At 43.4% G+C, this 72,089-nt stretch overlaps 1 protein-coding gene across 1 annotated transcript; it reads left to right on the top strand.

The window, feature by feature from the left end:
• Positions 1-35,222: 35,222 nt before the first annotated feature.
• On the top strand, positions 35,223-71,367 carry Tekt3 (tektin 3). The gene is made up of 7 exons (XM_052195822.1): positions 35,223-35,827; positions 38,648-38,731; positions 52,838-52,908; positions 56,183-56,326; positions 58,862-59,084; positions 62,497-62,651; positions 71,062-71,367. The coding sequence occupies exons 1-7, from the start codon at positions 35,246-35,248 to the stop codon at positions 71,276-71,278; spliced, it is 1,476 nt and encodes a 491-aa protein (XP_052051782.1). The 5' UTR covers positions 35,223-35,245; the 3' UTR covers positions 71,279-71,367.
• The last annotated feature ends 722 nt before the right edge of the window (positions 71,368-72,089 follow it).

Raw genomic sequence — 72,089 nt, 5'->3', positions numbered from 1 at the left:
GCCCTGCAACTGAAACGCTGCCTATTTTATTCTCCCCAGTAATTGGCTATTGCCAGTTTTATTTAACCAATAGTTTTAAATTGGGGAACAAGGATTGCACAACAAAGGCTCGTATACTTGGGAATTCACTCTTCTGGGGCAGCTAGCTCTTGGAGAACAGAATTATCATTTGAATACATAGCAGCACCAGACCAACTCCCATCAATACATCTTTTGAGAAACATTTTGACCACTCCCAATATAATCTATCATAAATGAAACTGCAAGGAACATTTTGTATACAGATTTTTGTGTAAATACAGATTTTCATTTCTCCAGGATAAAATTGCAAAGTACAGTTGCTGGGTTGAATGTTAGTTTTGTAGGAAGCTGTACTGCTGTCTCTCAGGATGGCTGTGCCATCTCCTGTGCTCACAGTTGACATGGGCAGTTAGACCTCTAGACACTCTTGGAAGCTTTGGGTGCTGCTGTTTTTGTGCTTGTCATGGTCATTTTAACTTGTGTCTTCCTACTTCCTGCCACTTTGAACATCTTTTCCTGTTCTTATGAGCTATCTGTCTACTTGTCAAAGGCCTATTCTTATGTTTTTCCATTTTATAATTATATTGTCTGCTTTTCCAATTTTCCTACTTCATACAGTAGGGTCTAGATGCCAATCCTTTGTCAAATATGTGGCTCGTGATTATTTTCTCCCAGCTCCTGCTTTTCTTCTTCTAGCCCCTCAATACAAGTGTTATTTGTGAGACTGATGAACTGGTTTCCAAGGTAGTTGTACCATTGGGCAGGATGTCCAGGAGCACGAGGAGTGTGGCTGCTCTACATATTTGCAACACTAATATGTCTGTTTCTTTCATTGAATGCTCCCTAGTGGATCTGCAGTGATGGCTCATGGCAGTATTGCTTTTCCTTATGGCTGATGGTGTTAAATGAATCTTCTCATGCTTATTCTTTTTTATTTCTTCTCTGGATGAATGTTTTGCCCACTTTATTATTTGCTCATTTGTTATCTTAAGTTGCAAGAGATATTTACATATGTAAGTGTGAATCATTTGTTGTATATTTGCATTGTTGAAACTTCCTTTTAGTCTATGGTTAACAAGATATATTCTTAGAGAACATCTTTTCCTATGGGAACTAGATTCCATTTTATTTCGTAAGAGAAAAATAACTTTTCCTATTTTCTTGACTGGAATTAAGACAAGAGAGAGAGTGTGTATTTAACCAGCACAGCAAATGAGAAATATTTATTCCTATATCACCAGAGTGACTGTGAAAGGGGACAAGGAACAAAATGTATGAAATGATTTTTAGCACTAACAATTTTATTTGCATTATCACTTTTTGTTGTTGTTGTTGTTTTTTCGAGACAGGGTTTCTCTGTGTGGTCTTGGCTGTTCTGGAACTCACTCTGTAGACCAGACTGGCCTTGAACTCAGAAATCTGCCTGCCTCTGCCTCCCAAGTGCTGGAATTACAGGTGTGTGCCACCACACCTGGCTGCATTATCACTTTTTATTTCTCACTATGTTTACCATTTAATCATTCAGTGCTAGTTATTTTTCGGATTTAAATTTAATTATGAGCAATGTTCAACTTTTTGTAAATGGATCTAACCTTTTATATTTTAAAGTATCTATTTGCATTTGCTCTTTGTTTACATATTTACCTACAATTTCATATATTTATATCATATATTATGATTTACATTTATACCCATTATCTTCTCTTATCTTCTGCTCCTTTCTCTGAACTCCCTTTCCCTAACTAGTTCCCTCATACCTTCATGACTTTGCTGCTTTTCCTTTTGTTCATCGAGTTTTGCTAGAGTACCCTGCTTAGCATGGGTAGGGGGATTTTCTGGACAGACAGCTTACCACTGTCTGTCCCACCAAAGGGAATGTCATAGTACTCCTTCATGTTTTCTGTGAGACCATTTACGTATGCTATATAGTGATGACTGTTTATGTAAATACGTACACATCTGCAAATACATTTAATGGGTTGTATGCTGGCTAATTTTATGTCAACTTGACACAGGCTGGAGTCATTTGAGAGGAGGGAGTCTCAACTGAGAAAATGCCTCCACAAGATTGGGCTGTAGACAAGCCTGTGAAATATTTTCTTTATTAGTGATTGACAGAGGAGGGCCAAGCCTATTGTAGGTAGGATCACCCCTAGGCTGATGGTCCTGGGTTCTATAAGAAAGCAGGTTGAGCAAGCCATGTTGAGCAAGCCAGTAAGCAGCACCCCTCCATGGCCTCTCTATCAGCTCCAGGCTTCAAGTTCCTGCCCTGCTTGAGTTCTTGCCCCAACTTCCCAAAGAGAAGAACTATTACCCAAAAGTGTGAGCAGAATAAGCCCTTCCCTTCCTGAGTCTCTTTGGCCATGTTGTTTCATCACAGCAATAGTGACCCTAACTAGGACAGACAGGTTATCTTATTGCCCTCCCCCACCCCCTGGTTTTAACATCATGAGCAGATTGTAAAGAGTGAGAGAGGGAAGACAGAGAACCCAGATATTTGATAGAGTCCACACCTTTCTTTCTGGTCCTGGGGAGCCACAGCAACAGCAAGATGACTCTGGGTATTAGCAGACAAGATCAAGAAATACGTGTGCTTGTTTAGTGAGCATGTCTGGGAGATGAGCAGGTGTCCAAGTTCGAACCCCTATGTTGCCTTCAACTAGCACAGAAAATGGGGTTAACAGCCATGCACTGGAGCCCTGCCCTTCTGCATTTTAAGAAAATGAAGGATTTGGTGCAGATATGTTGTGTCTCTATGTCAAACCACCAGCTGGTTTGCAGACACAATCCCCACAGTGATGAAGTGCCTCAAGGAAGCACCCATCTCTTCAGCCAGCTCAGCCACATTGTCCCCATTGATGATCTTTCCAGCATGTGGGGAAGGGACAGGAGATTGTATAACCTTTGGTATTCAAGGTTAGTGGGGGCCGAGTGGATGGAGTTTTACTTATGGAGCCAACAGGAATAGCTTGGAGATTCATATAGGTGATCATCACTATTCTTATATCTTCAAGAATAAGCATGTAAATTATAATTTGTATTGACTAACAATTCATGATTACATACTGAAGGCATACAGTGTGATACTTTGATGCATGTATACACTGTGAAATAACTGAGGCAAGCTAATTAGCATATCCTTCACCAAAGCAAGCTAATTAGCATATCCTTTGCTTTCCTTACCTGTCACTTCATTTGGTGAATTATTTGAAATATTCTGTCCCCTGCTATGGATTGAACCCAGGGTCTCACACATGCTGGGCATTTATTCTACCTCTGAGCTACCCCCCAGTCCATACACCCTTAGTTATTTTTTTAAACATATGAACTTTTATCTATTATAGCTGTGGGGTTGGGGCACATGTGGATAAAGGACTTTGTGGAATTGGTTCTGTCCTTTGACCTCTATGTGGGTTCCAGAGACCCAAGTTGAGTTTCAGGTTTATTCAGCAAGTGCCTTGGCCCACTGAGGCATTTTGCTGGCTCCAAGTTTGCCTTATGGTAGACTATAGTCATCCTATTGTACAATAGATCTTAAAACTTACTCCAGTCCATTTAAACTTTGGGCTCTTTGATCAATTCCTTAATTGTCCCCTTCCCCATCTACCTCTGCTTCTGTGAATTCAACGTTATTAAACAAGAACACAGTTATCTGGTAGTAAACAAATTATTTATTACTAATTAACTCTTTATTGCTGTTCCTGAGTTAAATTCAGTGTGGATCAATCAACTGATATACATCTTCAAGGGACTGGTTTTAGAAGCCCTCCCCACGCTCCAGATCCTCAGATGCACAAAGTCCTTGTATAAAATGGCGCAGAATTTGCCGATTATCTAACTGTCCTCCCCCTCTTTTGTTTGTTAAAGCATTCAAAACATGTGCTGATATGTAAACATCAGCCATGCTGTTCTGTTTAGGGAATAATGCCAAGATAGAAGCCTGTTCACATTCAGAACAGCTGAAATTAAGAATGGGGGGATTACAGACCTTGCTACGCTCTCTTTCTTTTTCATTATGATAACAACGAGTTATAAAAGAAAAGCTGTGAAAATATTCATCAAAACAGCTGTCTTTGGGGAACACTTACCACACCTCACAATTGATTGACTCTGCAGATGTTGATGGATGTACAGGAATCTTGGAAGAGGGACACAGCTCTAGGCCTGGTAGCATGCTACTGTAACCCAAATACTTGAGAAATGAAGGCAGAAGGATCCTCAGTTCTAGGACACCAGACTGTAGTGCAAGGCCTTGTCTGTAAATGGAAAGATTAAACAAATAAATATAAAGAGATTACCATCTATTAAAATTAATTACTGATTGGTTGATGAAAATCACAAGCAAATGATAAAATTTAGCCATATCCTGTCTATCAATACATCTGTGAATAACTTCAGGAGGAGTACATCACAGGAACTGGGGGCATCACTCCACTGTAGAGCACTGATTTTGATCCCCAATGTGGAGAAAAGTTTCACCACAACTAAAACTCTAAAGCAGACTGGGACTATGTCTCTTTGCGTCAGGATCCACCTATGAACTTTCTCCTTTGTAGGATTCTGTAAGGACATTATGAGCTCCTGGAAGCTGGTGATTAAAGAAAGACAGGTCTAGTGATGATGGTGGTGACAATGACAGCCTTCTGAATCATATTGGGTAGGTTACAGGCAAACAGAGAGGTGATTTCTACTGTAGGCATGAAACCCACACCCTTATCCTACCTTAAAATAATAGATAATTTAAACTTCATAAAACTGAAGCTATAAACCAAAGTCTAGTAGTTATGAATCACTGGATTCACCCACAAAATGGCATGCTCTACTGGGCAAAAGGTGAACTCCTGGCCAAGGACTTAAATGTGTCTCACTGTATTTTGTTATATCACTTTACGACAGTTGTTTCTACTGTTTAAGGCTGGACAACACACAGCCTTTTCAGTTCATCGTTCAAAGGCACTGGTTTGCTCATTTTTATTGTGGTAGGCCAGAGTTTGGCTTTGCGACAGGTGGTTAATTTTCGCAAAAAAAAAAAGATACTTCACAATTCTACTATTTCTGAATTTGTAAGGAGACATGACTATGAGTTTAATTGCCCTCCTCTCTCATACAGATAAAGATCTAGAAGCCTCAGGCCTTGAACCTGTTCTGCCCTTGTGGGGGTAGTTTCTATTACCTCTGCTCCTTCAGGTGCTCATTGTCATAGTCACTTTTAGGTGTTCATAGACTCACAAAACAAATGACGTCTTCCATGGAAGAAGGAAAAAACAAGACTTGGTGTTGCCTTCCCATATCCTCTACACTGTCCACAAGTGCTTGTCAATGAAGGCAAGTATTACCCAACAGTAAAATATATAATAAGCCCATTCTTCTTACCACCACCTCCTCATGGTCCCACTATGAGAGCCAAGGGTATCAGAACAAATCCTCCTGCCTGGAAAATCCTTTCAGAGTCTGTGCAATTGGGGTTGCTCACCTTCTGTGACCCTCAGTAGAACTGAAGTTGGTACATTTACTAAGTGCCAGAAACAGCTCGTTCTGAACAGGTCACATCTTCTGTCATTAATGCTCCCCAAGCCTCACGAGGGAGGTATTGTCATCATGTCCCTCACAAGGCAGAGGAAAGCAAAGTATAGAGCCAGGCTCATCTGATGGCTTCTGGGTAGACAGGTCAGGTACATCTCTGGGGCTCCTGACTGTCACCATCTGATGCCATACTATGTAGGAAGATGGAACAGAATTCACCACCAGGGGAGCGTCAGTCAGTCACACTAAGTCAGAGGTCTTTATTTAGTCCAGGCGTGAACTGAGGGGAGTGATATATGTCTAGAGAATAAGTCTTATTTATACAGCTATAGTTCCCAAATGATAAATTGTCTTTGCAAGGGCCCAAAGACACACTTCTCAGCGAGTACCAGGGGCCAGGAATAGGTGTGGGGATGAGAGGAAGGGTAGGAGGAAGGGCAGGAGGAAGAAAAGAGGCCTTTTCCAGCTGCACCCCTTAGGCTAGTAAAGAAAACAACTTGACAAACTAGGTAGAGATCAAGTCCTTAGAAAGTAAACCCCACACCATGATGAAGGGGCTCCTCTCCTTGGGGGGGGCATTTGTTTTTCTCCCCCTTCTGTAGACTGCAATCCATGAAGTCCTGGAATACTTTCACTGTAGAAGCCAAGATCTGGGGCATCCACAGTCTACTCTCCAGATTATGTCTGTGTTCACTCCCACTGGCTGGAATTTTTTTATGGGAGTTCGGACAAAGGGCATTTTGTGGCTACTCCCTCCGCCCCCTGCCCAGAACTGGCTCTACCGGAATGCGCTAATTGCTGCAGAACAAAAGGATGCCTTGTGTCCCCCTCTGCCCCATGGCTGTGCATTGATTGTTTATGGCAATGGGATCAAAACTGCCAGTGTCTCCTCTCACAGCAGTGGCAGAACACAGCGGTGGTGGCCTCCTGCTCGCCTGGGGAATCGCTTGTGATGCTGGGGCATGCAAGAGGCTGCAGGTTTCATGTACCTAGCAGCCAGTGAGAAGGCACCTTCGCTGGTCACAGGGTTCCTGGTGCCTGGCTGGGAGGCTGCCACTGTGACTAGCCTGGCAGTTCCCACTCCAGAGTGGTGAGCCATTGAGCACTATTCAGAAGTGTGCAATCAATCAGCAGCCCAGCCCGGTGTAGAGATACGGCAGAGAGTGACCCTACCCAGAAAAGCTCTTTAAAAGTTCTCATGAATAATGAGTGTAGAACATGGTGAGTAGGCAGGCTGAATATTCCATAACAACTATGTAAATAGTAAGACTATAAACCCATTTGAGAAGTAGGGGTTGGTACTGTCCATCAATGACAGAGGATGGTTCCCAAAGATGAGAGAAGCGGAGGAAGATTCAGATAGGAGGATGTCCTAGGGCAAGGCACCCTGCTGCTGCAGTGCTGCAGGACCTCAGCCCAGAGTCTTCAGGGCAGCAAAGAGACCCAGAAGACCTTCCTGACTGCATGAAGGCTATATACCTTGTAGGTCATAGGTCACAGGCTACCCTATTTCTTTCTCCACCTTCAAGTTCTGCTAAATATCATGATGTCTTGGTAGATTAAGATAAGACAGAGTGAGGGTTTGTACTCCAAAGAAAGTGCCCCTGGGGCACAGAACCCCCACCACACACCCCGGAAGATGCCTATTCAACAAGAGCAGGGTACAGGGAAGACATGGGACATCCAAGAAGCTGCAGAGGGAAGCCCTGACGAAGAGAAAGCACAAGTGCAGGGAAAGCAGGCTTCCTTCTTTGTACAACTGTGGGAAACAGAAAATTAAAAAAAAAAAAGATCATTAACATGTTGTGATGTGTTATGTGGGGTCGTCACAGAACAAGAAGGACTGGCATAAAAAAAAAAAAGAATCAGTCAGGAAATTCCTAAATTTGAATGAAGATGATCTAACTAAAAGTAAAAATTACATCAATCAGTCAGCCAGTAGTAGTGGTGCGTGCCTTTAGTCCCAGCACTCAAGAGGCAGAGGCAGGCATATCGATGTGAGTTCTAGGCCAGCCAGAGTCTCACAGAGCAAGCTGGCTGCCCCCCCCCCCAGTTAAACCAATGAGTCAGATAATTTAAAACTTTGTTATTCTTAAAGCTTAAAAATTTGACTCAAGGGTGAAAACAGAAGTTTTCTGTTGTCACCAATTCCTTAGCACACTTCAGTAGTATTGCCCTCCATCCTAAAATGGTCTCCGTCTCACAAACTCAAAATTATCTATTAAGCAACTCCCCATTCCCTTCATCACCTAGTCCCTGGCAACTGCCATTCTATTTCCTGCCTTTCCTAACCTGACTGTTGTATACTCCTCCTGGAATCAGGATCACACGGGGATCCGCTGGCTGTAGTGTGTGTATGGAGAATCTCCTTTTGCGTGTGTGCGCTGGTTGGGTGTGTGCACTTGTTGGGTGAGTTTAAGAGTGAGACCTAGAGGAGCATCCCAGGTGTCTTAGCTTGCTTCTTATTGCTGTGGTAAACACCGTGACCTAAGTAATTTAGGAGGAAAGCGTTAGTTCAGCTTACAGCTCATTATGAAGGAAAGTCGGGGCAGGAACTCAAGGAGGAACCTGGAGGCTCCCGAAGCTGAAGCCACAGAGAAACACTGCTTAGTGGTTGCTCCCCGTGGCTCGCTCAGCCTGCCTTTTAAAATACTGTTTAGGACCACCTGCCCAAAGGTGACACTACCCACAGCAGGCTAGGCTCTCCCATATCACCCACCAATCAAGAAACTGTCCGACATTCTAGCCTATAAACTAATCTGATGGAGGCAGCTTTTCAGGTGGTGTCCCTCTTCCCAGATGACCCTAGCCTGTGCCAAGCTGACAGAAAAGCCATCCAGCACGACCGAGGTAGAGGTGATGAGTTCCCACCTAGCTGTGATATCAAAGCGAAGTGCCCATGTACCGTGTGAGAACCCCTCTGGCTTGGATCAGGGAATGGCACTCAGGCTCCGAGCACTTTTGTTCTGATCTAGATTCTTCTAATCCTTTGAGCACCTTGTAGAGCTTCTGCAGGCTTCGCTCTGCGTGGCTTCTAAAGAAATGGGATCATTCTGTGCAGTTTTAGTTTACTCTGATCCCTGATGTTCTCTGTTAAAAAAAAAAAGATGGAAACTAGAGATAAATTTTTGAAAAGGAAAGGAAAGGAAGGAAGGAAGGAAGGAAAAGGAAGAAACCCAAACATATTTTCTATTTTTCAGGAACCAGAACGTGATTGTATGAATAAGATAGAAACAGAAACAAGTCAGCCTTTCCTTCTTCCCAGTCTTAAGTCTCTTTATTATTTTATTGTTTGTATAGATAAGCGGCGACACTAACTATGGGCTGGTCTCGTGATGTGGGGCTACAGTGAAAGAGAACAAAGCAGAGGAAGAGCTAACTGCTTTGCTCAAGTTCTTTACTTGGTATCTGTGTTGTTCAGACTTCCCAGGAGGATCAAGCCAAACCTGAGCCTTCTCTAGCAAACATGACTTTATCAGAGTAACTTATGCTTAACTCAAGAACATGTTTGTAAATCTTATTTTACTTGTCGTCAAGCAGTCCTACAAGGATGGAGGAAAAAGCCTCCTATTGGCCTCGCAATCACTATGTACTGGTGGCATTTTATAATGCATGCTCATCAGGTCCTGGTGTTATCATGTGGAGCACGGTGTAAGAAACAATGTTCAAACAACGCTGACATCTTTAGCTTCTAAACACAAAAGATGCTGACATGAGTTTTCTTATCTCTGCCACCGATGCCTGATGTTTTGTGCTGAGTCAAAAGCCAGCCATTCCCCATCATAGCTAACCAGAAATAAACGCCATTTTGTTTGAGGAAACAGTGTAAAGGGTCAAAGAAACATGAATTCAGGTCCTAGCATAATCACAAACTTAAGCTCTGGATAGCAAATTGATTTTATAAGTCTCAGTTTTCTCACCTATAAAGTGGGGCTAAATTATAATGCCCTTTGAATAGGGTGGTTGAATTGTGATGGCACAGTACAAATCAAACACGCTGTCCTATGGCACACAGGATGGGGTGGTGGCCTCACAGCGACCCTACACATACACATGCTGGCATGCAACACTTATTTAGAACAAATTTAAAACTTTATAGATGTGGAAGATTTCACGATATATCTGTGCAAACAAAGTAGTTTGGTAAATGGGTAAAAACAAGAAGTAGCAAATACTCATGACGAGACCTCTGCACCATGATTTCTGTTTGCCATATTGGGTTGAGAGATATACTAATCTATGGGTATAACAAAAATTTGTTAGGAATTGGTTTAACACGATGCCCATTTCACAGAGTGACAATGGTAGGTAATTCCCTAGGGCCTATGATCTGTCTGGCCACAGATTCTCGGCCAGATAGTGGTGCCAGGCTTCTTCTTGTGAAATGGAACTTATACCCAACTAGAAAGTGATTGGTTACTCCTGTGGTATTCATACCACTATGACACTGGTGGGCAGTCTGGTCAGGTCACATGTTGTTGCATCTTGCCAGGTTCACACCTGAATAATATTGATGATCATGTTTCTCCTCCCACAATATGAGAGCTAGCCAATAGGGATAAAGTGTCCAGGTCAGTGCCAGCTTGATTTTTCCATGTTCTAGGACTCAACTATTTCAGTTATTTTTAAGTATGTACACTTAAATGATCATGTAGTTTTTATATTTGTTTTCTACTAATATGTGGTGTTTTTTAAATGCTGAGCCTTCCTTGAGTCCCTGCAACAAATCTTCGATCACTAAATGATTAAAGATATATAAACCTTTCAATATGCTGCTGGATGTGGTTTTTAGTTTTTTGCTGAGGCATTTTTGTGTCCACATTTACAAAGACTATTTGTCTATAGTTTTGTTATAATCACACACATATTACATATTTTAAGTGCTTGTGTGTACATATTTTTACACACAAATAATTCACCAGAAATCCAAGCTGCTTCACAGATTCAATCCAAGTAAGTCAAATAACCCCTTGGGACCATGAGCAGGATCTGAGAAGGTTTGCTCCAGGATCTTCCTCAAATACTAGGATTCAGATTTTTAAAGTTTCTGGTGGAAATTAGCATAGTATTTGCACTGTACCTATGCAAGTCCTCCTGCATGATGTAAATATCTGTAGGTTGTTTAAAATGCCTTATACTGAACAAATAATAGTAAATAATATAATTATACTGCATTGTTTAGGGTCCTGTGGCTTCTTTTTGAATATTTATTTATTTATTTATTTAGTTAGTTAGTGCATTTATATCTTTGTGTGTACCTGCCAGAGTTTATGTCTACCACATGCACAGGAACTTGCAGAAGCTCTTGAGTTCCGTTCCCAACACTCACGTCAGGTAGCTTACGACTTCCTATAACTCCAGCTCCAGGGGATCCATCGGCCTCTTCTGGACTCCACAGGCACCAGAACTTAGTTATTCATATATCAAAAACAGGCAGGCAGACAGAGAGACAAACAGACTAATACAAATTTTAAAATAAATAAACACATTTACTTCATTAGTATATACACTTTCTTTCATTATTAATAAATGGTATATATCAAAAAGTTATTTTTTAAATCAAGATCTTTATGACTATCAGTAAATATTTGGTTTATACCTATTTCACATACCTATTAATCCAAGATAATGTAAAAATTTCTCAGGCAGAAAAGGGGCCGTAAGTGACAAAATGTGAGAAGTGCCCTTTAGGGAATATGGCTGGGGAAACTCTGTGTGTTGTGAGTACAGGGGCACCGTTTATTCAGATATCTTCAGTGTTGGTTGAATCCACTGATGTGGGGCCCTTGGAGGCAGATGGCTGACTATATTATCACATCATCTTGGAAGGATGGCATCCAAGGCGCTCAGCAGAACTTTGAGCTTTCCCTGCAGGGTGGTGCCAAGAACTGGGTCTCAGTTCCCTAAGCAGGGTTGCTGCTTCTCAGTAAACTTTCTGATGAATGATTCGGGTGGGCACGAGTTGCATCATGTCCACCCTGCAGAGCAGGGTAGGATGTCTGGTGTTTCTCAAACCCAAGGCTCCTGAAGCTCACCTGGACCTGCTTTCTAACTTCTGCGTCTGTAAGGCTGTGCATATTAGGAACTACCAGGTCTACTGAGCCAGGGATCACACTTAAGAGTAGCAAGATGTAGCCAGGGGCCTGATAGAAAATTCAGTAATGAAGACAGAGCTGGGGAACTGCTCTAGAAACCAGGGTGTAAGCAGGTACCCCAAGAGGTTTTCTAGTATATCCAGGGGAAGATCCATCCCATGGTTTACATTAGCATTAGAATACTTGGATTTCCAATGTTGTGATTACTGGATTGCTAGTGAACAAAGCCCTCTAATCATGAAGGCAGTCATGTTAAAACATCAATTTTTCTGAGGCCATGGCAAAAATGCACCTATGCCTGTGCACTGAGAAGAAGAGCACATGCGTGTGATGCTGCCCGTGGCCTCAGCATCACCACTGTGTGTACTTTCTATCTGCTTTTACCCCGCTGAAGTCAGACATGTCAGCCCTCAGCACTGCAGCTGACCAAGCTTTCCTCTAGCGGGGCTAGCTTCTGCTTTTGACAGCCTATTTTGGTCACTGAAGGCCCCTCCCTGACCTCACGAGGTTCAGGGCCTCCTGATTATGGCTTCCTGATCCTTTCTCAATCTCGAGATGGATCTGCTTCACACTGCTGCCTTACCTTCAGTATATGCTGCCTAGCAGTTGTCCGGCTTCAAAGCACATCCAGGCCTGTTTTGTACCCAGGTTTCTGTCGGTAACCACATCAATTATGGGATCTGTGAGGAGAACAGCTGATCCCGGGAGGTCAGAAGGAGACCTTGATCCCTAGGACTTCTGAGAGAGAGCAGGCTCATTTATAGATGCCAGGAACCTTGAGAATGGGGAATGGGAACAGGTGTGCCCTTGGGCCCCCTCCTCCTGTCTCTGCCTCTTGAGTGCTCCGATTAAAGGTGTACACCATCATACCAGGCCTGATTTATAGTCCTTCATATAAAATCTTTCAGTTCTGTCCACCTTACTGCATATTACAAAGCATCTTGTCCTTACTAATGGCTGTATTTGCTTATGTGTGTAGCACCTGCTTTCTTTACCCATTCATTCACTGCCATCTCCAATGACTCCAGATGTCTGACTTACTGAGTTCACATCCTTAGTCTGTATTCCCAGAAGTGGGATTGCTCAATCATGAGTGGTTCTTTTCTTCACATTCTAGGGAACCTCCATACCACTTTTCAAGGGTGATCCCAATATACATCCCCATCAACAGTGTATGAGAGGTCCCGTTACTCATGTCCTTACAAGCACGAACAATTACTTGAAATTCCTGGGTGTATATATGCCAGGAATAAAGTATTATGTTCCTATTGCTATTTCTGAGGTTTGTGGCTGGACATGTGTGTGAACTACAGAAGGTCAGCTACATGAGTCACGATACACCATGACCTAAATTAGAACTTTGGTGAACCTACATTAAGTTGAGAGGTTGGAGAGGAAACCACTTTTATAAAGTCATTTAAGAATAGTTGTTACCTTTCAGAAGTCCTTGTTCTTTTCTGTAAGAGACAATGATGTCACCCAGCATTGTTGGCTACATCCTAGCCCTGCATAATCAGGCTCTGACTAGCCGTGGTTCTGCTAGTTCAGATGCTTGCGGAGCATCTGTTCTGCTACATGCTGTTGTGGAATCAGGGAGACCGGGAGGAAACGGCTGATGTGTGTGGCTTTGGAAGTTCATAGACATTCCTTCATCATCCTTTTCTAGTTGCACAGGAGTGATGATGCGCTGAGTGGGAGCAGAAGGGATGTGGTTGTTCTTGTGTTATGTGCACAACTGCTTGTGAGGTTGATGCTGGTATGCCGACTTCATAAGAAATGTGAGCCTCAGAAAGGCCAAAGACTGGTTCAGTGTGCTGTACAGGTAAGGGTCCAGGCCTAAGCCAGCTGTCAACATTTGCTTCACTGCTGTTACTTCACTAGTTGCTGAGACAAGATACTAGCCCAGAAGCAAGTTAAGGGTGAGTTTGAGAGAGCAAACCATCACAGCTCTGGTGGCAGGATCACGAGAGCTGATCTCTTCATGTCGCCAGCCAGGAAGTAGAGAGGAAGGAATGCTGGAACCCCACTTGTTTTCCCTCCCTTTCCCCTTTAATTCGGCGTGGGACCCTAGCCTATGGCAAGGCTTTGGAGAAACACTTGGGATCTCAACAAACCTTTTAGAGACATGTGAGGTGGGAGAGGGGGATATGGTGTTGATTTCAGATGACATCCACATTTAGTTAGACCAGTCTGGAAATGTGCACACAGACACTCCCACAGATATGTCTCCTAGATGAGTCAGGATGCAGTCAAGTTGCCAGCGATGATTAACCATCGCAATTACTAAGCCTATAATCTTCCCATCATGCCATGGGGGCCATTATAGATTAAAAAAAAGCACACCTGTCATTCTCCTGGATGAACCGTGCAGCATCTTAGCCATGGTGGGAGCCCGAGAGAGGGCCTGGGGAAGCGGCTACTGTAGGAACTACAGTCTCCAGGGCATGTAGCAGCACATGGGTAGGTAGAGTCAGCTCTTTCTAGTTCTTTGCATCATCATGACACAGACGGAAAAGGAAACATTTCTTTGGCAGGATTCTAAAAGCAAAATGTATGATGGTGACAGGGGTGCTGGTGGTCGGGGGATCCTTACCTGTGGCCAGGCACTGCCCTGCGCATGCTCCCAACCAGCGTTGTCTGACGAGAGCAACCACAGGGCAATGTGATGTGTGGGGGTGGGGTGGGGGAGGGGGTGTTAGGCGGCAGGCCTGGTGCCCTCCAGGAGAGGAGCAACGAACCAGCTTGAAGAGTTCTCAGCAAGGACATGCATACTGTTCTCAGTGCATGCGTGACTTCAGAGGGCAGGGGAAAGCAGCAATGTGTTTGTGGACAGCTATGGGTAAGGTCTCTCATCCCTGAGAGTTGAGAGATGACAAAAGACAGCCCACACAACACAGTATTGCTCATGACCCTTGCTATGCTTATCTGCATGACAATCCAAAGGTTGTTCTGTATGAGATAAGAAATAACATAGTAAGCATTTTGTAACTTTCCCTTTGTACTCAGAAAAGTAACTTGTAGGGGAGAGTGTAATATGTATGTATATATATATATACATACATACATACATACACACATACACACACATATAGTATCTATTAGTAAAATATACATACATATATGAGCATGGCCTACATCTATACATGGTTTACATCTGCATAAATATAAAAAAGTACATAGGTTATATTGTTATTTAACATTCCATCACTGTGGCAAAACACCTAAGATAACCGAGCTAAAAGGTGCTTCCAGAAGCTTTAGTTTACCAGTGCTTGCCTGTGTTGTGGGGCATCTGGCAGCACAGTGCATCATGATGGGAGTGTCTGGTGAAGGCCTGCTTACTGCTTGGTAGCCAGAAAGCAAAGACAGGAACAGAAAGTGTCTGGCAGTCCAGTACTTCCTCTTCAGGGTACATCCACAGTGGCCTAACCTCCTTACACTAGCCCCTGCCTCCTTCAGTGAGCTGAGGATGAACCTCTCTACACAGAAATCTTTGCAAGACACTTCCACATTACAGCCACAGTGTGTCTATTAGCAGCATATATGTGTGAACAAGTTCCAAAGACTGAGGTAAAAAACCGAGAGAATGTCATGATATTTGGGGAGACAATGAAGTGAACTTTCTGGGTGTTTGCAAGTTGTTGTTTTGTTGTTTGTTTGTTTGTCTTGAAATTGCTTTCTAAGCTTAGTCTCTAGGCAACCCCTGGATGAAAGATGTACAGCTGGGATCAGGCAGGGGTCGGGTAGGCTCCAGGAGGATGTGTTTGCTAAAAACTAAAATTGTCATGAAAATGCTCAGGGTAGGCTGCTGGCTGTAGTGAAAAGGATGCTGGAGACAGTTGTTCTGAGCCACGTGCGTGGATCTGGACAAGCTCATCTGTGGCCTTGTTTCCTCCTCTAAGAAAAGAGCATGGACCGGGCACCCACAGAGCTCCTTCTAGACTCTGCACTCATGTAATCCCCCACCCCCACGCCACCCCACTTCAGTTGTCTGAAACATATTTTCAAGGACATGTGCTCCTTGGGAGTCCTGAAGCATTCGTTTGGAAAACTGAAGAGATATAAAAATAAATTAAACCCATAAATAGTAATTAATAAAAAAAATCAGAAATCTTCATTTGCAAGCAAACTCTTGGTAACTCTGGAGGTTATGGATACACAAAATTGGCCATCTTGAATGAAGTGCATGGGTTTGCTTCCTTGCCTTTGCAGAACCAAGGTTGGTGTGAGCAAAGCCCATCTCAGCAAAACTTTCAGGCCTGGCATCCTTTCCTATGTAATGGCATCCATATGGATGGACATCTAACCTGGCTTACTGGATCTGGGGTGCAGGAGGCAGACAGCAAGTATGCTAGGGGGAAAGCTCCCTGGGGGACCCTGATGAGTCACCCCTGCACTTGGGAAATGAGCAGAATAGAGTGCCTGCATACTGTGACTCCCATGAGCTAAGTCCTGGCTTTGTTGAAGCTCTTGGGATCTTGACAAGCCTTCTGAAGACCTTCAGTGTTGACTCCAGACAAACATGCATCTCATTTGCTGACATTTGCTTTGGTCTATAAAATATTGGCTTCCATTTCTAGTATGGAGGTGGGATATAATTGCTAGTACCATTCTGATTTACAGCCTCCCTAGTGTAAGTACCCATATAGGTTGTTCAACCTGGTTCTGTAGTTACTGCAATACTCTTAGGTTCTAGCCTGTTCATGCTCAAAGTCTTAATTCAGCTGCTGCAAGGGTTTGTGGGAGACAAAAGGGGACATGGCTGCCATTTCTATGACTTTCAGAATACACTAGGCCTCTCCCTGTCACTGTCCCCACTGCTAATGTGGAGCTTCTTCTGTATTCATCATCTAGTGTAACCGGACTTGATCTTGGCTTTATGTTGCTTTTGTTCAGACTGTTATGGTCTACTTGATAATTTTCAATCTCCCTTTTAAAAGAACCTAGAAACAAATGGTCAGATACTGGTGTCTGTCAAGTGGGTGTCTCCAGCTTGTAATTTAGGATGTATGAAAACTAAGGACAGCCAATGACTCTTAAAGAGTGAAAGTTATAGACCGGAAGGCGAGTCTGACTTAAAACACCCAGGAAACCAGAGGGTGCTTGGACTCTGGAAAGGCCCTTAGGGTGCAGTCAACTAGGCTCCGAGTGACAAGCTTATCTTGTGACTCTGACAGAGCACATCTATGCTTCTCAATGAGAGTCTTGTAACATCTAACGTAATGACTCAACCACTGTCTCTGACTCAAGATCAACTCTCCCGTGAGGATCTGTTTATATTTATTTTTTATTCCAGGCAACCTTTATCTGCCGGCCAGCCTGACTGTGAATGAGTCAGGTGCTCACCCATCAGTGTGGCCCAAAAGTGCAGGTAGTAGGTAGAGAAATTGGCATTGCAAGCATGGCCACTATCTCACTCTGGGCTCCCCAGAAGCATCCTTCCTATTGATTCAGGAGCCAACTGTCAAGGGTAACATAGCTTTGGGAGCCCATGCTCCCCCCAAAGGCCCTAAGATTCCAGAGGACAGAAGTTGGAACAGTGGCTGTACTGATTGACTACAATTGTGTCTGGATACAGCCAGAATGGCTTCCTACCCCAAAGTCAATGGGAATGGGTGACAGCTAAAGCTGACTAGTGTTCTCTATGTAACCCACAACAACAAACTTGGTTAAAGCCTCATCTCAGGTTGTAGAAAATGAGGTCTGTCTTCATCTCATAGTCTGCAGAAAAGGTTGCCTGAAGCAAACAGAAGCCATCAAAGGCTAACAAGTCAGACTCAAGCACCAGCATGAACCAGCCCCTGGCTGTTCCCAGTTTATAAACAACAGATAAATGATCTTGACAATGCCAGTAAAAGTCAGTTAACTTTCTCACTAAATTGCTGAAAACTGTCATCTCAAATACTTTGCAAGCAGTGTAGCCTACCTATCTCTTCCTGTTCCCACTTTCCCCTGGGCCCCCAGGAATTCCTAGTAACTTAAAGACCCACAATGTTTGCTGCATAACTGTAAATTATCAGTTTAGAACCCCTGGCCAGTGCTGAACTGAGAGACTACATTTCTTTCTGACATCTGTGTCCACACTGAAACCTACACTGTCTGTATTTATCTATACTGACCAGTGGGGAGCCTCCTCACAGCGAGGCAAACATTTAATGCCTACTTTAGATTGGGTATGGATCCACATATACATTTACTATATGCTGAAATTCTATTAATAATCATAGTATATAATTTGTAAATAATAAAGCATCAAGGTCCCAAACTATTCATTCCATATAGTGAACTGATTTTCACAGACTATTCATTCTTATTAGTTCTTGCTCATGTTACTGGCCAATGTGTAGTTGCAGTTAATGAAGCAAAGAAACATGAATCAGCTGCCATACTCATTCATGGTAACAAGACAAAATAGAGGAGTATTTCAGAATGAGCGGGTTTGAGTTGAAGTGAAGTATGTGTGATGTGTGTATGGGATGGTATGAGTGACTTCTCTGCAGAATCAGATAGGTCCTTTCAAACACAAGAACCAAGTCAATGGCTATAGACATTAAACCCTTAGTTTAATGTGTGGTCTTCCATTGTATGTCTGCCTCCCCTTTAAATTGGACAGCAACACAGAATCTCTCTGTAGCCCAGGGTAGCCTCAAACTTGCGATTCTCTGGTTTCAGAGTCCAAGCACTGGCATTACAGGTGTGGGTTTCACTGCTTTCTTGGTGGAGAAAAATTTGCCAAGCCTTGATGTGTAGCCTTTGATTGCACTTTCTAGTATAAACATGGCTGTCACAGTTAGTTTTGAGCTACCAATGAAAAGTCACTGAATTCAGAGTTGGGAGACCATATACAGTAGGACACCATTTAGGTCCTTCCGTCGTGGGGACTCAAAAGATCAAAAGTAAGTCCACGAATAAAAAACCAGCAGAATATGCTGAAATGATCAGGATGGGAGGTAATGCAAGTATTCATTATCATCAATGCAATATAATTTGATTTAATAGTAAATTACTTCAATTTAGCTTTTGATAACAATTGTGCTTCACAACCAACTTACAAAATTCCTACAAATTTAACCAGACCCTGTTCCAAGTCACTCTAGGCCAGTCCCAGCAGTCTGTCCCTGGTTTTCACTGCCTCGCATGATACTGAGGGGTAAAAAGTGTTCAGTGACATGGAGCGATGGAAAGTTGGCATTGACAACTCTGATTCTCTTTGATGCTCTGTCTCCATCTTATCAAATTTCCAATGTCCTCCCATGGGTAGCTGAATACAGACACTAATTTCTGTCCTGAAGATCCTGCTGTAACTCCTGGATCAGACACAGCACATCTTTTCTGAGAACAGCTGGTGTCTTTCTGTTTGGAGACACAGGCTCATTACAATCTTTACAGAATCCTAGACAGCAGATCACACACTGACCTTAGAGCCCGAAGCTCCACATAGCTGACACAGCCTCCAGTCAGTGTTTTGTTTACTTTTAATAAATAGTATAAGATACAATCTAATACTATCTATAATCAACATTTACACCTTTATGACTTTTCCCAACTTTAAATGATTTCCCTTCCCCTCCCTAGGTATCTCACGTTATCTCTTTCAGATTGTTGGGATCTTGGCTATAAGGATGAATCATTCTTGGTTGTTGTCAGTGGTGAGTAATTTATGATATAAGACTATCAGTAAATACTAGATATTTCTAAGATGAACTCTTAGTGCAGCCATGTAGCTGAACTTCTAGGTAGTTGATGATTATTTCCTTATACACCTTGCTTGAGAACTTCAAACCTGGATTTCTTCTCCTCAAAACCATATTTCTCCATGGAAAAGAGAGAAGTAAGTCCCTCTGCAAACCTCTACAGAAGTCTGCAGTTCCCATGGAGTTGATGTACAAGGATTTCTGGACTTCTATCTGTTTTGAAACAAGAATGTCAACAGAGCATCCAGCCAATTCTCTTTCCTCTTTGGGGTGATAAGATGCCGTTAGCTTTGTTTTTAGCTCACCTGGGGGTGAACTGGTTTATCTCATAATATATGGATATGGTACTATAATATGGTATATCCCATAATATGGGTTTATCCCATAATATAGTACCAGTGAGTGCCAAAGGAGATTCTGGTCCCTCTCTGAGTATTATGCCCATTCATTCAGTAAACACTGTTAGTCAAGGATGTGATGCTGAGGATACTAAGCAGGATGTGCGTGGGGAGAGTACAGCATCAGATACAGAGGAAACATCACTTACCTGACCTGTAAATCCATGTCATGGGTATCCATGAAAAGTACAGGTGACATGGTGTGCGTCGACCTGGAGCAATGCACATGCCTTCAAATGGTTCTTGTGAGTAAGGCTGTGAGAACACTGTCCCTGTCCTCACAGGACTCAGTGTAATGGGAAACGTGAGCACAAATGATCAGCAGATGATGACAGGTACTGTGTGAGCTCACTGCTTTCCACTTGACCGGAAGCTAAACTGTAAGAGCGTGCTATTCCAAGTTCTTTCATCTATCCATAATCTTGGCTGCATTTACAGACTTACGTTCTCTAGAACTACCTCCAATAGGGTGTTCCCTGCAATATAACATGCCGTTGGAAAGTCCACACAATTGAAAATGCTGACTGCAGTACACACCTTACAAATAGCCTAGTAACATAAGCAAACACAGCAGTGACTGCAGATGCCATCTTGGCCTCGTTGTGAATGATAAACATTCTCACGGGATCCAGTCAAGTTTCCTGCCTGTTCCCCCAAGAAGCCCTTCTCTGTGATGGTTAGTACTCCATTCTGCATTTTAAACCCACTTTAATCTACTAGGAAAGTTATAGATTGAAGTTTCTATTTATGAAAAGTACAGCTTTCTAATTCAGAACTCATGGGAAATAACGCCTCAGATATTGATGGTATGAATTTGAATAAAATTCCTCAAATTTGCTTCTGAGAGATTTATTTCTGAGAACGGTGACAATGGGCACATTTTGAGAACTCATAATATTCTAAAATGCAGATGACAAATGTTTCTTTTGTCTCATCCAAAGTGTGAATGTTTCCAATTTCCCTTCATTCAGAACAACAGCATATAAGTAGGAACTAAGATGGCACAAGTAGTCAGAGCTAGCTGACTACATAAATGGGGTTTTCTACTTTCTCTGTTTAAACATTCCCTCTCCTCTCCAAACACTCCACCCATCCCCTTTGCACATCTTTCAGTTTTTCATTAACTACTGCCTCCCACACCTAGCCCACATACCCAATGGAGGAGCCATCTTCAAATCTCACACCAGAATGTCAGGTATTCCTACATTGCTATAGAAAAGCCTGGACATTGGTTGAGCATAAACACACACACACACACACACACACACACACACACACATGCATATATATACATATATAATACACACACACATATATATGCATTTATACATATATAATACACACACACATATATAAGCATATATATACATATATAATACACACACATATATATGCATATATATACATATATAATACACACACACACACACACACACACACACACATATATATATATATATACATTTTCCTCTTTTTGACCAAAGTGCACTCCTAGTTCTGAATTGTGTTCAGAAATCCAGTTCTGAACAATGTGACTACAGAAACAGGCTGAAGCAGGCTCCCCACAGTGTGTCCCATGAAACACTGTGGTTTCTGGAAATGTTAATAAGTGTTAAACAAATATTTAGATCTACAGAGTGCTATGGGAAAATTCACTGGCCTATTAAGCTTCTAAGAGCACCAGTATTAAAGAAACCTGCCTAATTCTTTCTGTGCTAAAACACACAAATCTTTTAAGATACAGAACTCTTAATGGTTGGTTGGTTGGTTGGTTGGTTGGTTGGCTGGTTGGTTGGTTGGTTGGTTGGCTGGTTGGTTGGTTGGTTGGTTGGTTGGTTGGTTGGCTGGTTGGTTGGCCAGTTGGTTGGTTGGTTGGCTGGTTGGTTGTATGGTTCCAGGGGAAACATGTTTCATCAACTCTAATAAAATGATTTCTTTGTTTTATTCTGTTGAATAAGTGAAGGAGGAGATTCTGATTCTGTTCCACCTTCTAGGGCCTTCCCTCCATGGTGGAAATGCTGCCATGAGCTCTCTCCTCACATCTTCATCCACATTTATGCTTAACTCTCCCATTGTCCTGTTCTCTATCATCCAAGAGGAACAAAAGTTCTTCTGCTACTGTACTTTAATTCCTCAGATCTTTAAACCTCACAAAGTAGCAGTGGACTACCTTCAGCAATCCAAGTCCATGCCCTTGCAACTTTGTGCTAATAGCAGACATGAGTTTGAAGGACTCCAATCCTATAACCCTGGGGAGATTTGTTTAAACTCTTTCAGACCAGCCATTGGTTCTTCTGCCTTAGCTTCCCATTGCTGTAACAAATTACCTGAGCTGATCAACTCAAAGTGAGGATTGTAGCCCTCTGTGATCAACCTTCCTCTTATAAAGCCCATCAGGTGTGTTCCATCATACCCTAGATATATAATAGGCTGGTCCTGTTACACTTGATACAAGCACCTTTAGAAGATTTTAGATCTATATGTTCTGCGGGCCAGCCCCTTCCCATTTTGAGGGTACCTGTACCAAGACTGCCCCATTAAAGGGGATTGTCCTGAATAAAAGTTGTGCTGGACACTTTTTTTTTAAACCAGGAAATCTTTGCCCTAGAGTCAGCCTGAACCACATTCATCAGTCTCAGAGAAGCTAATTCAATAGACTGTCTGTGCTTACTGACTGCTGACATGTATGGTCCTATCCCTTGGGGATGTGGCTGGAGTCAGAAGATGCACCAGTGTAAAGGGCAGCGCCTGGTGTGGCAAAGTCTATATATTGTATATTGGTTCTGGGTTTTCAATTTATCATTGTTTCAAGTGTATTTACTCACTCAGAATTGAGGCAAAGAGCTCAGATGTTGGAGCTAGACTACCAAGCACTGGTTTACAGTCTGGGCAGTGTTCATCTCATCACCCTCTAAGCCTCCATTGCAACACTTAGAAAATGGACATAATAGAATAAATAGCCTATTCAGAGCACTATGAAATGTGGTTGTGATGGTGCAAGACCAGACTATGTGGGGAGACCCTGCTTCAAAAAGAGACATATTTTTGCCATAATTCAGGCAGGAGATGTGGTGGCTTTAACTCTAATGGTGGCACAGGAGACTGACAGAGATGGGTGTATTTAGCTAACTTATTACAGGCACGAGTCAGAAATGGAAAGACTCATGCACTAGGGAGGGAAGGGAATTAATGAACTCACAGTTAGTTCTCTTTGAGCAGTGTGCTCTCTTTCCCAGAAGGGTGGCTCAAAGCAAGGTAAGGCTGGTGTTGCTCTTACAGGAGAGCATCATCAAGTCTGGGAAACATACACTGATAACAGGCAAGAACCTGTAGAGAGTCAAGCCCACACCTAAGAAACCTATAGCCAGCCCTGTCATGATAGCTGTTATCAGAAGACAAAGATAATGTGGGAGAGAGTGGGGGAACTCTCCATGGTGTGGAGTTGGTAAAAGCGTAATTTAGTGTAACCATCATGGAAAACTAGATGGCAGCTGATTAGAAACTAAAGGTAGAGCAACCACAGACCCAAGTCCCAGTCATGTATATGTTCAAAGGAACTGAAGTCAGGATGGCATTCTTATTACAGCACTAACCATAAGAGCCAAGCTATAAAAGCAACCTAAGTGTCTGTCCCTGTTTATTGTGCTGCTGTGATAACACACGGCCAAAACCAATTTGAGGGGGGAAGGGATCATTTTATCTTAAACTTTCAGGTAACAGTCCACCATTGAAGGAAGATGGGGCACAAACTCAAAGCAGGAACTTGGCAGCATGGACTGATGCAGAGACCACTGTGGAATTCTCCTTACTGCCTTACTTCCATGCCTCGCTCGGCCGGTTTTCTCACACAACACAATACCATCTATGGTGTGTGTATGTTGAGGGGTGGGGGTTCCTGCATCAATCATGAATCAAGAAAATGTCCTACACGGACATTCCCATAAGTCAACTGAATGAGGCAGTTCCCCAGCTGAGGTTCCCTCTTCCTGGATGGATGACTTTAGTTTGTGTCAAGTTGACAAGAAACTAACCAGTGTAGTGTCTGCAGTTGGATGGATGGACATAAAATGTGTTTCTTGTTACACAACTAGAATGCTGTTCCATAACATATGCATATTTCAAAACATCATGTTGCAGACTATAAACACATAGAACTGTTTTTAATTAAATGTTGTTTTAAAAGAGAAACTAAAACCAAACCCAAACAAAGCCCCAGACTTTTTCTTTGCTAAATTTCTGACAGGGAAGTTTCTGCTCTGAGGGCCTCTGCCTCTGCCACATTGGAATGCCCTGCCCCACTCAGTTGTCACTTTCTCCTATTGCAAAAACAGTTGATTGATACCATTCTCAGAACACCCCAAACAACGCTTTCCCAGGAGCAGGAACATCTGAGCTCACCTGAGACCTTCCCTGTTTTGTAGCTCCTACGATGCTGAGCCCACACATCATTTGCTGTCTTCTCTCCAGGTCTTAAAACACATTAGTGAGCCTTTACTAAACAATGGCTGTCTGGGTGGGCATGCCTAGTCTGTGACTTTATCTCAGCTGGGAACAACAAAGCAGAGGACAAAGGAGCTTCTCTGGTTTGCTCTGAAAATGGTGTCCTTGCCGCATGGAAGGAGATGGTGTGTGGATCTAGTTCCCTGGTCAGGGAGCTGACAGTCTGAGGAAGTCATTTTGCAGGGTGGCAGTGGAGCTAGGCTGTCCTTTACAGAGCGCTGTGCTAGATGAGACACTAAATCAGAGACTTAGATACAGGAGCTAGCAACACACCTCAGTTACATGGGATCTCATGACATTAGGCAGGAATCCATGGTGGGTGCCATATATTTAGATATGGGATATGGAGGAAGGGGAGGGATATGGAGGGAAGGGGAGAAGAGGGGTGCGAAGGGAAAGAAAGGGAAGGGCAAAACCTTGAAGCAGCACATTTAACAGGAACAAGCTAACAGCAGGAGGTCACTAGGCACAGAGAGGAGGGAGTGGTAGGACAGTGGAGGGGCAACTTCAGGCATCTAGACCACGGGACCCACTGTACTTCCAAGTAAATGTGAGTGAAAAAAATCTTTTCCTAAGGAAAGACCATGGACAAGGGAAATGGACATGCTAAAGTTTGGAGCCTACTTGTTTGTTTGCCTGTAGTTGGAAGCTAAATTCTGTCCTCACAGAGGGTCTGACGTGTACCAGGAATTTTAGGAGAGCGTGTAGCAAGGTGCACAGAGCTAAGAAGAGATTTTCAAAGAGTAGTCAAGTGAGAGAGCAGCACACAGCTGTTATCAACTTCTGTTTGGGAAGACAAGAAGGAAGCTGAGTGAGGCACTGAGATGGAGCCGGTGGGCGGATCTTGATAGACTACACTGTGCCTGGTTTCTGATGAGGAAGTGCAGTTGGGACAGGGCTGGTGGCTTCTGGATAAAGGCTGATGGTGGCTGATGATTGAGTGACAGGAAACCCCAGAGTGACTAGAAAGGAAGTCTGGTGACAGTAGGACAGAGGAAGGAAGTTATAGAGTTCTCCTAGGCAAAGTGGCCGCGGTCAGCTCATGCCCCCCTGCATTCAAACCTCCAGTAAGTGTCCTCTGCTCAGCAGCACATGTGTGCGTCTGAACCACAAATGTTGGCTGTCTAACTCCTTTGTGGCAAGCACGATAATGTGCAAGGATGATAATTACCTTCTAATTCTGGAAAACGCTTGGCCATTATACAAGGGTATCTGACATATCTCTTTTTTTTTTAATGATTGCTTTTTTCCCCCCATGTAAATAGAGTTGATCGATTTAACACAATTTAGCCAGGAAGTTTATAACACTCATTTATTCCTGTATCGCGTCAAAGACCAGGTTGTGCTGTGATTTCCCCTGCTTCTAAATCAAACACAGGGTGACTAGTGTTTAGTCAACATCATATTGAAGACAGGTACAATACAGAGCATAAAAACAGCTCCATCTTCACTAGATCTCCGTTAAATTTGGTTTAGAAATTTTCCACTCTCAGGCCCCAAGAAGTAGTGTCATGATGGCGGCAGCTTGGGGCATCACCAGAGCCCACCCTGAGTTCCCAGAATCAAGAAAAAGAAGTTTATGACGTGAGAGGAAGATGGCTGATTGGAAAGACATATTGAATCAGAATCAGGAGTTGCCTGTCAGGAGGGAGACCTGGGAAAAGAGAAGGCTAGCTATGCAGTCCTGGGCGTGGGCGTGGGATATGAAGGCCTCTGTGTACCTTATCCAGTCATGCTAAGCTGAAGGTCATGGGACCTTCAGGTGGTCTCTGCAGTTGCCCACCCCCACCTCTTCAGACAAGCATTCTGGGCTCATTATCAGAAAGCCAAAGTCACCTACTGTGCACCCTCCTGGTGCCACCCTAGCCATTCCTGTGCAGCTTCTTATGACTTCAGTGGGCACCAGCCTCTGAAATAACCAAGTTTCTGAATGGGTAAAACTGAGGGCCCACTCCCCTCTGCATGCCTATTGTCACATGTGAAGGTGCCCTGGGAGCTCCTCATCCTGGGAATGGCACATAAGAAACACCAAGAGTGATTAACTGGGGCTCCGGGAGGGGGTTGTCTTCTTTCCTCTTAACAGTTACCAGAGTGAATTGTTAGGGCTGGCACAACTCGGATCTCACCTCCAGGAGTATTAAACCTTCTATGTCTGCGTTTTAGGGATGGCTCTGCCACTAGATGTGGCTAGGTCAATGAATATAATACAGCCTCAGTCACTGCCCCAACCCCTTCAGCTGGTAAAAGAAAATTTCACCAATAATTCAACCCTAATAAGGGCTTGGAAGGACATGACAGTGATGGACATGTAAGTAAAACATGTGGCTAGTGTCTACAGAAATACTGTTTGTGTTTACTGAAAACTTAACAGAGGGAAGATCCCAAAGGTAGCTGGTGTGCCTTGGAATGGACCTGGAGTTCCAGTGCCTCCTGAACCCTCTAGTCTCCCAACACCCAACACCCGCTATCCTTGCACGGTTACTACGCTCGTGAGCGTCCATAGCAACCGCCTAGGGCAGGGCTTCCCTGCTGGTACCCAATCCGCTTCCTACTAGGGACCCTGGCTGCGGTTGAGTGGTCCACAGTTTGATGTCAAGTGGGGCGGAGCTAGCCAGCCTCTAGGGCGGCTGAGGGTCCACAGCACGCACAGGTGAGTGGTCTAGGAAACTTCTGGCCCCCAGGGCTGCAGTGCCTGACTCGGTGTTCAGGATGTCTCACCCTCAGTCCCCAGGCAGTCCGGGACTGCTGTCCCATCCTGTGGTCCACGGAAGGGCCATCCATCCGGTTTCTCGCCAGCTTTTTCAGAGGATAGCTTATGTCTGAAACCCAATCCCTCCTCTAGGCTGCTTTCTCAGCCCAGGCTTCCAGGTAGCACAGGGGAGGACATGTTTCTGAAATTCAAACCAAGGCTAGTGTCCTCTGGTACTCCCTGTCCCGGGAGACTTTCGGTTACATCTTCCTTGCATGGTTTAGCGGTTAAAACCAAGTCTCTCAATACTGCCCTGTGTTTATGGTGTTGCAATAAGCAAACACTTGGGAAATGGGTGCTGCTCTTTGCTTGGTTATTGAAGAAAGGAAGCCGTTTTATAGATAGGTGAAGTATTTGATGAGTCTGGTAAAATATTCTATTCCTTTTATAAGAGAAATATTTCACATAGTAATTTGGTGAATAACATCTGTATGCCAAGTTACCCTGTCCACCCCTTAAATGGTTACAAGCATAATCGTGCCTGCATTGTGGTCTTCTTTTCCCGGGGCGCTCACCTACCAGAATTTAGTATATCCTTATACTCTGCATATTTTACACTTTTATCATGATGTATTTATTCAGGCGCCGACATATGGTGTTGCTTTAAGTGTATGTAATGATATGTAACAGACTCTGCATCAAATGTTTTATGAGACTATCTCTCATCACCTACACACATCCCCCTTTAGTTTGCTCCCTTAAAAATACTAGAGAGCAATTCTTGGGCATTCTAATTGTTTCTGTATATGGGTGTCTCGGGTCTGACAGTAAAAGCAGCTGGGAATTTTGTTTTCAGTGTACTAGACCTTGCCCTGGAGAAGAATTCGTTTGCAATTGTTTGTTTGTTTGCTTGTTTACAGATAATTAAACCTCACCTGTGTTCCTATTTAACCTCGACACTCCAATGCTTCATGTTGAAATGCAAGTCATCACTTTTAATTTTGGTGTTTGTTTAAAAGGTGGAATGTTTATATGATCTGAAGAGAAGCTCTAGTTAAGGGTGGTATTTATTGACATAGCTTTCTGGTCCCGTTTGACACTGGGTTAGCTACTGGGACCAGTGCATCTGGGTCTAGTCCCGAGGGTCTGTCTATGAAGCTGTCAGGCCTCTGCCCGTCACAGCTGGGCGTGGAGAAGATAGTGCGGTTTCTGCACTTGTATCTTCTAGAGATGTTCTATAGGCTTTGCCTTTTAAATATTTATGATCCTAAAGTTTTGACTAAAATGTGCTGACATAATACACCCATTCAAGTCAAGCCCGTCTTCTGAATTTGTAAATGGATTTTTCTAGTACTTATATTTTTGGTGGGGTTCATTCTATCTTTAGCAAATCAATATTTATAGTTGAGTACTATAGCACTTTCAGTATGTTAATACCTGTTGATCAGACATTAAATGAATAAAGCCCAACACTGTTTGACTTTGTAGCGCATCTCGTTTCTTTTGGTAGTGACAAAATATAACCTGTTTGTTTATCTGTTTGCTTATTGGAACCCTGGCTGGCCTGAAACTTGCTATGTAGACCAAGCTAGTCTCAAACTCATAGAGATCCACCTGCCTCTGCCTCCTAAGTGCTGGAATTAAAAGCATGCACACCACATCTGGCCCAAAATTTAATTTAAGAGGCAAAAGCAATGGTCTGGTGTAGGGGATGATCCCATAGCTACTTCCATCCATCTTCAGAAAGATTGCCATGCGGATAGAAGACGAATATAGTGCTGGCAATCTTAGCGAGTTGCTCACCCTTGCTTAGAGAGTGACTGAGTTAGAATTTGGAGACCTAAGACTGCAAAAGACACAGTCGGCAGACTGATCCTGAGCCATTTTAAAACTGAGGCGTGTATGTGGCATCCGTGGGCAGCTCGCAGGAGTCAGTTCTCTCCACCTTGTGGGTTCCTGGACTTGAATTCAGCTCCTCAGGGTTGGTGGCAGACACCTTTAACCTCTGAACCATCTGTTGGGCCTGTGTTGTCCACTGTTAGCATAAAGTTGGGAGTAATGTTGCCGTATTAGCCTTTTCACTTTTATAGTGGGTGGTACTGCACCTCTTTCGTTCCTAATTTGTCTTCTCTTTTTATTTTGGTAAGTCTGGCCAATTTGTTCATTTTATTGAGAGTTTTATTGCTTTTCTATTTTCATGTATCCTTTTGCTTTTTCAGAGATGTTTCTCTTTGCTTTCTCTCCCCTCTACTTCGGGTTTATTCTGCTTTTTACTTCTTAGATTAAAACACAGACCACCAGTAGGACATGCCTTTAATCTCAGCCTGGTCTACAGAGTTAGTTCCAGGACTACACAGAGAAACCTGCCCTAAACAAACAAAACAAAACAAAAAACACAAAAACCACAAAAAAGAAAAAAAAAACAAAACAACCTCCCCCAAACAAACAAACCACCACAGATCACGGATGATCTCATTTTCTAATATGAATGAATACATACCCTTTGCCCTAGTAACAACTTTCGCTGTGTTTCATTAATTCACATAGGTTGTGTTTTGTTTTCATTCAGTTAGACAGTTTCCAGTCTCCCATCCTATTTCCGCATTGATTCATGAGCTTTAAAGAATTATGCTGTTTATTTCCCTATTATTTGAGGAATTTCTAACTGTCTGGTATCAACCTATAACTTAATTTAGACATATTCAGAGAACATGTGTAACTTGTATGAATTTGGTAGTTTAGGATACCTTAGGTCCAGTTAGTGTAGGTTATTTGAATGAGTATTAACCAGTATATCTTTTCTATGAATTACTGGCAGGATTGGATATCCAACTGCAATGGTGGATTTGCTTATGTTTTATTTTAATCTTGTCAATCTTTGTGTTATGTATTTATGTCAATGACTAACTACGTGGACATTATTTTAAGATTATGCTGTATCTTTTAAAAATGTTATTTTTATTGATTATTGTTTTGTGTGTGTGATATGTGTGTGAATGCCGGTGGGCATGTGTGGTGGTCAGAAGATGAGTCCCAGCTAGAGTCGTTCTCTCCTTTCATCTTTATGTGGATTCCAGGCCTGGGCCTCAGGTCTCCCGGCTTGGGTAGCAGAGCACACTACCCACTGAGCCACCTTGCCCTGTCATCTCTCTTTGAATGACTCTTCCACTCATTTTTATCTCTGATCTTGTTCCAAGGTTTACTCAGCTTGATGTTAACATAGCAGATTAAAATTTTATTACTATTTACGTATTGCATGCTTTCCTATCTATTTTAAAATTTCCTGCTTTATATTTAAAATGTTTTTCTAGATAATATGCAATTAATATTGTTATTTAAGATCATTCTTCAATCCAGGTGGAGGCTATTTAACATAAATAATTTATAATATGGTTGGATGTCTGTCTGTCATCCTGCTAGTTGGTTCTTCCTATTTTTTCCTCCCTCATGAATCACGTTTTTGCCTTCCCTTCCTCCCCAGATCTCCTTCCCCTCCCCCTTCCCCTTCTTCAGGGCATCCATCTTAAAATTTGTTGGGGTTTGAGTGGAACTCTTTTACAAAGTATCAACCCTGTCGGCCAGCCTCAGGCAGCCAGCCCTCAGATATACCAATGTGCACACCACTCACATTAAGCAAAATAAAATGTACTGACTAGAGCGTGACTGTCTTATAATAGTAGCACATTTCTTTCAGCCCTGGCTTGGTGTCTTCATCTACTCTGCTGCAATGCCACATAGGAAGGACATCACTTCTGGAATCTCCGTGAGATTATGAGGGTTAAAGTGACTGGACCTGAGAGTTTGCTAAAAATGATGATGTTTTTACTGCTGGAAAGCTCTTGGGCATGCCTATTGGTCCTTTATTACCTTCTGAGAATGCCAGTTCTAAAGTGTGCACTGCATATTTCAGTATAGCACAAGCTGTGTTTATTTAAAGTCTGTCATTCATCTAAGCCATAACCCTTTTAAAAGGTATTAGCCATCCAAACCCTCCATCTATGCCTTCCTGGTCATAGAGTGAACTTCTAGTTGATAAATTATACAACATTCTGTTACCTCAAGTAACAATCTTTTAAAGAAACTTGGAAGCTAGAAAAGGCCTTAACAATGCTAGCACACATCTTTGTCATTTCTGACATGCCTCATTTTTTGTGTTGGATCCAAGTCTCCATCTGGGATACTTGCCTTTGCCTGAAGAATTTCCTTCACAAGCCTGTTCCTGAGGAATCCTTTGGAATTTTGTTTGAAAATCTTTTATTTGGCTTTACGTTTTTGAGAGGATTGTTGGTTTGGGTTTGTTTGTTGACCCAAATTCAGATCCTCTGGGAAGAGGGAATCTTGAGAGAACACCTCCATCAGATTGGCCCCTGGGCAAGTCTGGGGGACATTTCCGTGATTAATGATTGATGTGAGCTGGCCCCGCCTACTGTGGGCAGTCTTAGCCCTGAGATGATTTAGAAAGCAAGCTGAAGTGGGTGATGAGGAGCTGGCCAGGACGCAGCATCCTCTGTGTTCCCTGCTTCTGCTCCTGCTTGAGTTCCTGCCCCACTGTCCCTCAACGACAGACTGTCATAAGGATGGGCCAGCCTGTTCTCGCCCAGTTGCCTTTGGTGGTGGTGTTATCACAGCAACAGAAAGCAACTAGAATGAGAGACTTGTCTCTTGCTAGAGAATTTCTGCCTTAGGCCATCTTCCAGGTTTCCAAAGACTCTGTCAAAAGGGCTAGCGTGTAGTTCTGTTGGCAGAAGTCTTTCTCTTGCAGGTGAAAGACTGCGGGTTTGATGCCAGGCACCACAAAACAAACACTGGGAGGAAAGAACCATCTGGCTTGAGCAGTTTTTGACAATCCTATGCTCTTTCCTACACCTATTCTTTCTTCTTGCTGTGCCGGGTTTTCTCTCAGATCCTCAGCTTTTTCTTTAGGCCTGGCTTTCTGAAATTCGATTTGGATGAGCCTCCCCCTTACCCCCCCCCCCGGGGGGGGGCACCGGGGTATACCTATGTTTGTGTGTCTCTCTGTTTATCTCTTTACAGTTTTTTGAATTTCTATACTTTTATAATCATCTAAAGATTGCAATAGTTTCCATCACGTGGGGAAGGTACTCAGTTATTTTTTCCAACATTTGGTACCTCTCCTTATGACATCACAAAGGCACAATAACTGTGCCTTTACACTGCTGCTTTGTCTTTCTCTTTAAAATACGAAAACAAGCCAGGCGGTGGTGGTGGTGGTGGTGGTGGTGGTGGTGGTGGTGGTGGTGGTGGTGGTGCTGTAATCCCAGCACCCTGGGAGACAGAGGCAGGCAGATTTCTGAGTTCGAAGCCAGCCTGGCCTACAGAGTGAGTTCCAGGACAGCCAGGGCTATACAGAGAAATCCTGTCTTGAAAAAACCTAATAAGAAAAAAAAAAAGCAAAAACCAAAACCAAAACAAAACCAAAACAAAACAAAAAAACAAAACAAAAAAACCCCAAAACAAAAACAAAAGCATTGAAAGAAAAATCTCTGTTTCCTGTTCACAAGGCTTGAGTGTACCAGTATCAATTTCTCCAGTGTATAATTTGCTGCTCATACCAACTAATGGGTTAAGTAGACATCGTGTGCATTTGTCCTGCCAGTTTCCCATCTGGCTCCTCCCACAGTTCTCATCCCAGCATTCCTTTCAAACTTGCTTCTACAAACTGATTCTCTTTATTCATGGCCATATTTTCTATTTATTAGTATGTAGGTAGTTTTTTGTTATTATTGTAGATGGGTTTGCTGGACACCATGATGTGACTTGGCTGAGTGTTTTGATGTTCTCAGGAAACCAAGTCACTCATTGGCCAATCTGATCATCCTGAGACCTGTGTCCAAGTTTTGTCTAAGTGACCCCTCAGAATGTTCTTCTCACCTTGGCATCACTAATGAAAAGTAACCAGGCAAGAGCTAATTAAGGGAGGGAAGGTGAATTTTGGTTCATGGTTTCAGAGGGTTGCTTGGGCCCATACACAAGATGATCATGGAAGAGTGTAATTACAGGTTGGTTGTTGTCCACGGCCATCCAGCCAACAGAGAGCAAACCAAGCAGCCAGAGGTGATACACCCTCAAGCTTGTCCCTAGTGGCTTACTTCCTCTGGCTAGAACCTACTTCCTTGATGTTTCTGCAGCCTCCTAAAGTAACACCACCAACTGGGGAACCAGGCAACAAACCTCAGCATGGCTGAGATTTCATGTTCAATCCAAGTAACTGTTTTCAAGCCAGGGACTGCAGAGGTGAGACCACTCTGACGTCTTTGATGACTGTCTCCAGGGAACATCATAGATTCTAATCTTGCTCAGTGTGCATCTCTACCTTCTCTAGAGATAGTTCATCCAACAACTCTGTGCCCCAGTGTTTGGCAAAGTTTGAGCAGGGTCCCTTGATACATATGCAGATTATGTTTACTCAGAGACTCACATGCATCCCCTGTGTAGATTTCTAAACTGTGTTTGTGTAGCTTGTCGTTTTCTTGAGTTTTGCTTACAACTTCTAGCTGCTGAAGCCTCTCCAGAGTCTGGTCCCTCTCTCAACATGTAGAGTCTGACAAGCTCTGGTCTATCTCCTGTGTTTTCCCCCACAGTGACAGGGACATCTCCCCCAAACACAATGGTTCAACAATAAGAAGGCTCATTTTTTGCTTCCTTTTTTTTTGAGGGAACAGTCCTATGTTGCCTCTAGGCCAGCATGTCAGAGACACTGTCTCATATGTTGGATCCAGGTTTTAGATGTAAACTTTTGACTAGACTACCATGGTTGTAGGTGGAAATCCTGTTTGAGTTTTTAAACATTTTTTTAGGCCATGATACCTTCGGGTTTCTTAACCAATAGGAGCCCCCAATACATGATACAGTGGTGGAGAACTTTGGGAAACATTAAGGAGTGATTTTTATTCCCTCTTCCTGAGTGTCTTTAAAGGCTGGCTGGCTGGAGTTCCAGCTGTGGTTATAACATAGTTAGTTCTTGTGGAACTCATTACCAGACCTGAGTTCTAAGTTCTGTCCATTAGTCCAGATTCTCAGCCACTCCTTCCCTAAAGCAAAACTCTGCCTGCTTTTCCATACGCCGCTTTTCCCTAGTCCTTGTGTCCCATATTCTATAGCTGTGTGGTTTCAGTTTTGACAGTCATGGATTGTGATATCTCAAGATGCCAGCATAGCAGGTGTTAGAAAAATCCATGCGGCATTCTGCCCTTCAAGTCCCCCAGTCAGAGTAGCAAGTGACCCTCTCTGGATTTGAGATCTTTTATTGTCAACCATTAAGCAATGCTAAGGAGAAATGTTTTTGCTAGAAGGAAACTATGTTATTTCTGGATTTGACAAGGGAAACGGGTTGGAAGCAAGGCAGACTTAAGGTCCCCAACACCTCAAGTTGCTTTGAACTCACTTTGAAGAAAAGCAATATTTAAAGTTCCAAACTGAAGTGAAGAGATGCCAGTATAGAGTGACTAGGAAGGAAAGGAAAGAGGGTTTAACCCATTGTGAGGAAGCGAATGTTCCTTGGGCTACTCTGGCGCAGGAAGATATTTTAAGAGTGGATTCTAACTTGAACTCAGTTCTACAAGTCAGTGATTCTGTGGTTCTAGTGAGAAGGTATTGGTATGTAGCTATTTAATCACTGAGGAACTTATTTCTTTTTAACTGAATAGTGCATCAAATTGAATATTATTTGATTCTCTCCTTCTTAATAACAGGTCTATAGACATAAGCTCCCTAGCAGAATTATATTCCAAAAGGTATGCCACAGTCTGTAGTGTCCTGGTCTCCCTAAGAGGTCCCATAAATGTATTCAACTAAAAATGAAAAGATGTATGTTCTAGAATGATATAAACTGCAATTGGGATAATGTGAAGCAGCCACACTCGTGGTCAGTCTTTTAATTTAGAACATTTGAATTTCAAAAATTCAAATGACTAATATAAGAACATACTACCTTCATGCATTTTAGAGGCTCAGGGATGGACACTTTAAAATTATCACCAAAAAGTACTGATAACATATGAAAAGAGATATGTAATGAGCCTGGGAGTACTGAAACTGGTACTATGTCAGATGAAATCTTCTATCAGTATGTTATATAAGACTAATTTATTTCATATTCCTTCCCTTCCTTCCTTCGTTCCTTCCTTCCTTCGTTCCTTCATTCCTTCGTTCCTTCCTTCCTTTCTTCCTCCCTTCCTTCCTTCCTTCCTTCCTTCCTTCCTTCCTTCCTTCCTTCCTTCCTTCCTTCCTTCCTTCCTTCCTTCTTTCCTTCCATCCATCCATCCCTCTTTTGCAGGAGAGATTTACAAATTGTGTTTGAGCACCATGGAACTTTTAGGTTCTACTTTAACGGCTACGTATGCCCACCCTCAACCTGCCCCGACCAGCTTTCTACCAGCCATTGGTACCATAACGTCGAGCTATCGGGACCGCTTTCCCCATCGCAATCTGACACACAGCTTGAGCCTTCCATGGAGACCGAGCACCTACTACAAAACGGCCTACAACTACCCAACCTTGGCCCCGTACTCCTCCCCGAGTTCTCAGAGAGTGTGTGAGAGCACTATGCTTCCCTTCGTATCCAACAGAACCACCCTCTTCACAAGGTACACCCCTGACGACTGGTACCGTTCCAATCTAGTCAGCTTCCAGGAGTCCAACAGCTCACGGCATAATTCAGAGAGACTCAGAGTGGATACATCTCGGCTCATTCAAGACAAATACCAGCAGATCCGGAAGACCCAGGCTGACTCTACCCGAAACCTGGGAGAACGGGTCAATGACATAGCGTTTTGGAAATCTGAAATCACGCATGAATTGGATGAAATGATCGGAGAGACAAATGCTCTGACTGATATTAAGAGAAGGCTGGAAAGGGGTCTAATAGAGACCGACGCCCCTCTGCAGGTGAGGATGAGGGTGCAAGTAGGAGGCAATGCATCTTAGTAGTTATCTCCAACAAACTACATTTTCTGCTGCCGCACAGAAACACCACTCATCGATCCATTTGTAAATGAGATTGGTAACGGCTAGCCCATTGCCATTTTACACATACGACACACAGTGAGTTTCTGAGCAAATTCTGAAAGCAAAGCAGACTAAATACTCACCATTAGGCTGTACACTGTTTTCAGCTGAATGTGCTGCCATCTTTTTAGCCCTTCAAAAGGCTGGCCTGATCACTGCAGGTTCCAGATTAAGATGAAAATATCAGAAAATAGTTGTTTAAGAGAATTTTAATTTACCGAGAGCTGGGGAGATGGCTCAGTCGGTGACACCTTTTTCTTGCAAGTAGGAGAATCCAAGTTGGACCCCAGAACCCATATGAAAAGGAAGGGCATGGTGGTGTGTGCCAGCAACCCTAGTACTGGCAGAGTGGAGGCAGGGGCATCACTGGGTTCACTGCCCAGGCAGCATAATCAGTGAGTTCCAGGCCAATGGGAAGCTCTGTTTTAGAATGAAGTTGATGGTATCTGAGGAAACACAACTTTGGGCCTTCACACACACACACACACACACACACACACACACACACACACACATCTGAACATACACAGTCACATATATACACACACATGCATACACACACACACACAGAAACCTGCATGCACACATACAACAAATGCACACACACGGAAACCTGCTCATATACCTACATACATATAAATATACACATGTATGCACACATATACCTGCGCACACAAGCATACACACATGCACACATGCATGTATACATGCACACTCATACACAGATATGCACACATACATATACAAATAAACTTTTTAAAAAAAAGAATATTAAAAATGTACAGTCTGTGTCATGAAGTAACCCCTGTGTTGATGTAATTGCTTTTCAGGGCACAAGTGATCATACGAGACCCCTTTAGAAATTTGTTTAGGATGCTTTTATTAAGTGTAGGCCTGTTGTCACCATCAGATAGGAAGCTCTTCAGTTAGTTACTGGCATCTGATTAGGCTTTGAGTGGGCTCCAGTCACCTGTGGCCCTCGCACCACAGGATAGACCCTCCAACCTCTTTTGCCCACCACCATAGAAAGAAGGCATTCCCTGTCTAAAGCTGGGAAAGGATATAAATTAGTAAACCTCTCAGTGAGCGCCAACACCAGTTGTCTCCATGTGGAGCGCTCACAGGAGATCCCATGGCATCCAACCGTGAGGACCAAGAGGCTGAAGGTCTAGAGATTTCAGAAGTCTACTGGGCTTCTCTGCATGGTGTCACTTCTGTCCCATCCTTTCCATTAACCACAAATACAAAACTACACACAAGCCCCAGTGTCCTGAGGAGGCGCTCACATAGGGTCTTTTTGGATTAATTCACTCTAGGTTGTTAAGAATCAGAAGGCCTCCAGTGTCTGCCTTGGGACCTAGTTCAGGGACTGAAAATATCCTTAAAACCATGACCACATATCCTATTACTTAATGTCTCCAAGACACTCAGTTGCTTTCCTCACTCTCTTCATGATGACTGGACCCTGATTGGTTCCAATGTGAGCTTTCTCCTACAGTTTCTGTTCATGTAGGTTACAATACTGTTTCGGTTCATGTGGGTTACAATACTGACTGTTAAAATGGAGTCAAAATGTCCTGGTTACAATCAGTGTTACATAGAGATAAACCTCAAAAAAAAATCCAAATGACTCCTTAACAGGCGGAAGCTTGTTAAATTATAGCACAGCAGTAATTAAATCAATCAGGTGGCCATTGTAGCTTATCAAACATGCACTAATGATCACTTGTAACATCTAGGACAGAAAGTGTGCACTTGGATGTGTCACTGGTGGGACAGCATACTGGAGCAAGAGTCCTGAAAGGCAGTGTGGTAATATCCACGTAAATAATCAGAGTTCCCACAATCCACTAGTTCCTCACCTAGCAAATGTAAATTATACTATTAAAAATTAGAAATTTGCACAACTAAGGTTCAATAACATATTACAACATGGCTCACATTTTGTGTTTACAAAAGTTTAGCATAGACCTATGTCATGGAAAAGGTTTTGAAGAAAGCATTTTAGCTACACAATGACCTTCTACATAACTCAGTTAGTGATTATGCTATTTTTTATTGTCATTACTAACATTCTCTGCCTCAAAAAATATTTTAAAATTTCAGTCTACTGTTTTATTTGATCCTATAAAAAGTAGTATAAAATCGTAGGGATCTTTTTGTCTCCATTTTATTAAAATCAGACAACCAGTAAACAAGGTAGCAATGAGTCTCTGATTCAAGTTTTCTATATTTTAATTCTTAATAGGTAAAAGCATATTATTTTAATAATCAGGATAATTTTACAGATGACAGATAGTTAGCTACACAAACATTTTAATATTTTCTAAGTAAACCGCTCCCTTCTACTTTTTCCAGTAGACAATACTTAGAAATAATAATATCTTGGACTCTGTCTTTCATGTTTTTCAACTGTTTCTCTTCAATAAATTGATGATGCCAAGTACTTAATTCATTTGCTCATCGGTGGGGATTCTTTTTGTCAGTTTTCCAAATTAGGACTTTTTTTTTTCAAATTAATTTCTAGAGTAGATGCCACCCTTTCAGTAACAGCAAAGACTTCTTTCCCTGCCGACCCTTTCTTGTTCTAGGCCCTTCCAAACTGACTTGAGACGTCCATCTTGGGAGTCCCTCTTGACTTCCTTTAAAGCAGCCCTGGTTGTTTTGTAGTGACATGTTCTGTGCTCTGTGGATCTCTAGGTTGCCCGAGAGTGTCTCTTTCACCGAGAGAAGAGGATGGGAATCGATCTTGTTCACGATGAAGTTGAGAAAGAACTATTGGCAGTAAGTGTGTGTGTGTGTGTGTGTGTGTGTGTGTGTGTGTGTGTGTGTATCACTTCAGTCACAAAAAGTCCGTAGACAGAAATGTGTGTTTAGGTGAAGAAATCAGAGAGGTGATATCTAAAGCTACTCATAAGTAAATGTATAGTGCTTGGCAAAGGTTTTGTAAGTAATATATGTTGACTGGGAATTTTTAAAATACAGGAAAGAAGAATGAAGTAGCCCCATTTGGATGCAAATCATTGTCGGTTGGTTTTGGAGTACTTTAGCCATTCTGTCAAACATGTTTAGATAAAAGTGTCCCTTTCACACAGTATGTAACGTAAATGTGTCTCCAAGATTGCACTCCAGCTGAATTTGTGAAAATGCCTGCGTCCATTTAAAACGACACAGAGGCCATTTCCCTGTCAGTCCATTTCCCTGTAGGACACTTTGATTAGCCAATCCCCAGTGTTCATCATGGTCATCAGTTCAGTCTCCCCTCACTGAAGAGTTAGGCAGCTTCCTTATCTCACATACCGCTTGGCACTGCGCGCTAGGTCTCCAAGGAAGGCACAGGGTCTGCTTTCTGCAGCTCCATGCCACCATGGTGCCAAAACCATCACTGCTGACCACAGTGCACACTCCCGACTCCTTTCCCCCACTTCTCGTCATGAATAGTAACTGGGATGTCAAAGAGTATGAACATCGGGGGACGTTTTGGTCTGGCTAAGCTGCCACCCCAGAATGGATGTGTCCAAGCTATTCTGTGGATTCTCCCAGGCTTGATTGCACGTTCTACCTCTTAAATCTGATTTACTCCCGAGTTCTCTCACTTTCTGTATTACCCACACTAACGTCATTCAGCCTGTTGAGGTTTCAGCCTCCATGTGGTTGAAGCTATGCCCAGTCTCTTTCTTTGGCTAAGGTATTGACCCAAACACTAGTTCTTCACCTTAAGTGTTTGCCAAACCGTTTTTAAAATGTTGGTTAGCATGGACTAGTAATAAGGATCAAGTATGTCCTGGCTTGTCCTTCCTCCCAGCTCACTTCCCAGCTTGCTCTACCCTGTCGCCTACCTCTTCCTCCTAGTGGTAGAGAGCCCTTGTCTGTAGCTACTATCTCTGTAAACCCTATGTCAGTCTCAGCTCTTTATCTGAAAACAAACAACAAACAAACAACCCACCTAAGATCCCTACACCATGACATATAAAATGGTGGAAGACTTAAGGATAAAAGGTAGAAGTGATCGAATACTTAGAGAAAGTATGTCTAAATCATTTTGACACTGGAGTAGGTGACAGTCTTTTAGATACAACCCTGAAAGAAAAGCAAGAACAAAAGATAAGCTATGGGCTAGAGAGATGGCTCAGCAGTTAAAAGTACTGACTGCTCTTCCAGAGGTCCTGAGTTCAATTCCCAGCAGCCACATGGTGGCTCACAACCATCTGTAATGGGATCTGATGCCATCTTCTTAAGAGAAGATAAAATAAATAAATATACATTAAAATAAATAAATACATAAATACATAAATAAATACATAAATAAATAAATATTTTAAAAAATAAGCTACATCAACAAAACTGAAGAACTGGGACATTGAGGAAGGAAGATTATCATTAACAAAAATCTTCACATATCATATATCTGATAAGGACTTGTTATCTAGCCCATATAAATAATAATTAAAAGCTTTAGAGAAAAACCAACTCAATTTTAAAAAATGGTTGAACTGACATCAGTTCACCAAAGAGGAGAAGCCAAAACTGATAATGGCATAAAACTGTGAATCACCATTAATCATCAAGAAGATACAAATCACCTTCATACTGAGACTCAACCTCACACCCACAGGATGGTGATTTCGATACAGAAAATAAGAGCTGAGACTGTGGAGAGACTATTGCTGATGGGAATGGAAAGTGATGCATCTGATTTAGAAAATGATTATTTGGAGTTACTACATAATCCAGGAGCCCTGCTCCCAAGTATCTACCCAAGAAGGAAGGAAAGCGTGTGCCAAAGGGGAAAAGCTTGCAGGAAAGTATGAAAGCAGCATGCAGAAGTGCCACAGAGTGAAAATTCCCTAATGGATAATCGCACAGCAGAGAATTCTTTAGCAACACACTGTAGACTGGTGGGTGTCTCAAAGGAGGCTGTGGGAGGCTAGAGTTTGGAGGTGAGTGCCAAGGGTTACCTTTTGGGATCCAGGTGATGAACGTGCCCTGAGTTTAGTGTTGGTGATGGGTATACTAAAACACTGGCTGTAGACTGTGAGTGATGTTGTCTGTGCCCCATAGATCTATCCTTGAGAACAAAGAAACAATGAATCTGTGACTGATATTTTCCAGCTCAGTAACAGAGATCATCCTATCCCAAAGTTAAACCTGCAACTAGAATAATAGCTCACGAATTGGTCACCCCAAATTAATTCAAGTAGCAAATATGTTGTTATTCAGTGTAGTGAACACACACACACACACACACACACACACACACTGATTCTTTTGGCTAATATACAAGCAGTAATATAGTCTGAACACTCTCACCCTCAAATCCGAAATCTAAAATGTTCCAAAGTCAAAACACTTTGAGCATGAAGATGACACTGCAAGCAGGGAATTGTACAACAGACCTCAGATTAAATTAAACCTGTGAAATCGTCTCTGTGTGTAAAGTGTATCTAAGACATAAATGAATTCTGTGTGTAGACTTGTGCTTGCAAGATAATTTCATCATAACTATGCAAATATTCAAAATTCAGGGAAAAATACTCTGATCTGAAATGTTCCTGACCCAAAGTCCTCCAGAAGAGGGATGCTTGCTGTGCTCAGCAGTCTCTTAACAGAGCAGTGTCTCTTATAGGACAGCATCTCTTGGGGAAGTCGTCACGATGTTATCTGCCTATGTCTCTGTCACTATGGTGTCTCTTTGAACTCTGAAGCCAAGTGAGTCTGCAGAGGCATCACACACCCAGCCAGCCAGATTGGGCTGTGCTCTGGGACTCAAGTTTGGCTTGCTACTCAGAGCTAAGCTACCCTCTCAGACTGCTCACAGTGACCAGTTTCTCTCCTCCTCCCATGCTGTAGAAGTAGAACTGCTTAAGACTTCAAGGGCTTATTGGGAATGTGTGGCAATAAGTTCCAGAGACAGACCCATTTAGCACAATGCAGCCTGGGAAGGCTCTGCTCTGGGAAGGGGTTGAATCATCTCATCATAGAATGAATGCATGGGCTGGATGGTAGTGGCGCATGCCTGTAATCTCAGCACTCTGGGAGGCAGAGGCAGGCAGATTTCTGAGTTTGAGGCCGGCCTGGTCTACAGAGTGAGCTCCAGGACAGCCATGACTATACAGAGAAACTCTGTCTCAAAAACAAACAAACAAACAAACAAACAAACAAAACAAAACAAATATTAAAAAAAAAAAAAAGAACCAAAGCATGGGTAGGGTCCAAACATCTGTACCAGGTTACACATTCCTTACCTACGTTTCTATGTTCAAACTGTGGATCCAAAGGTTTCTGACAATTAACCTTGTCAGAAATGACAGTTATTTGCTAGTCATCTTTGATGGACACAGGAACAAATATTGAAATTGCAAACTGATAACAAGCATTGTGTTAGGAACAAAAGGGCCTGCTCTTATAGATGAGATTTTTTTCTATGACCTTGGTCCACCTGGAACTGCAGTTTAATTTTAGGAGTTGGATTGCAGCAGATTGTTCAACTGTGATAATTTAACGTCGATCCCCAAACCTCAAAGAACACAGTTGCAGAATACTCAGAACCATATAGGCTTGCTCCTGCGGCCCAGAGCTTGGGTCCCAGTCCTGAGGCCTCTGGCAGGAGCCCTCAGCTCAACTCTCTCCGCTTCTGGATCCAGATCAGCCTGGGCAGCAAAATCACATCTCCAGATCCTGCAAGAGGCAAGAGGGGCTTCCGGGTGGCCAGCTGGGAGACGTCCATGTGCTCCGGTGAATCCAGCGGGCCCCAGCGGGAGCCTTTGGGTGTCTGCTTTGGGATCTGAACAGCCTGGGCAACAGCACCCTGTCTCCAGGCAGTGCAGGAGGTAAGCTGTGCACCAGAGGCTACCTGGGAAGGGGCAGCTTGCACTGGTGAGTCCAGCACTGACAAGACCAAATAACACCAGCGAGAACTAGATGGCAAAAGGCAAATGCAGGAACGTCACTAACAGAAATCAAGGCAATATGGCAACATCTGAATCCAATTCTCCTCTACCAGCATGTCCTGGATACCCCATCACACCAGTAAAACAAGATTTGGATTTAAAATCATTGGTCATGATGCCGGTACAGGAACACATGAAGGACATACTTAAAGAAATTCAGGAGAAAATGGATCAAAAGTTAGAAGCCCTTGCAAGGGAAACAGAAAAATCATTGAAAGAAATCCAGGAGAATACAAAAGCCAATAATGAGGAAACACAAAAAACACTTAAAGAAATACAGGAGAACTTTGGTCAACAGGCTGAGGTCATGAAAGAGGAAAGACAAAAAACTCTTAAAGAATTACGGGAAAGCACAAACAAGCAAGTGAAGGAGCTAAGCAAAACCATTCAGGATCTAAAATCAGAAGTAGAAACAACTAAGAAAACTCAAAGGGAGACAACTTTGGAGATAGAAAGCCTTGGGAAGAAATCAGGGGACAGAGATGCAAATATCAACAACAGAATACAAGAGATAGAAGAAAGAATCTCAGATGTTGAAGACTCCATAGAAACCATGGACTCAACAGTTAAAGAAAATGCAAAATGCAAAAAGCTTGTAACCCAAAATATCCAGGAAATCCAGGACACAATGAGAAGACCAAACCTAAGGATTATAGGCATAGATGAGAGTGAAGATTTACAACTTAAAGGGCCAGCAAATATCTTCAATAAAATTATGGAAGAAAACTTCCCTAACCTAAAGAGAGAGATGCCCATGAATATAAAAGCCTACAGAACTCCAAACAGACTGGACCAGAACAGAAATACTTCCCGTCACATAATAATCAAAACACCAAATGTTCTAAACAAAGAAAGAATATTAAAAGCAGTAAGAGAAAAAGGCCAAGTAACATATAAAGGAAGACCTATCAGAATCACAGCAGACTTTTCACCTGAGACTATGAAGGCTATAAGGTCCTGGGCAGATCTCATGCAGACTCTAAGAGAACACAAATGCCAGCCAAAACTACTATATCCAGCAAAACTCTCAATCACCATAGATGGAGAAACTAAGATATTTCATGACAAAACCAAGTTTACCCAATATCTATCCACAAACCCAGCCCTACAAAGGATAATAGGAGGAAAACACCAATACAAGGAGGGAAACTTCACCCTGGAAAAAGCAAGATAGTAACCTTTCATCAAACCCAAAACAAGTTAAGCAATCAAATTTAAAAAATAACGTCAAAAATGATAGGAAGTAACAATCACTATTCCTTAATATCTCTTAACATCAATGGACTTAATGCCCCAATAAAAAGACACAGACTAATCGACTGGATACGTAAACAGGACCCTACATTTTGCTGCTTACAGGAAACACACCTCAGAGTCAAAGACAAACACTACCTTAGAGTAAAAGGCTGGAAGACAATTTTACAAGCAAATGGTCTCAGGAAACAAGCTGGAGTAGCCATTTTAATATCAGATAAAATTGACTTTCAACCCAAAGTTATCAAAAGAGACTCTGAGGGACACTTCTTGCTGGTCAAAGGAAAAATACAACAAGAAGAACTCTCAATCCTGAACATCTATGCTCCAAATGCAAGGGCACCCTCTTTCATAAAAGAAACTTTATTAAAACTCAAAGCACACATTGCACCTAACACAATAATTGTGGGTGACTTCAACACTGCACTTTCCTCAATGGACCGATCAGGAAAACAGAAACTAAACAGGGACACAATGAAACTAATTGAAGCTTTGGACCAATTAGATTTAACAGATATATATAGAACATTCTACCCTAAAGCAAAAGAATATACCTTTTTCTCAGCACCTCATGGTACCTTCTCCAAAATCGACCATATAATTGGTCACAAGACAGACCTCAACAAATATAAGAAGATCGAACTAATCCCATGCCTCCTATCAGATCACTATGGAGTAAAAGTGGTCTTCAATAGCAACAAAAATAACAGAAAACCCACATACACGTGGAAACTGAACAATATTCTACTCAATGATACCTTGGTCAAGGAAGAAATAAGGAAAGAAATTAAAGACTTTTTAGAACACAATGAAAATGAAGACACAACATACCCAAATCTATGGGACACAATGAAAGCAGTGCTAAGAGGAAAACTCATAGCCCTGAGTGCCTCCAAAAAGAAAATGGAGAGAGCATACATTACCAGCTTAATGACACACCTGAAAGCCCTGGAACAAAAAGAAGCTATTTCACCCAGGAGGAGTAGAAGGCAGGAAATCATCAAACTCAGGGCCGAAATCAATCAAGTAGAAACAAAGAGAACCATACAAAAAAATCAACAAAACCAGAAGCTGGTTCTTTGAGAAAATCAACAAGATAGATAAACCCTTAGCCAGACTGACCAAAGGGCACAGAGAAAGTATCCAAATTAACAAACTTAGAAATGAAAAGGGAGATATAACAACGGAAACTGAGGAAATCTAAAAAATCATCAGATCCTACTACAAGAGCCTGTACTCAGCACAACTGGAGAATCTGGAAGAAATGGACAATTTCCTTGACAGATACCAAATACCAAAATTAAATCAGGACCAACTAGACCATCTAAACAGTCCCATAATGCCTAAAGAAATAGAAGGAGTCATAGAAAGTCTTCCAACCAAAAAAAGCACAGGACCAGATGGTTTCAGTGCAGAATTCTATCAGACCTTCAAAGAAGAGTTAACACCAATACTCTTCAAACTATTCCACAAAATAGAAACAGAAGGAACAGTACCCAATTCCTTCTACAAAGCCACAATTATGCTGATACCAAAACCACACAAAGATCCAACAAAGAAAGAGAACTTCAGACCAATTTCCCTTATGAACATCGATGCAAAAATACTCAATAAAATTCTTGCCAACCGAATCCAAGAACACATCAAAACGATCAGCCACCATAATCAAGTAGGCTTTATCCCGGGAATGCAGGGTTGGTTCAATATATGGAAATCCATCAATGCAATCCACTACATAAACAATCTCAAAGAAAAAAACCACATGGTCATTTCATTGGATGCTGAAAAAGCATTTGACAAAATTCAGCATCCTTTCATGCTTAAAGTCTTGGAGAGAACAAGAATTCAAGGCCCATACCTAAACATAGTAAAAGCAATATACAGCAAACCGGTAGCCAGCATCAAACTAAATGGAGAGAAACTTGAAGCAATCCCACTGAAATCAGGGACCAGACAAGGCTGCCCCCTTTCTCCTTATCTTTTCAATATTGTACTTGAGGTACTAGCTCGGGCAATTCGACAACATAAGGAGGTCAAAGGGATACAAATTGGAAAGGAAGAAGTCAAACTATCATTATTTGCAGACGACATGATAGTCTACCTAAGTGACCCAAAAAACTCCACTAGAGAGCTCCTACAGCTGATAAACAACTTCAGCAAAGTGGCAGGTTATAAAATCAACTCACGCAAATCAGTGGCCTTCCTATACTCAAAGGATAAGCAGGCTGAGAAAGAAATTAGGGAAACGACCCCCTTCACAATAGCCACAAACAGTATAAAGTATCTTGGGATGACTCTTACCAAACATGTGAAAGATCTGTATGACAAGAACTTCAAGACTCTGAAGAAGGAAATGGAAGAAGACCTCAAAAAATGGGAAAACCTCCCATGCTCATGGATCGGTAGAATCAATATAGTTAAAATGGCCATTTTGCCAAAAGCAATATACAGATTCAGTGCAATACCCATCAAAATCCCAACTCAATTCTTCACAGAGTTAGAAAGAGCAATTATCAAATTCATCTGGAACAACAAAAAACCCAGGATAGCTAAAACTATTCTCAGCAACAAAAGAAATTCTGGGGGAATCAGTATCCCTGACCTCAAGCAATACTACAGAGCAATAGTGGTAAAAACTGCATGGTATTGGTACATTGACAGGCAGGAGGATCAATGGAACAGGATTGAAGATCCAGAAATGAACCCACACACCTATGGCCACTTGAACCTCGACAAAGAGGCTGAAAACATCCAATGGAAAAAGGATAGTCTTTTCAACAAATGGTGCTGGTTCAACTGGAGGTCAGCATGCAGAAGAATGCGAATTGATCCATCCTTGTCTCCTTGTACTAAGCTCAAATCCAAATGGATCAAGGACCTACACATAAAGCCAGACACTCTGAAGCTAATAGAAAAGAAACTGGGGAAGACCCTTGAGGATATCGGTACAGGGAGAAAGTTTCTGAACAGAACACCAATAGCGTATGCTCTAAGATCAAGAATTGACAAATGGGACCTCATAAAATTACAAAGTTTCTGTAAGGCAAAGGATACCATTAAGAGGACAAATCGGCAACCAACAAATTGGGAAAAGATCTTCACCAATCCTACATCAGATAGAGGGCTAATATCCAATATATATAAAGAACTCAAGAAGTTAGACTCCAGAAAACCAAACAACCCTATTAAAAAATGGGGTACAGAGTTAAACAAAGAATTCTCCCCTGAAGAACTTCGGATGGCGGAGAAGCATCTTAAAAAATGCTCAACTTCATTAGTCATTAGGGAAATGCAAATCAAAACAACCCTGAGATTTCACCTTACACCAGTCAGAATGGCTAAGATTAAAAATTCAGGAGCTAGCAGGTGTTGGAGAGGATGTGGAGAAAGAGGAACACTCCTCCACTGCTGGTGGGGTTGCAAATTGGTACAACCACTCTGGAAATCAGTCTGGTGGTTCCTCTGAAAACTGGGCACCTCACTTCCAGAAGATCCTGCTATACCACTCCTGGGCATATACCCAGAGGATTCCCCACCATGTAATGAGGATACATGCTCTACTATATTCATAGCAGCCCTATTTATAATTGCCAGATGCTGGAAAGAACCCAGATATCCCTCAACAGAAGAGTGGATGCAAAAAATGTGGTATATCTACACAATGGAGTACTATTCAGCCATTAGAAACAATGAATTCATGAAATTCTTAGGCAAATGGATGGAGCTAGAGAACATCATACTAAGTGAGGTAACCCAGACTCAAAAAGTGAATCATGGTATGCACTCACTAATAAGTGGATATTAACCTAGAAAACTGGAATACCCAAAACATAATCCACACATCAAATGAGGTACAAGAAGAATGGAGGAGTGGCCCCTTGTTCTGGAATGACTCAGTGAAGCAGTATTCGGCAAAAGCAGAACGGGGAAGTGGGAAGGGGTGGGTGGGAGGACAGGGGAAGAGAAGGGGGCTTACGGGACTTTCAGGGAGTGGGGGGCTAGAAAAGGGGAAATCATTTGAAATGTAAATAAAAAATTATATCGAATAAAAAAAAAAGAAAAAAAAAGAAAAAAAAAAGAACCATATAAATAGCTTCTGGGAACAGGGTCTGGATTCGTAAGGACACTCATGAAATGACTTTAAATCCACGACTCAGGCTATAGCCCAACGCCAGGCCTTACCCACATCTGTGGTCAGACATCAGTGTGCTTGGGTTGCTGACCATCTAACTCCACTGGAACAGAGCCCACAGCTCACAAGAGTATTCTGTTCTAACATGAAGGAAACGACCTCTTGTGTGAGTTTTCCTAAGAAGTGAATGAATGTCACATTGCTCCCCAGATAGGGAAGTGATGAAAACCAAAGAAAATAGTCTAACTAACTGTAGCTTAGCAAACCATTGAGACAGTTGGGACAGCGTGGCTCAAAAGCAACTATGTTTCTGGAAAGCCCGCCCACTGTGGATGACTGACACACCAGAGCTACCCCCCTGGATCTTCCTGCACAGCTTGAAGGCAGCTTGACCAAAGAGGAAATCTATTCTTCCTCACCAACCTTTCTACAGAGGCTTAGCAAATCGCTTAACTTTCAGAACCCTGAAGCCTTGTAAGTTTTGTTTACTTCCTGGGTTTTATATGCTTCCCTCCTCTATGCAGGAAGGAAAATTTAAGTCTGGATAAAATTACTGTGGACCAGCTCTGTCAACTGTTTGCTAAGCATGGGCTTCTTCATTTGTGGGGCTGCAATCCCTTCTGGGGTTACGTAACAGAAAGCATGGGGGTCATAAATATTTGACAATAGTGGAAGGGTTCTAAATGTTCAAAATCAAAAATTAATTCAAAATTAAACTTGCAGTGACTATGGGGTCTTTTGAAGTGCTCCTCCACACTGTGCCAAGTTACACAAGTCGTTGTAGATTTGGTTCTGAATGCATAATGTGTACACTTTGCATTGTGCATGCCACACACGCATGCAGCACCACATGGATGCTGCCTGAAACACAGCTCAGACTCATGGCTATTGTATGTTATAAATTGCAGTGCTTTTTTCCACATAATTTTCAGCTCTTAGAGACACATGATGGTTCAATTACAGAAAACAGACTTAAATTCTTATTTTCCTACCATCACCCCTCTGAATGTAAGTACAAAACAACCACATCTTTCCATCAAATTATTAGGATGATTTAATGAGTGCTGGTTTTTAGTTTCATCAAAATATTTTAACTGTTAAATGAATTTTAGCCTGGGAATAAGACAGAATTTCCAAAACACATCTCCATCCCTCATTCTGTGAATTTATGCGAAGCAGCATTCTCAGCACCGATGACATCAAATCAACTCTGAAAGGCATCGAAGATACTCTATCCGCAGCATCAAAAGTACATAAGCAACCCATCTCATTACAATGCAGACTGTGTTTATTTTCATAAATAGCAAAGTAGAATTATGTTTATGCCAAAGGACTATTTTAAATTAATCTTTTTGATGTTTTAATCACAAAGTGTTTGATAATTTTAATTTTAAATACCTTTAGACTTAAGATCATATAGGCAAAAAAGGTTATATATTTAATTACTTGGTTTTTGTTTTTTTTGTTTTTTAGACAGAGTTTCTCTGTTTAGCCTTGGAAACCCTTGATATCCTGGAAACCCACTCTGTAGACCAAGTTGGCTTTGAACTCACAGAGACCCATCTACCTCTGCCTCTTGGGTACTACGATTAAAGGTGTGCACCACCACTGCCTAGAAGCAAAGGAGGTTTTATTTTATTTTATTTTATTTTATTTTATTTTATTTTATTTTATTTTATTTTATTTTACTTCTTCAAAGAAGGTTTTAAATGGAGACAGTTTAAGAAACTTTACCAGGCTAAAGCTATCTATACAGAAGCCCGAGAAAGGGTCGTCCTTACGGTTACGGGTTATGTCACAGTTAAAGTGTGAGGCGGTGCTGTTTCACTCAGGGTGATGGGAAGGAAAAGGCTGCAGAGTCTCTGCTCTGACACCCTCCACCCCTGCAACGCTGCCCTGAGAATCCAGTTCCTGAGAGGTGGGTGACAGCAGGAGACGGTGGTGAAGGCTTCATCTGCTCAAATAGGAGTCCTAATCCAAGGTTCCTCAACCTTGGAGACAAAGTTCCCGTTTGGCTTTCCCCCAGAGTCCTGCGAGTGAGATCACAGAGTCATGTAGAGCACTGACATCCTGGGGCCCTCTGGGAAGTCAGTCCACGGCAGCACTTATCCTCTCCACGTTCAGAATCACCGCCCTCTTCCCAGCTCCTGCAGGTGCGCCTGTGCTGTGCCAGCAGCAGCGGTCATGGGCTCACTGGACCCAGACCGTCGCCACAGCTTCTGCCTTCTGCATCTGCCTCCTGCAAACTCTTACTTCGAGGCAGGGGAGAGGATGGCTTGCACCACACACAGTTCCACTGCAGGCACAAGTGCAGATTGACAGGTCAGGTAACTCCAGGCAGCTCTACAAGTCTCAAATGTAGTCTTTTCTTGTTCATGGAAGTACTCCTGCCCCAACCATCTGCTGTTCATCATCTGACTTTATTTGAATCCACAAATAAAAACTGTTGCTTGAGGATTTTAAAAATATTAAAGTCTTATTAAATGTATTTCCCCCCCCCACTTGAAATCCCAGGAATTTCCACTATGTGCATTTTATGTGAAAACACACTGCACATATTGTAAAGAGCTCTAATAATCCTTTGATCTCTCTCTCTCTCTTTCTCTCTCTCTCCCCTTCTCCCCTCTTCCTCCCTCTCCCTTTTTCACTGCCCTACTTCTCTATGTCATTGAGACAGATGAACATTAAACAATACAAAAATCTAAGACTCTTCGTATCCAATGATATTTACAAGAACAGGCAGAGCTTTGGTACAACATGGAAGCAGAAACGATAGTTGATTCCACTGACCCTGAGCCTCGAAGAATAAGACAGCAGGTTTAACATTTTAGGCATACTCAGTATTGTCTAAACATGTATGTGACATGTTCACATGTGTGTGATAGTGCACATGTATGTGTGTGTGTATGCATGTGAAGGCCAGAGAACAACATCAGCTGTCATTCTCAGGAGTGCTACATCTTTCTTCCCAGGCAGGGCTTTCATTGGCCTAGAGCTCATCAATTAGGTTAGACTGGGAAGCTCCAGGGATCTGCTGGTCTCAGCCTCCCCAGACCATCACGTCTGGCATCTTTGTGTGGCTTCTGGGAAGCCAACTCAGCTCTTTGTCCTTGCAAGAGACTTGCTTTACTGACTGAGCTCCCCACCCCCAGAACCACCTTATTCAATACAATTAAGTTAAACAATAAAGGAAGAACATCAACAGGCAGGTGCTCATAATAGTAGAGTGAAGAAAGTATGATCAAATCAACAAAAGATAAACAAAGAATTATTTGATAGATTTTAGCGTCATAGAAACCATTAATGTCAATATACAAAACACTATGCACAAAGCTATATTGCATCTGATGGGAATGAATTGATTTTGTTTTGAGGCGAAGAAGTCTCCTACTCTGTGACCCAGGCTAGCCTTAGACTTAAACTCCTCACCATCTCAGCCTTCCTTGTCCCTAAGACTACAGGAGCCTACCGCCACATGTGGCTAAGGATTGCATTTTAGGTATGTTAAGAACATCAAATACATCCTTATATTAGCGTTCAAATACAGGCAGGTTGGCTGTTGTCTTGGGGCATGTTCTGTCACATTGGTGAGAGTTTCAGGATAGATGACTACCTGCGTGCCCTGGGAAGGCAGACTTATTCATTGTTGTAGACAAATTCAGCTTTCTGGAAGGGAAATTTAGGTTTCATTGCCAAATCTAGAAAACAAGCCTGACCCTTGGCAGCATTGATCTGTTTACTCCGATTGTTCACAACAGCATCGTTTACTATTATGGGGAATCATCCAAGTTTAAAAGGCCACAAAACAGAATATTAAGGATGATCCCTTTTTACTTTTGAAAGTGGCAAAAATGATTTTTACACACTGAAATTTCTGAAAGGTGTTACTTGAGTTTGTAAATGTTCTAGTGCTAATATTTATTTCAGAGGGAAATTAATATTTATATGCTATGAAATACCGCATATATCCTTGTAGTCCTCAAGGCACTACACATTTGGTCAAGTGAGTGGCATGGTTAACATAGCTATTGGTTCAAGTGTAGGGACTGGGCCACAGCCTGGCATCCAAGTGGAAGGTCAGTTTCCAAGTTTGAAACACAAAGCTCAACCTGCTAGCATTGTGTGTATAGCTACAGAGAAGCTCACAGGGCTGGCTCCCAGCCTTTGATGGATCCCTGTGCTTTTGAAGGAAACCTGTCATGAGAAAAGGCGTCATAAGTCCAATATGGCACATTACCAGAGTTTTAGGGCTTTTGTTGTCATTGTTTTGTTTTACCTACAGACAAATATGGGATAGTAATGAAACATTGAAATTTTACCCCTGTTCCAGCTTGGTCCATAGGATTGTTTCCCTGTAGTCCTATAAAGAAAGATTGATTTGCATTATCATGGGGCATGCAGGTAAATAAATAGATGTAAATCATTTTAGTGCTTAATGTCTTAGATTTTTCAACAAATAAAAATTTCCTTTATTGATAGGTTTGAACACTGCTGACTTTCAGTGCTATACTCAGTGAAGACATTAATGTGTGGTTTTGTTTTTCTATTGAGTAGGAAGTTGATACCATTCTGTGTTGTCAAGAAAGAATGAGGCGGCATCTGGATAAGGCGATTGCTCAACTCGCGTAAGCATTTCCTCTCTATTGAGCGCTAAAGCCCAGCATCGGACTGAGCTTCTGCCTCCTTAGGCACTTCTCTTAGAGCTTCATATGAAAACACACACACACACACACACACACACACACACACAGGAGCACACATGCACAAGGGCACTTCAGGTTCTGTTCAGAGATTAGGATGAGTGCTTGGAATTTTGTCTTTGATTTTTATTTAAAAGTTAATTTGAGGATGCTGTGGGAAGGATGGCTAATGCTTCCCTTAACTCAAGAGTCTTCCCCTTTGAGGCCATGTTCAGTAGGCTCTCTCCCTTTTGTACTTAGACTTCCTTAAAGACCCACCTGTCCTGATTACATCTTCATTTGCTGTACCCACGGCAGCAGCGTTGTTAAGCACCATCCTTATTCCCCACCAGAATGTGAAGCCCTCAAGGGTACAGACTCTTAGGCACCTGCTCTTTATGGCAAGGGAAGAGGCAATGCGAACAGAGAACAAAATCCGGAGAAGTTCTTAACCCATGGTGATGATTCTCAGAATAGAAAAAGTGCTGTCTGAATATGCTGTCATACAGTCTTACAAAGATTGGCTCTGGTCACAGAAAGAAGCGGGGTTGAAAATGTCACCCTCCCCAAAGAAAGGATGGCTACACATATACTACTGTTACCAAGGATCATAGGGTACTGCTCAGGTAACCAGTGTCATTACCTGCTTAGGTTGCCCAGCCTGGGCCTTGGGATCAACACTGGAAAGTTCACTGAGGTTGAATGCTGTGGTTCTCTTGAGGTGGCAATAGAAGGCTCTATAACTCAAGAATTGGTGAGGTGGACAGGAAGCTGCCTGGCAGGGTTTGGGGCTGGGTAGTTCTGATATGAGCTCATGACTTCCTTAGGCGTTTCATTTAACACATCTCTAAGAATCTGTGCCGATCTCCATTTTTCTTTCCTAATCTAAGATACACTACCGTCTTTGTCCTTGGCTTTTCTTGGCCAAGACTAGCCATGTTGGGGCAGTCTCTGTAAATCTGTTTTACTAATTGTCTCCCTTGGTTCAATCACAGGCCTTGTCATGCAAGGTCTTGACACTGTGAGTGCACTTGCTTGGATTTCTGTTGGTTTCCTTTAAGGAGCCTGGCTTTGCATAAATCTATAGTGGACACAATGTCGGCCTCACCTCCCTGGGTGGTTCTTCCATTGTGCTCTCTCCAGTAATTTTAAGAGAAACAGGGTTTCTCCAATACTTGTTTTGGATGCTACTGCCACACTCCCAGAATGCATGTTAACTGAAAATGGAATGTCCCTGGGCACTCCCATAGCATCTGAGGCTCTTGACATCTTTGGTTGTATGACAGATGTTGATGAGGTACCACTTCACATATCTTCCCAGGTGCTCTGAGGCCATGTGACAAAAGTGTCCAGATTCCCTTCTCCTTATAAAGATGCCGTCCCAAGGCAAGAAGCCCATGTGATGTGCTTGCCCCAGATCACAAACAAGACAGACCTAGTCAGGAGTTTGAGCATAATAACCCAAAGCAGGCAGCTCAGCAGCGTCCAGGGGAGACATCTTTTGCATATAGGTTCTTCTAGAACTCATAAAATGCCGATGGTTTCCCTAAGGCTGCCCCCATTTCTACTTTACACAGAATATAAACAAAGCAGGAGTCCATCCCACTCAAGGCAAAGGCTACACTGAGCAGAAGAGGCTGGTGTCAGTTCACTCCACCAGAAGCAATCTTTACTGAGCAATTCCTATGCCGGACTTGCTTAAGGTTCTAGAAGCACAGAAGTGGTTAGTCCCTCAGCTGTCCTGTTCCTCACAGGCCCCATGCTAAGGACTCCCAACTTTCTGTCTCTATAATAGACTTCCTTGAATTTCAGCAGCTACTTGGGGTCTCCACGTGGGTGTGGAAAGTGCACTCAGGCTTAATGTGTCACCTGAACTCTCCAAGATCCTCCCAGCCCCAGCATCCCCAACTCCAGTGATGGAATTCTGTCAATTCAGTGATTCAGCTGAGCTCTTGATTCTTACTCAGAATGCCCTACCTCATGGGGAGGGTGTTGTCTTGGTTCTTAAACATACCCACAGTCTAAGCACTTCTTGTCTCCTCTGCTCTCTCTTTGGTCCCTGCTATTATTTCTTCTTCTGAGTCACTGCTGTGGGTTCCCAGTGGCTCTCCCCAGGTCTCCAGCAGTCCATCCTTAGCACAACAACAGAATGATCTAGTTCACTGGCAAGTCAGCATTCTACAGTTTTACTTAGAATGGAATCTGTACCTTTGAGATGTCTAACTTGTGTGATATGGTTGTTCTTACCCTGAGACTCAGAGTGATCTGATGGACTCTGTCCTTAGCATCCTGTGTAAAACTCACAGCACTTGCTCTGGAGTTCCTGGCCCCTGTTTTGTTATCACTTCATTTGAGCCACACCAGCTGCCTGTGTCATGTGTATATTGCTATGCGTTCACAGTAGGACGAACTCCTCAGAGCTGCGTTCACTGTTTCTAGTGTCACCCAACAGTTGTTAAGTGAACTGTTCTATGACTGAAGATCTGTTTCACCTGTCACCCATGCCCAGGTCTCATCCAGGGCTAGTCTCTGTGCATGCCATATGGTTCCTCTCTCCCTGGCATCCGGGGAAGACTGTATTTCTGAGATTGTCAGACTCTCTTCTCTTCCATGGATGGTCTGCAGGGACAGAGTGCCCACGGTGAACCGCCAGCTTCCTGACTTCACTTCAAGCACTCTTTGGAAGTTGATTCTGATTCTTAATTTATATCTCCTGGGAAACATCTGAGACAAAATATGACCACAAACTTAGGTCACTAATGAATCAAGGGAGCCTTTGATGTATATGTCTCATGAGGTTCTTGGGGAAAATTATATTCAAAGCATAGGGGAGAAGTGGGTAAGAATATAGAAGCTGAACAGGAAGGAGGAAAGAAAGGCACAGAAATGGACATAGGTTGCGAACCAGTGTGCTGTCTCCACTGTTGGTGAGCATTAGGAGATATTATCCTCCCTCTGCCTCTTCTCCCCTTTTCCCCACATTCTGTGGACAGGAAGCATGGGCAGGGTGGGGAGGGATGGGCACAGCAGGGCAGGGCGGGATGGGCAAGGGTAAGGTCCTCATACCTCACATGCATGGCCATCTCCACAGATGCTCCTTCAGAGTGGGAGTTGACTGTATTGATGGAGTAGCGGGGAAGGCCCTGACTTGGAGGGTAACACCCAGTCCTTTGGGAACTAACTGGAACCATGTCTTTCTTCTCTTTCCTGGGTACTGCAGCTCAGACAGATCTGCACAGCATGAGCTTGAGAAGGATCTGAGTGACAAGCAAGCCGCCCTCCGGATTGACGATAAATGCAAGCACCTGCGCAACACTTCCGAGGGCGTCAGCTACTTCCGGGGGGTGGAGAGAGTCGACGCAACGTAAGCTGGCACGTGCCACCCTGTGGCTGTAATGACATTTGTCTTTTCTGCTTTCATAACGATACAGCATACAGGCTGCCTTAGCACTTGTGTTCTGCAACTATCATGGAACCCCCAAGACTTGGTGAGTTATCAAGAACAGAAGTTTCTTGGGTTCATATTTTTGGAGTCACGGTGACTCCAAAATAAGTCCACGGTGGCAATTCTGGCAAGAGTTTTTATGCTGAAGAAACAGAAGGGCAAATGAACATCTGTAACAGTGAATGGTGGACTCACTTTCATAGCAGCCCACTCTGGGAAAACTGACCAACTCCAATGAGAATAAACTCATGGCATGAGAGGCATGAATGCAGGCAGGGGCATGACTTCATGAAGGGTACACCTGCCTGGTGTACCTAGAACCTCAAAGGGAAGAGTGTTTTTAAAGGTATTGATGTTCCTTAATGGCCCACACATTATTTAAAGCAGTGCTTTAAGAACTCAAAGCAGAAGTTCTCAACCTCCCCAATGCTGCAACCCTTTCATGCAGTTCCTCACGTTGTGGGGACCCCCAACCATAAAATTATTTTTGTTGCTACTTCATACTTGTAATTTTGCTGCTGTTATGAATTGTAACATTTTTGGAGATTAGAGGGTTGCCAAAGGAGTTGTGACCGATAGGTTTAGAACCACCGACTTAAAGGCTCTACCTCCCAACTGCACTCACTGATGGTAAGCATAGTCAATATGAGTTAACATGGAGGGTGTAGAGCTTGGCCAGGTGCTTGAACAGGAGGGACACATTGGCCTTGACCAGGTTTAATAAGGTTTTATTCCAGGAGGGTCAGGCCTTGAGAGTTGAACCATCCTGCATTTTTTCATCAAAGAAAAAAATGTTTCTCTAACATGAAAATGACACCTTCTTTTGCAGACAACCTAGAAAAATACAAACAAAAAGTTGACCAGGCATTACTAATTCCTAGATGCCCTGCGCCCTGTGTGCACTGGCTGGAAACCACGAGTGCCTCTCTTACCGCTGTTTGTCACAGTTGCCTTGCTGACAGTTCTTTGCCAGACCCTTGGATGCCATTTGAAGCAGGGCTTATAGTTTGAGCCAGTGACTTCCTTTAAAAAAAATAGCCAAGTTTACTGAGTGAAGTTTACATAGAACAAAATGACCAAATTGCACATGTGTGGCAGTGGGTCTGACATATCTGAATGCTCGTGTAACCATAGCCACATGTGAGATGGAGACTTTTCAGTACCTTATAATGATCCCCATAGATCCCCCATACCTGTTCTACACACTATCCCTAAAGTGACTCCAAAACTGATTCCATCCTGTGCTTGCCTCTTCCCACAAAGCAGCTCCCTCTCTTGAGAGCTACAATACCATTCACCACTTTGCCTCAGGTATGACTCAGAACCACACCCTGTGTTCTATGCAGTCCTCACATGATGCCTCTTACATGACTCAAGGTGCGCAGAGAGCATCTATTTTGTCTCCTTGGAGGATGGGCAGTGCCCTGTGACCCAACCCTTTGAAAGGCCCACAATTTCAGCACAAGTTCTTTGCCACCCCTTTCAAAATATATGGTGCATCTATGACATTACTTTGGGTCTGGTCAACATTAAGTCCTATTCAATATTTTATTATAAGGACAAGAAAACAGATATCACCTGTTACATCTACCATCCAGAGATACCCAAATTTGACAACTGCTCTTTAGTTCTTCCAAGTGTCCCTAGATAAACAGATGCTAGTTTGTAGTCTTAAAGAAGGGTATTGCCCACACGCCTACAGGCCCACAGGCCTTTCTGTGGCCTACCCAACTTTTCACTGCATGTTGCATCAATAAAGTTGCTTGTGAGCTTAATGTCCCTGGCTTAATATAGATTCATGAAGTAGGTATTTGTGAATTTGCATGCTGCATAGATTTTTCACAAGTATTAACCTAATCCGGACTTTCATTCTTTTATGTTGTTTCGAATCTGTCAAAGCTTTATATAAATATTGCCAAAATGACTGTCCTTCCATATCCATCTTGTGGAATACTATTTCCTTGGGATGTTGGCATTTCTATGTTATAAACATTTAAGTGATAAACTCTTAGTCTGTGTAGCCTTTCCGTTGTTCACCAAGACTATGGCAGTTCAACAGTCTCAGCTGCAAGACGGCACACATTCCTCAACACGCATGCATGCATGTCGCATGGCTGCAAGTTACCATTTCCCTCCTTACTCTTCTGGAAAGGTTTCTCAGCGCGTTGTCATTCAGTGGCACATCTTGGGTGACTCCATAGTTGATATCCTTGCTACAGTTTATCGTGCTGGCCGGAACACATTTGTATAGAGCCTGTTCCTATATGCCTATTAGTAGACTATTGGTTAACAGTAAAATAAGGACCACTTGGGAATTTTCTTTTTGCTTAGCTTTATTCTGCTGTTTCCACTTTGTGCAGCGTGTTAGGATAGGCGGTCCTGGGGCCTCTCACTATGAGGATGAGCAGTCCCTGCAGACCGTCTGAGCTGACATTGGCTCCTTCCCATTCCCAGGGTATCAGTACCCGAGTCATGGGCCAAGTTTACGGATGACAATATTCTCCGCTCCCAGAGTGAGAGGGCGGCTTCTGCTAAGCTAAGAGAGGACACCGAGAACCTTCTGGTTGTGACAGCCAATGAGATGTGGAATCAGTTCAACAAAGTGAACGTGGCTTTCACCAATCGCATTGCTGAGACTGTTGATGCTAAGAACAAGATCCACGTTCACTTGTCGAAGGTGAGGCACTTGCCCTGCCCAAGAGCTCTCCCGAGGGATCGGGGTGGGTCAAGAGGCACAGAGCTTGCTTGGTGCATGCAAGGCCCCTGTCTCCACCTCCAGGACTGGAAAAATGAAATAAAAAGGTGGGTTAATCGTGAGTTCCCCATCACTGCCATGGATGGAGCAGGATCTGAGACCACAAATCTCTCACCACCCCAAGAAAAGCTCCACAAGTCGCCTGGTTTCCTGGCCATCCAGACTGAGGAAAATGAAAAGCCGTAGAAAGCCTGCTGTTTATTTCAGTCTGAGGCCAGGTGTCGAAATGAAACGGGAGTTCACTGGTATTTGGAACACAAAGAACACACTATGTAGGGAAAGGCTCTCAGTATCCAATGGAAACAAAAATATTATGATAAAGCTTAATGAACTGGTGCATATAACTGGGAAGGGAATTTAGTAGAACATATGGTTGGGAGGGGGGAGTTGGGGGATCGACCATTTCAGACCCCTTTTCTGGGTGACAGGACCAAATGCAGGAAGCAAAGAGGTAGTGTTGAGTATTCCTGAGTCTGTGAAGTGTTAGTATAGGAGTTTTAAATGACAATGTAATGAAAGGTTGATGCAGAAGCCACACTTCAAGATAAACAAGAGCCACAGCCTTTACCTCTAAGTACCATGGAGAGTGTTCCTCACCACTGGTAACTTCCTTTGTTCTTTTTTGTAAAATACTTATTTTATATGTATTTTACATATTTGAAATTTTTTGCCTGCATGTATGTCTGTGCACCATGTGTATGCAGTGCCCACAGAGGCCAGAGGAGGGCGTCAGATCCTCCTAGAAAAGGAGTTACAGATAGTTGTGTGCTGCCACAGGGATGCCAGAAATTGAGCCAGGGTCCTCTGGGAAAGCGGCCAGTGCTCTTGACTGCTGAGCCCCCGCCCCAGCCTGTCTTTTCCTGTTTAAAGACCTTGTACTGTTGCTCTAAGGTAGAGGGTGCCATATTTCCCCAGGCAGCTGCAATTCACCTTTTCTTCTCATGATGTCCAATGTATGCAGTAAACAACAACTGAGCCATGCAGTGCACTACACTGTACAGGGCAGAGAAAAGTAAAACGGAGTTTCTCTTCCCCGGCCACTGGTGATAACAGTACGAGGACCTGCACTAGGATTGTCCATGACAAATGCAGAAAGCATGTTCAGGGATCAGAAGGAGAAACAAATGTTCCGGGGAACCCCTGACCAGAGCCCAGGAGGCTGTAATGAAGAGGTTGGGCTTAGTTCTGTAAGGAAGCTGCTGAGACTGGCATGATGGTGTGTCCTAGGAGAGAAGTCTGGGAAGGGAGGTGGGGCCACACTGCAGAAGCTGCTGGGGTGGTGGACGGAGGTCAGGGAAGTGGGGCTTCATCCTGAAAGACGCTGGGACAGAGCGTCTAGGAAGGCGCTGGGACAGAGTCCCATTGCTCATTGGTAGTGTTTTTATGTGTTTTGTTGATGTTGTTATATTCTTTTGACCGCTGTGTTAGTCTGCCAGGGCTACTGCCGCATAAAGTGCCAACTGTCGGAGCAGCTAAAAGTCTGAGCTTGAGATGCCATGAGGTTGCTTGCCTCTGAGGCCTCCTTCCTTGTACTCTCTGGCAGCCTCCTGTCTCCACGTAGCTGGGTTACCTCTCTCTGTGTGTAGCTATGTGTGTATTAGTCAGGGTTCTCTGGAGAAATAGAACTTATAGAATGAATCTTTCTCATAGATAGCTCTCATGTCATATATATATATACATATACATACACATACACATATACATACACATACACACACATATACACATACGTATACACACATACATATCTATATACACATACATATGTGTATTTATTAGACTGGCTTACAGGCTGCGGTCCAGCTAGTCCAACACTGGCTGCCTACATCAGAAGGTCCAAGCTTCCAGTCGTTCAATTCATAAGGCTGGAGTGTCAGCTGGTCTTCAGAATCCTGAAGAAGTAGGCTCTGATGCCAGTGAAGGAACAGACTTGCTAGTGAGGGTGAGAGCAAGCAGCCAACAAAAGAGCCATCTTCCTTCTTCCATGCTTTTTATATAGGCCACCAGCAGGCATGGCCCAGATTAAGGGTGGATCTTCCCACCCAAAGATCCGGATTGGAAGTGAATTTTCCCACGTCAAATAATGTACTTAAGAAAAAAAAAATACCTTGCAGGTGTGCCCTGCCCTTTGGGTTTTGGTTAATTACAGATGTCATCAAGTTGAAAACCAAGAACAGCCATTGTTGTCCAGGATTCCTCCATTTGTAAGACTTGGACCCATTCTCTTGACTTCACTTTATCTTGACCTCTGCAGAGACTCAATCTCCAAATATAGTCACATTCTGGGACCCGAGGGTTGAGACTTCAAGAAATGAACTTGTGGGGGAAGGACACACAATTCCACTCAAAATAGGTACATTCTAAGTTCCACTCAGGCATGTCATAGACACAGGGATGTCGCAGTGATCCTGTTGTCTCATATCCTAGGGAGACAAGACACAGATACATGGGCATGCAGGCGTGCCCACACACACCCATCCACCTCACCCCCCCCCATAGAACACAGGTAATCTGTTGGGAAGGCACAGAAGGAACCAGTTGGACTTAGAGAGAGAAATGTTTCACAGAAGGAAGCATCATCTCTTCTGGTGAGAAAGAGACATGACTATTTTTGACTGATTAAAGCTTGATAGTGACAGGTTTAGGAGTACTTAGATAACATAGGCATTAAATGACGGTGGTTTTGCTAGGTCTCTGTAGGAGACAGAGGACTTAGCAGCAGAGTTTCTGAGGCTAAAGCTTTGGCAGTGGGATGAGGAGCAGATAGAACGTTAGGAATTTGGCTCGCAGCTGGCCAAGAGAGCAGGTGAGGCAGGATTTCAAGGAGAGGGAAAGATCCAAGAGGCCTTGATGCTGGCCCTGAGAGGCATTTTCATGAGAGCAGTGAGTGCTAAAGACAGAATCCAGGAATCTCGGTAATGTATGTCGGGTTGGTGGGAGGCAGAGGGAACAGGCATAAACCATGAGTATTTGGCAGGGAACGTGGAAGGCTTGGAAGACCCCCCACTAGGATTAGACTGGCGAGTGGCAGAAAACACATCAAGCTTGGGAAATGTGCTGGTGTTGCCTGGGCTGTCTCCAGGTCATAGGAGAAAGGGCCACAATCAAAGGACCAAAATGGAGAGGAGTTGGAACTGTGGAGGCCCAGGGAGCAAGGTCAGAGCCCGCAGGTGTTCTGAACACAAGGAGAGAAGACTGTGGAGGGTGCAAGGTTCTCGGTGAAGCCGCTCCCTCCTGCCAGAGGCCCAGGAGGCAGGTGGGCCAGAGGTGGGAGTGTCACGGGCTGCTCAGGGAATGGCAACAGGATGTCCGCAGCTGCTTCTCTTTGCCACAGACCCTGCAGGAGATCTTCCAGACTGAAATGGCCATAGAATCCATCAAAAAGGCCATCAAGGAAAAGTCTGCCTTCCTGAAGGTGGCTCAGACGCGGCTGGATGAGAGAACGAGGAGACCGAACATAGAGCTGTGTAGGGACATGGCTCAGTTACGGTAAGAGTACGGGGTGGGCGGAAGGGGAGAGCGGGCGGGCCCCTTCCTGGACACAGCTGGGCTCTGATTAAGGATGTTTTCCGATGATGACAGCATCCATCCTTAAGAAGTCTTTAAAAGTGTTACAGGGGGCGGGGAGGTGGCGGGAGTAATGGGTTCAATTTGGGAGGATGGAGAAGTCTTAAGATGAGTGGTAGTGACGGTTGCCTGGTGGCGCGAATGTGTTTGAACTGAGCCATGCCCGATGGCTGAAGTGGCTAAGCTTGGTGCCCTGCATGTGGCGCCGTATACTTGTTAGAAACTGAACCGATACCAGAACATCACACACCGTTAGCATCAGTTCAGCCAAAGCATTCACGGTAGTGTTTGGGTTTCTGAGTATTTGGAGTCCTTGGTTTCCAGAACATTCTGTGGTTTCCCACACATGTGGAGGAGGGCGGGGAAACATACTAGCAGCCTCTGGCCTCCACAAATGCACAAATGGGCAAATCCCCTGCTCCTGTGTGTGAGCAGACACGCTCACCCTCAGCATACAGCATATCTGCAAAAAGCCACAACTCACCATCCAATCCTAACAACTGTTTTTCTGCAGCAAGAGACACACCTCTGCTGGCTAGCTACGGACTTGTCTTGCCTCTGCAGCAGAGGGCAACTCATTCCAAATGTCCAAGTGTGTGGAAAGAGCCCACCCTGAAGAGGATGCATCCTGGGCGAACAATCTGTGTATCAGAAGCCTGGAAGGTGCTACACTAGTCAATACACAGCTAATCTGGGGAGGCCCTTTGTACAGATGCTGCCTGACCTTACGATGGGTCATGTCCTAAGGAGCCCATGGTAAGCTGGAAATATAAAATGTGTTTAGTACACCTAACCCATTGACCATCAGAGTTCAGTCTTGCCTGCTTTAAACATGCACATGTCAGAAGAGAGACTGCGCACCAATGCCAACGGCTCCTCTGAACTCGGTTGCTGATTGTGATGTCTTTTGCCCTTGATATCTGCTCTTGCCATGGAGACCACCCTCAGCTTCTTGAGAGCCCCAAGAGCCAGATTTGGGCTAGTTCAGATGATCAGCTCTTCATCAAGCCAAGCTCCCTCACATGCAACAGGAAGCTTTCTCACACAGAGGATGGGTCCTGAGCCCCGGAGATCATTACTGTAATTGCTCTCCATATACAGTATGGACTTTGACTATTTGATGCTATGCCATGCACACAGTGCTTGATTTAAGTGTTTGTTTTGTTTGGGGGCTTGTTTTTGTTTTTGTTTCTAACCATATGGTGGCATAAACTCTGTCCATTCCCGTCTGGCTCTCTGCTTTCAGTGTAGAACTCATTAGATATCATAGATAATCAACATGTTGTTTTAAAATAGGCTTTGCATTGGATGCCTGCTGATTTTGTCCAGCTGCAGGCTACTGTCAATGCCCTGTGCATGTTTAAAGCAGGCAAGACTGAACTCTGATGGTCAATGGGTTAGGTGTACGAAACACATTTTATATTTCCAGCTTACCATGGGTTCCTTAGGACATGACCCATCGTAAGGTCAGGCAGCATCTGTACAAAGGGCCTTCCCAGATTAGCTGTGTATTGACTAGTGTAGCATCTTCCAGGCTTCTGATACACAGATTGTTTGCCCAGGATGCATCCTCTTCAGGATGGGCTCTTTCCACACACTTGGCCATTTGGAATGAGTTGCCCTCTGCTGCAGAGGCAAGACAAGTCCGTAGCTAGCCAGCAGAGGTGTGTCTCTTGCTGCAGAAAAACAGTTGTTAGGATTGGATGGTGAATTGTGGCTTTTTGCAGATATGCTGTATGCTGAGGGTGAGTGTGTCTGCTCACACACAGAAGCAGGGGGTTTGCTCATTTGTGCATTTGTGGAGGCCAGAGGCTGCTAGTGTATTTCCTAGTCTTTCTAAATTTCTTCTTTTTTTTTCTTTTTGAGATGAGCTCTCTCACTGAAGCTGGAGCTGGTCATTTTGGGCCAGCTGCTAGACAGCGAACCCTAGTGACTCCCCTGTCTCTACCTTCCAGCACCAGGGTTATCAGGGTGCACAGCCACACTCAGCTTTTGACATCGGTTCTAGAGATCAGAAATCAGGTCCTCATACTTGTGCACCAAGCCGTGCACCTGCCTAGCCGGACCTCCTCCCGAGCCCTCTCTAGGCAAATGTTATTAGAAGAAGCTGAGCTAAAGTTTCATGGTCCAAAACAATTTCTGCAGAGTCATCAAACATGAGATGGAAAAAATTCTTTAGACTGCAATTAGATAAACACAGGGTTTTATTTTTGGTTTGGGGGCTAGGATTGGAACCTGGGGCCTTGGGAATGCTGTATGTTCTATCGTGGAGGCACACCCAAGGCCATAAACACTTCTTTTTCAGAGTGTGCATGCCTGTGTTCATGTGTGCGTGCATGCTCATGTGTGTGCACATACTTTCATATGCGTGTGTACATGTGTGTGGTACCTGTGTAGTTTCTCTGTGTGTGTGTCTGTGTGCGCACGTCTGTGCATATGTGTGTGAGACCTGTGTATGCGTGTGGGTATGATGTCTGAAATCATCCTTAATCATTCTACCTTATTCAATGAGGTGAGTTCTCCCTGTCAAACCCAGAGCTTGCAGATACGCTGACCAAATTGCTCTGAGGAACACACCCCAACCTATCCCCACCCCCAGCCTTTTCTGCCTTCCCAGATTGGAATCACAGGCAACCTTCCGTGCCTCCTACATGACCTTTACATGACTCCTGGCTGTCTACACTTTGCTCCTCACACTTGTAGGGCAAACATTTCAACCCCGGAGCCATGACTCCAGCCCATAAAACCATAAAAGGTCTTTGGCATCTTAATGTGAATCTGGGGTTACCAAGCACAGAGGTGCTCCCAGCCCTGCTGTGAGAGGCTGAGTGACCTCCCTCTTTAGAATGCTGCTTTTCCCCAGCTAAAGACCCCTGGCATTTTCTGTTTCTCCGTTTGCCCTCTAATGCTCCTGCTTCCTCTGCTTCCTTGTTGACTCTAGGACAGAACCTGCTTTTGTTTCTTGTTAGGATATTCCTGCCAATGGTATAATTTGGAGAAAAACATGTTTTCTTTTTCTCAAATTTGATCACTATGAAAGCAACCATTGGTCTGTCTCGATTGAGAAAGATCATAAACTCAGGGGTGGGGGGAAGGGGTGTTGGAAATGGAGACAGATTGCAGTTTTCATTTCAAGACTTAATTTCATTTAAAATATGCTAAGCTGGGTCTTTCAAAAGCAGTTCGAAGCCTTTTTGGCATTGTTGGTAGAGAAATCCAGAGAAGGCTCTGCTTGGCTTAAATCTTGATTCTAAGACAAAACAAATAAACTATAGCAGATATATTTGTATTTGAATGAAAAATGGGTTTCAAGTCTGTAATTAAGAAAGCAACAACAACAACAACAGCAACAACCTGGAACACCTTCAGTAAAATAATTTTCCAAAATCAGCCAAGACCACAGAAAATGGAAGTGATGTGTGTCCTTGATAGCGATGTGGGTTTCTGGTAGCTGCTGTTTCCGGCAGGGTTGCTCCCCTGCTGTGTACACAGAGTTTCAAGTAAATGAACTCTCTGAGGTTGCTTTCTCCAGATCTTCCATGTGTTGCTTAGACATTGATACTTCGGTATTATCAGTTTGTCTGGGGTGAGTTTGCAGGAGAGTTGGGACACATTTGAGTTCAGGATTCCTTCTGGAGCCAGGGAAGACTGGGAGAGGAGAGTTAGGTCCTGGGAGTGATAAACAGCATCAGGTGTGAGCCCCAGCCCCAGCCCTCTCCAGCAGCTCTGAAGAGCTGGTGAAATTTTATATGCTAGGATCTTAAACAAACAAATAAAGCAAACTTTCTTTTTAACTCAATTTGCTGTAAAGGGTAAAATGTATCATTTCAGATGATTTCTCGGACCTGATACCACAGGGAGAACAGCATGACCTTTAGCATTGTTGGTAGAGAAATCCAGAGAAGTCTCTGCTTGGCTCCTAAATGACCTTTAGGAGAAGGGGATAGGAGATGTTAACATGTTTCTGTGGCCTGAACTGCTGTGGCCCCCTCTCCTGCTGCGGGAGGGAGGAACCCAGATTGATACAAGTGCTAGGCAGGTGCTCTACCACAGAGTTCCACCCCTAGCTCTCAGTCTTTCTGAGCTAGGCTTACTGTGTATCTAAGGCCCACCTTGAACTCAGGATCCCTCTGCCTCTACCTCCAGGGGTCTGGAATTAGAGGTGTGTATCAACATGCCAGTGGGCAGGCACCCTTTACTGGGGTCTTCCTTGTCTCAGACAGGATGCAGAGCTGTTTAAGTGGGCTCCTCCATTTCCTTTTGGTTGTCTTGGGTCTGAGTCTTATTCTTGGTGCATCCTTTAGATTTAGAATTTCTTGCAGCTCCCTGCCCCCAACCCCGCCCCCTCAAGGCTGCCTCCTGCACCTGGAGTGCAGAAGTTGAGCCTCAGCCCACACACTTTTGTCTTGTCTATAAGCTGCGGTGCAAGCTGCAGAATAGAACTGCCTGCAAGGCTGTTCCTGCTGAATGACACTGCTTCCTGTTGTCTCTAGGGAAGATGTGCCTAAATGCCCTAGAGCTACAGAAGGGTTGGCTTGTTGGCATGCATAACATAGTATTGGGCAACAAAACTAGTCTCAAGGACTGAAAGTATCTCTTCCCCTGGTGTTGGAGATTGGCATTCATTAAAGAGCTCAAGAGGCAGATGAGTTACCCTGGCTGAAAAGATAGCAAAGGAATTCCCTGAGGTCAGAGACTGTAGGAGTTCACTGGAGGGCTGCTCTGCAGAGGAGTGAGGAATGGATGAGGAAGGGGTGAGAGGGGTGGGGGAAGTAGGAGAGGAGGAGGTGTTTGCAAGACAAGATGCCTAGTTTTTTATGACTGGGGGGCTGTGAGGTCCTGGGTGAGGGGTAAGGTCAGTCAGAAGTTAGTCAAGCACCCAAAAGGATGAGGTTAGCATTATCTGAGATGGGACACATGGGTGGCACAGGGTGCTGAGGTAATCTCTTTCATACCCCTCCTCTGGCAGCCTCAGAGCCTGTGGCCAGCCCAGTGTATGTATCCCGGAGGGAAAACCCAGAAGCCAAGCTAATTAGGGCGAGATTTTCCTTGGGGAGCTGTGAGAAGATGTTCATTTGTCATGGAGATGTGTGTGTCAGTTTGGAATCTTATCCAGATCCCTTTAAGTAACTCCTACTAAAAAGTCTGAGAGAGTTAGAAAAAAAAATCTCCTAATTGCAGCTCCCTGATATTTGGGGATATTAGTCCCAGGACATTCTCAGAGATGTCAAAATTCACAGGCACTCGGGTCCCATATATTTAATGGTATAGTATTTGCTACAAGCACTTCCTTCTATATGCATAAAATCGCCTATAGATTAGCATAATCCAATGTAATTAGTACTAAAATAAGCAGCTGCAGCACTGTGCTGCCTAGGGACTCAGGGCAAGAAAGATGGTATGTGTGTTCAGTAAGAAGCAAAGAATCCTGGGTCATTGTCTCCTATGGCCTTTGTCCCCCTTCTGTGATTTGTCTGAGCCATAGATGTAGAGGCTATATTACAGATGTGCATTTTGGTCACTTGTGGGTCTCTGCGATGCTCCCCACCTGGATGGTTGGTGGAGTCAGCTACCTAATGTAAATATTTAATGTCCCCAAGCTATACACAAATATGCTCTAGGATGGTGAACTTTACAGTATGAGTATTGTTCTAGGCCTGAAAAGAATACTTGGCATTAAAAACTACTTGTTTATTTGATATTGACATTCAGCTGGGCAAGCATCCTGTGTATTGTCCTGTGGGGATGACAAGTAAGAAACACAGCAAGATGAGTCATCTCAAAGGAGCCCTGTGTTCTGAGCTCACTCTCCTGGGTCTCTGCCTCTGTCCCTTTATTGCAAGGAATAAAGAGGGTGGGGACAGGAGATGGGACCCTGTTTCTCAGTGCACCACCCGGTTCTGTATTTCCTTCCCAGCTTCCAGGATGGCCTGGCATTGCTTATAAACACATGTGGGCTGTGTGCCCATGGACAGGACAGCTCATCAATCCTTGGGGCTCAGTTTGCTCATCTGTGGAACAAGGACACTGGGCTTGGGGACCCCCGATGTTCCTTCTCCAGTTGCCAAGTCCTAGGAAGCTGCCCAGTTGCACTGGGTTCTGGTGTTAATGTGATTTGGATACATGTCTGTTGTGGTGAAACGTTTTACCCTCTAGGAATGCCTCAATTCTTATTTGGTTATAGACACTGTTCATATATATATATATATATATATATATATATATATATATATATATATAATATATATATAATATATATATTATATATATTCTATGCCCTTTTAATCTGCCAGTAAGTGAAAGTGCCCTTTTAATCTGCCAGTAAGTGAAAGTGTGAAGAAAATACAGTTACAACTTTGTACCACCTGTGATGTACATCCATCAGGATCCCCGAGGGTGGTTTCAAGATTTCCCTTGGATATCAAAATCCACCAACATGAAATCCCTCATATAAAACCATTCAGAATTTGCATATAACCCATTCATTACCTTCTGTGTGCTTATCACTCATGGGCAAATTACTGATAATACCTGTGCAACATGTGTTTAGCATGAATACATTTTTTTGACAAATATTTTAAATCTGTGACTTAACGTACATGCAGACCCCCAGACACAGGGCTGACTGTACTCAGAGTTACCTCTTCAACTGGGTGGGACCAGAGGAATGTGTTTAGAAGTGGCTGGTGGGTATCATCGGATGTCTCCATCTGCTCCCGGGAAGTGGACTCGTGTCTGGGGTCTCTGTGCAGATGTGAGAGTAAACTGTTTGACCTGGCATGACACTCCGAGTGGCATTCACAGGCAGAGCAGTCCCTAAGGAGTTGCAAAAACCGATTACTTTTTATAACCTATGCCCAGGTTTACCCTTGAGTACCACAGAGGCACATGCTTGGGGATACTATTGGTCAAACTGGTGGGTAATTGCTCTTGGGAAGAGCAACAGTCTAAATATAAACATGGCAGAAAAAAAAATCCCAAAGGGGTGGGAGTGGGGGGTGGGGAGGGAAGAAGTTGGCTCAGGAAATACTGAAATCATATGTAGAGCAAACACAAACAAAATGAGAAGGCAAACAGTTACTTAGGGACAATGGTTTCCCCCAAGCAAACAGACAAAAAAAAAAAAAAAAAAAAAAAAGCACTGCTGCTATTTCCAGAAGCATGCCTAATAGTTTATGTTTATTTATGCAAATGTTGATAAGTAGCAGTGCTCTGGCAGGGAGATGAGCAGAGACAGAGGCAGCTTAGAGAAAAAAAAAAAAAAAGAAAGAAAGAAAAAACCAACCACGACCCACAGGCCTTTAGGGAGGGTCTATAAACAGTACAACACCAGGAAGCCCAAGACCGACCTAACTGTGTCAGTGAGACGGAGCGATGACATTGTTGCTTACTTTCTGTCCCCGGGACTGTTTTTCATCAGTACATAGAAAGAGCATCTGTGCCAGTTTCAGAGTCACAGCTTAGGCAGCGAGTGCCACGTACTGTCATGGTCGTCGTCGTCATCGTTATCTCGTGTTAAGGTTTGGAAAATTACAATGTTCTGAGTTTAGATCTGGGAGGTTTATAGCTAGGGTCTCGATGGGACATTATAACTTGAGGAATGCCCCTAACTGAGATATGGTAAGAGGTTGGGCAGAATTCTGTATATAAAAGGCTCTTTCCTAGCCGGGCGGTGGTGGAGCACTCTTTTAATCCTAGCACTTGGGAGGCAGAAGCAGGCAGATCTCTGAGTTCGAGGCCAGCCTGGTCTACAAAAGTGAGTTCCAGGATAGCTAGGGCTACACAGAGAAACCCTATCTCGGAAAACAAAAACAAAAACAAAAACAAAAACAGAAAAAAACAAAAACAAAAAAGGTTCTTTCTTCAACTCTAAAAAAAAAAAAAAAAAAAATCAAGACTCAAGTAAAAGGTAAAAGCCACATCTAAGTCAAGAGGTTTTTCCCTCACATTTGCTATTTTACAAAAGACCCGTGTTTGTAGTTTTCCTATTTTTCAAATATTGTAATTAGCATCATACATTTATGTGTGTACATATAAATATGTATGTAAATGTATAGGAGTGTGTGTGTGTGTGTGCGCGCGCGCGCGCGCATGGTATATATAAGTGAGTGAAATTTTACTAGTATCCCAGGAACATGTTTAGATTATCTCTTGGGTTATGGACTATAATCAGGTTCAGACAATGGGGAATGATGATCCTGGTAATTCTGGAAGCATGCATAGATATATGCATCCCTTGATACAAAAAGTACTTCTGACATGTCCCTTAAATCAGGTGGGGACAGGCCGCCGGAGTGTGCCCGCCCACCTGACCATGCTCTCCCTCCTGCAGCCTTGTTAACGAGGTCTACGAGGTGGACGAGACCATCCAGACTCTGCAGCAGCGCCTGAGGGATGCGGAGGACACCCTGCAGTCCTTGGCCCACACCAAAGCCACCTTGGAGCATGACTTGGCTGTGAAAGCCAACACGCTGTACATCGACCAGGAAAAATGCATGAGCATGCGCAATAGCTACCCCAACACTCTCCGGCTGGTTGGCTTCTGTTAGGGACCCTGGGAAGAGTAGGTTCCAAACTCCTAAACAATGGTAGAAGGAAAAGTGTATCTCAGCATCTAAATGAGTGTTAATATAGTCACTATTAAAGGGTTGTGTTGACAGAAACACCATGCCCTTGTCTTGGATAGCTTTTTCATTTGTGCCTAAACCTTAATTTTCCATTTTCGGGGTTATGGAATAGAAATAAGGAAATGTAGTCGATCTACCCAAGAAAGTAAATAGGAGGGTTCGAAGGATTCTCATCACTCCGTATGTAATATAAATGAACTGAAAAATGAAGACCATTTTATCCTTGCGGTAACCAGATCATGAGCCATAATGCTGTAACCAGGCTGAATGTTCCCAAAAGATCTGTGTGTGAAAGTCTTTATCACCAGTTGGGACGCGGCGGGACATTTGGTATGTGGAGCGAGGTAGAGCACCTTAGAGCACGGGAACCACAGGGGAGAGCCTTAGCCTTTGAAAATGATGGCGGGATGCTAACCTCCTCCCGAATCTTTTTCTCTTTGCCCGTGAATTCTTGGGCATTCCGTAGCATTGCCACACACTCTGAAATGGGAAGCCACAGCAGAGAGGGGCTTCCTCTGGGTTCTCACCTTCTCCTCTTTCTCCGGGAGTCTCTCTCTGAATCTCGACGTGTTTACCCTGCTTTACCATTGCCCACTCACTCCAGAAGTCTTGTCTCTCCCTCCTCCCGGTCTTCCTGTCTCAGTCCGTGCCCTTTCTCCTTAGAATATTGGTTAGCCAATGTCACAAAACATCGTCAGATAACAGAAGGGTTGACGTACAGACGATAAGCTTG

This window comes from Apodemus sylvaticus, chromosome 10 (genome assembly GCF_947179515.1).
Source record: "Apodemus sylvaticus chromosome 10, mApoSyl1.1, whole genome shotgun sequence".
NCBI classification, from domain to species: Eukaryota; Metazoa; Chordata; class Mammalia; order Rodentia; family Muridae; genus Apodemus; species Apodemus sylvaticus.
Note: the sequence above shows the minus strand (reverse complement) of the source record. Positions and strands in the feature narration are given on the sequence as shown.

Coding starts and splice junctions, on each gene's coding strand:
- Tekt3 (XM_052195822.1), top strand. CDS start 35,246: ATGGAACTTTTAGGTTCTACTTTAACGGCTACGTATGCCCACCCTCAA. Junction 38,732..52,837: donor TTGAGAAAGAACTATTGGCA/GTAAGTGTGTGT, acceptor TCTATTGAGTAG/GAAGTTGATACCATTCTGTG. Junction 62,652..71,061: donor AGGGACATGGCTCAGTTACG/GTAAGAGTACGG, acceptor TCCCTCCTGCAG/CCTTGTTAACGAGGTCTACG.